Source organism: Cydia amplana, chromosome 26 (genome assembly GCF_948474715.1).
Source record: "Cydia amplana chromosome 26, ilCydAmpl1.1, whole genome shotgun sequence".
NCBI lineage: Eukaryota > Metazoa > Arthropoda > Insecta > Lepidoptera > Tortricidae > Cydia > Cydia amplana.
In genome coordinates, this window is record NC_086094.1 from 8,272,170 (window position 1) to 8,344,258 (window position 72,089).

The 72,089-nt window shown below is 36.2% G+C and overlaps 1 protein-coding gene and 1 non-coding gene across 3 annotated transcripts; both read left to right on the forward strand.

The window, feature by feature from the left end:
• The first annotated feature begins 10,609 nt into the window (after positions 1–10,609).
• Positions 10,610–57,056, forward strand: LOC134660288 (Kv channel-interacting protein 4-like). Of its 2 annotated transcripts, none has more exons than XM_063516039.1 (9): positions 10,610–10,782; positions 27,221–27,285; positions 44,281–44,402; positions 44,998–45,067; positions 45,837–45,907; positions 54,645–54,773; positions 55,565–55,648; positions 56,243–56,376; positions 56,975–57,056. In XM_063516039.1, the coding sequence occupies exons 2-8, from the start codon at positions 27,282–27,284 to the stop codon at positions 56,351–56,353; spliced, it is 591 nt and encodes a 196-aa protein (XP_063372109.1). In that variant the 5' UTR covers positions 10,610–10,782; positions 27,221–27,281; the 3' UTR covers positions 56,354–56,376; positions 56,975–57,056. The 2 variants fall into 2 exon arrangements, with proteins under 2 accessions (XP_063372109.1, XP_063372110.1); XM_063516040.1 differs by having other exon boundaries at positions 27,228–27,285.
• Positions 14,528–14,600, forward strand: Trnaa-agc (transfer RNA alanine (anticodon AGC)). Its single transcript has one exon. It is a non-coding gene; the product is annotated as a tRNA-Ala (tRNA).
• Positions 57,057–72,089: the final 15,033 nt, after the last annotated feature.

Consider the following 72,089-nt stretch of genomic DNA (forward strand, 5'->3'; position numbering starts at 1 on the left):
CGTTTTCCCAGAGATAAGACCTAGCTATATCGATTTTCCGCCCCCGAAAACCTCCATATAGCAAATTTCATCGAAATCGTTAGAACCGTTTCCGCGCGAGATCCCCGAAATATATAGGTAAGATTGAGCTATAATTAATCATTTTTCATAACCCGGAGTGTGTAGTCTGTACCACAGAATAAATAATAGTACTATAGGTACAGAAGGTTCACACTCTAACAAAACGCGTCTATTACGACAGATGTGACCGCTAGGTGGCGCAAGCGCGAGCACGTTCCGTAGCGGTGCGCGGCAACTACTAAGACCGCATAAGGGCCGCATGTACTTGTAGTGATGCGACGTAATCGCGGAGTGAGCCACGCCTGTCTAAGTGTCTACTTATAATAAATATCATATAGGATAATAATACACTGTACTCGTATAATCATTCATCATGTCTGTCCTCAATGGTTCCTCCAACGATCAATCCTCAGCAGAACTTTTATAAGGAAACCGTCAATGCTGTCATCTCATCTAATCGACAACGCTTACAATTTGGATCGGCATTATCCTCTAGCCCGCATACGTCAAACCTTGCCAAGCAAAATGAAACTTTATTTTGTCAACACAAAGTTCAAATTAGAATGGAACAGGAGACCTTTTTATAGGTCTCTGGGCGGCTAAAGGTTATTATTATCCCACTAGAGATAAGGTAAACGTACTGGTGCTCGACGCGGTCCCAGTACATGTCATCTTGAAACTTAAGTCATTGTCAATAGAGGTGACAGCAGGGTGCCATCTATTGGGCAGTAGCATGTCGAGCGCTAGTACATTTACCTTACAGCTCCTTGTTAAAAATATAGCAAAATGCTGTCTCTTTCATACACACAAATGTCAAAATATGTAGATTCATGGGAGCCACGGGTCCACTTGGCAACTAATCCCGAGAATCGGCGTAGGCACTAGTTTTAACGGAAGCGACTGCCATCTGACCTTCCAACCCAGAGGGTAAACTATAGGCCTTATTGGGATTAATCCGGTTTCCTCGCGATGGATTTCTTCGCGGAAAAGCGACTGGTAAATATCCAATGATATATCGTACATATAAGTTCCGAAAAACTCATTGGTACGAGCCGGGGTTAGAACCCGCGATCTCTTGTTACCTCTGTCTTCATGTATAACCAGGCGTGGCTCACTCCGCGATTTCGTCGCTTTGCTACAGGTAGCTAAAAGTACATCCGTTCAACACCAATTTTGGGGAAAGCCATAAGCCGCGCGTGGCGCTGTCGCCACCTAGCGGCCATATCTGTGCTGATCAACAGACGCGTTTTGTTAGAGAGTGAGTCTTCTGCACCTAGTACTATTATTTATTCTGTGGTATTACGTGGGTCTCTGTAAATGTTTTATTGAGGTTGTACAATAAAAAGGATTTGTATTGTATTGTAGTTATTTACCTCAAAAACACCCGTCATATAAATAAAGGCACAAATCTGTGCTGTTCATTAATTAACCAAAAATGCTGCCTAATTCCGTTATTAATGTCGCCAGCATTTGTCTGTGGTCCATACTCCAGTCAAAGAAGTATTATTTTATGATAATGTTTTTTGTTGAAACTTTTATTTATTTATTTAAAGATATAGTTTATTATTCAAGTAGGCATATTACAGTGCGCTTGTGAACGTCAAATAAAGCTACACCGGCTCTAACCCTACACCTCTGCCTCGAGAAGATTAACTTTTTTATTGATATAACGGTACAGGGCGCGTAGCCAACGTGCCAATCGTTAACGCTCCGTAGCGTATCGTAGTCATCTCTCTCTATCACTCTTCCACACTAGTGTGACAGTGACAGTTGCATTGACTTATATTATCTCAGGATTGGCCTTACGTGCACTGAAAATGGTACTTGTTCAGCGGAGTCACTCATGAATTCAGGCCAATCGTGTAGTCTAACGCAACCATTGCGACAAATCGCGCGGCCGCCCGCGCGTGATGCGAAGTCATCAACCAATCGCGTTGCAGCGTTTTCACATCGCTGTACTGGCCCCATTCATGCTCCATTATTATTGCCCGTAAGGCTAGTCCTGAGATATATATATATATATATATGTCAATGGACAGTTGCGTTTCATTCGCTACGGAGCGACGACAAGCACGTTGGCTACTTGGCCGGTTTTTTTTCTTTTTTTCTGTTGTATCTTCTTGTATGTGTACGAGTACCTATGTGAATGGCACTAAATCATTATCATATTAAATGTAAAAGAAAACAGTATTCGTTGACTGGGGTAACTTGTCGCAAAAAGCCCTTTTATTTGCGCCGACAGGTTTTCAGAAAATCCTTTAATTAATTATACGACTGGAAAGCTGGCGTTACGAGTTGCTGGCAACTTCAACACAGTCGAAACGCCGAGGCAACATGAACCTGTCGTGAAATAAAAACTAAAGTCAACTAGCAAAAAAGTCTCAGATTGCGCACTTTACAAGAGTAGTGAGCTTATAGCGCTCTTATTTTTGTTTTGAACATATCAATCATATCATCGCTCTTATATTAGTCTTAGACAAGCTAATACGCACTTTAGTAAGTTTAGTCTTATTACCTAGTCTTATATATGTATATAAGAGCATTTTATAATACCATTATAAGCCTGTCGCTCTTACAATAACATTTACTAAGTCTCATTGAACTTGAGAGTACCTGGTTTGATATCCACATTCTCTAAGTTCATTTGATCTTATATTAGACTTTCTAAATGCTGTTATAAGAATGTAAGACTAATATCAACATGGCATAATACTATTATGAGCCTCTCGCTCTTACAATAACATTTACTAAGTCTCAGTGAACTTAAGAGTAGGTCTGGTCTTATATCCACATTTTCAAAGTTCATTTGATCTTATATTAGACTTTCTAAATGCTATTATAAGAATGTAACACTAATATCAACATGGCATAATACTATTATGAGCCTCTCGCTCTTACAATAACATTTACTAAGTCTCATTGAACTTGAGAGTACCTGGTCTAATATCCACATTCTCTAAGCTAGTTCATATGATCTTATATTAGACTTTCTAAATGATATTATAAGAATGTAAGAGTAATATCAGCATGGCATAATACTATTATGAGCCTCTCGCTCTTACAATAACATTTACTAAGTCTCATTGAACTTGAGAGTACCTGGTCTTATATCCACATTCTCTAAGTTCATTTGATCTTATATTAGACTTTCTAAATGATATTATAAGAATGTAAGACTAATATCAGCATGGCATAATATTATTATGAGCCTCTTGCTCTTATAATAACATTTACGAAGTCTCATTGAACTTGAGAGTACCTGGTCTTATATCCCCATTCTCTAAGTTCATTTGATCTTATATTAGACTTTCTAAATGCTATTGTAAGAATGTAACACTAATATCAACATGGCATAATACTATTTTAAGCATCTTGCTCTTACAACACCATTTACGAAGTCTCATTGAACTTGAGAGTTCCTGGTCTAATATCCCCATTTTCTAAGTTCATTATAATTTTATATTAGATTTCTAAATGCTATTGTAAGAATGTAAGACTAATATCGGCATAGCATAAGAACACTGTAAGTACGTACTTTTCCGATCTTATTCAAAGCTATAATAAGATCAACAGCAGCACTTTAGTAAGATATTGGAGTGATATAGGATCAAGATTCAAGACACTTATATCACAAAAGTGAAGATCAATATAAGATGGTTTGATCTTAAATCGTTTTTGGGAACACTATTGTAAGTATAAGTAAAGCAAGGAACCCTGATTTATTCAACATGGCCATATCATTTGTATTCAGAATGCTTATAAGACTCTAATAGTGCGCTTGAAAAATACAGCTACAGCAATGGCTGACTATCAATACAAATAAAGAAATAAAATAATTATAAAAATATTCAAATACCATATTTGATTAGGCGCATGAAGTTTGAAGTGTAAAACAGGGTCTACTTTACAGTAAATAATATTTTCCCATGTGAATACTTACCATAACATAAACACACGATGATAAACAGCACGTTATTATAGTTAACATAATTCATAAACACTTACACTAATATATTTTTGTCACGTTGCAGTTAATTTCACCCGTATATTTTATACATCACAAATAGAATGTTTCAAATCTCTGTGTGAGACTGTGTGACCTTACAAACAAATCAATATAAGCCTATGTAGACTTACAAGATACTTACGTTCGACCAACTTAAGCCTATGTAGGCTTACAAGATACTTACGTTCGACCAATATAAGCCTACATATGTAGGCTTACAAGATACTTACGTTCGACCAATATAAGCCTATGTAGTTGTAGGCTTACAAGATACTTACGTAAAAGCGATATTAGCCAAGGCAGCTTAATTTAGTTTTGAAAAAGATTACTGTGAGTGCAAACAGCATTCAATTAGACTGATATTAGAACGATATTAAAATAAATACTCTTATAAGTTGTGCCCAAATCCGGGCTTAGACGATGATATAAAATCAATATAAGAGCGAAAAATTGTAGTCTAGAGACTGTTGTTAGAGCGCTTTTTGCTAGTTGGGAGGTTATACTTTAGTCTTTATTTTAATCAAAAACTGTCTCTTTTTTTTTTAGGTAAAAACGGGACCCTATTAGTCTTCGCTGTCCGTCTGTCCGTCCGTCCGTCTGTCACCAGACTGTAACTCATGAACCGTGATGGCTAGACAGTTGAAGTTTTCACAGATGATGTATTTCTGTTCCGCTATAACAAATACTAAAAAAGTACGGAACCCCCGGTGGGCGAGTCCGACTTTAACTTGGCCGGTTTTTTTTTGTAAGAAGCACGATTTACTATCACCTACACCTTATAAAACAAAGGCCTCCCGCCGCGTCCGTCTGTGTGTATGTAGGTTCGCGATAAACTCAAAAACTATTGACCAGATTTACATGCGGTTTTCACCTATCAATAGAGTGATTCTTGAGGAAGGTTTAGGTGTATAATTTGTTAAGTTTTTGTGTAACCTGAACCATAGAGAAAAAAATACATAGAGTGCTCACTCCATACATCAGTTCAGACTATTCATTTCAGTGTCTACATCTAGCATCGAGTAGCGGAACTATCAGTACTGCTACTTGACAATAGATGTAGCACCGACCGGAAAGTCTTATCTCAACAGCATAAGACTTTCCGGTCGGTGCTACATCTATTGTCAAGTAGCAGTACTGATAGTTCTGCTACTCGATGCTAGATACTAAAACTGATGTATGGAGTGAGCACTCTATGTATTTTTTTCTCTATGCCTGAACGAAGCCGGGGCGGGTCGCTAGTATTTTGATAAAGAAAGATACTCGTAGCTACAGCTAGTACTTTCAGTTTTATTATCAAAAGGGTCCCGTATAATACGACGGGGGTCTGAAAGGATTTTACTCCGAATACAGTAATGCATATCCTATGTACGCTAAGAGCTAGGGTTTTATTCTAGGCATTTTTCTTTCTTAGGCAGGATTCTTAGTATATCTGGTTTATACGTCTTGTCTTTTGTTATACTCGTATTTTATACAGTGTGTAAATCCAATACGGGTGAATATTTAAAACGATGGTTAGGTTAATACATCACACAACTCACACAAGTTACGGGATAAGAACTTTTTAAAGTAACTGTCAACGCTTGTTGGCAGTTACTATAAAAAGCTCGTATCTCGTAATATATAGGTATGTATTTATCTATATAAGTATCAGGGATGTTGCGAACATCCGCATCCTCATCCGCAACCGCGGAACTTCCGCATTATTTTCAACATCCGCATCTGGATCCGCATCCGCATAAAATCGATGCGGAGCTTATGCGGATGCGGATGTCAAACAAGTCGGTACAGGAACGTCTTAGCGGCGGCGTAAGTGCTAGGTAATTTCGTCATTACCTATAACGAAATCGTCTAAGATCCAGAAAAGTCGGCCAAGTTACTGTTTATTAAAATATAACGCACAGGTGGTCTATATTCTTGCTCAAATACTAAACGTTTCGTTTTTTTTTATTATGATACTAAACATTTAATATTTGACGTTTTCTAAGTACCTAATCTTGACATCCGCATCCGCATCCGCATCCGCGGATGTGAGCCTTTAAATATCCGCATCCGCATCCGCATCCGCGGATGTCAAAAAATCTGCATCCGCAACATCCCTGATAAGTATGTATATCGTCGTCTAGCACCCGTAGTACAAGCTTTGCCCAGTTTGGGGCTAGGTTGATCTGTGTAAGATGTCTCCTAATATTTATTTATTTATTTATTTGTTATTGCTTCAAATGTACCACATAAGATGTAGGTTAGAATTGTAAAATTATTTCGAACAAATTTAGTATAAGTAACATTTTAAACTCTACACTTATTTAACTACACATATTTAGTTTCGTACACATATTTAATTACACAAACGGGTCTACCGCGATATACCGCGTGTGGTCTTTCCGTGACCACAGCTGGTGCAACTCAGCTGAAACGTTGGAATTTAAGGTATAAACAATGAAATTATATCGCGGTAGACCCGTTTGTGTAATTAAATATGTGAACAAATTTAGTGTTGCGTAATTCCGACGCAAGCTCTTAGACTACTACATCTTACCTTGATCCTTGCATTACCTGACACATATTATCTCTATAGATAAGTATAGAATATCTACTCCATGCCGCCCTGAATAGAATTACATTACCTAGGGCAGTGGTTCCTAACCTTTTCAGTCCGGTTACCCCTATGACTAACTAGGGAACCTGATTTTACCCCTCCTCCCAATGGTAATCAAAAAATAAAACGTGTACGTTTGTCGTATTTTTAAATTAGGTTAGCTTATTACCCCCGTAAAATACCAGTTTTACCCCAACGGGAGTAATTACCCCCAGGTTAGGAACCACTAACCTAGGGCAAAGAGAATTTGAAATAGAGGTGGATTGCCAAAGTAAATTATGTAGCCACAGGAAATTTACTGCCATCTTTCGTCAGAAGACTGAAACGGTTAGAACGCCATTTGACTTTGATCCTTATTCTTTCACTGATATGTGTCGATTTGTTAAATGTCAAAAATTAACGCCGTCTACTCGACACTAGGCCAAAGGCATGGTGCAATCTTTTCGAATAAAAATCCGGCCAAGTGCGAGTCGGAATCGCGTTCCAAGGTTCCGTACATTAAATCCGACTCACGCTTGACTGCACATTTCTGATAGGTTTTCCTGTCATCTTATAGGTAAAGAACTATTTTGTGTATTTTTCCAAAATTTTAGACCTAGTAGTTTCAGAGATAAAGGGGGGGGGGGGTCGGACAGACAGACAGACGCACGAGTGATCCTATAAGGGTTCCGTTTTTTCCTTTTGACGTACGGAGCCCTAAAAATACCTGCAACACGCTGAATGTGTAAATTAACGGTATCGACGTCGCTAAGGCCCGATTTACGTGCAAATTATCCCGGGTATTACGCAAAATGCCGGATAATCACGGTGACGCAGCGTTCGATAGTTTTACCGTAGCTTATCTTCATTATTTATCTCTTTATAATGAAAATTTACCTGTTTCATATATTTTGGCTGGTCCATTTTCTATGGGAGGGTAATTTTTATTTCGCGATTTTGGGGTTTTTCTAAAGTTTACAATATTTTTATGTACCGTAAAATGGGGTGAGTAGGGTTCGCGGGGAGAGTTGGGTTATGAATGGGGAGAGAAGGGATGAAAGGGGGGCGAGATGTATTTTGCTAATACTGCTACAAAAATAATCGATCCAAAAATCTTCCAAAATCACCTTTGTATGAAAACCCAATTCACCCCAAATACGAGGGCGTAGGTGAGGTAGGGTGAGGTGGGTTTTCCTGTTTATCGTCAAAGTTATGAAGTGGAACTACCCAAAATAAAATAAAAACTAAAATGGGTGAATCAACTTTTTCTTGTCACTCGTTGCCATGGTTACGTTCTCCTGGGTCACTCTTTAAAACCAATTTTTTTTTGTGACCAAACACGCTTTTTTGTGATACTTATATACCCTTTCCATAAAGGGTCGTCTACCAAGCGTGTCAGAAGAAGGTCGTGTACAATGTCTTCTAACAAACTATGCTACTATTGTCTCTTGGCTGACCGGACAGAATAACAACAAGAAATAGTTGATCCACCCAAATACAAACGTCCGGAACACTTATTAAATACACCATTCAGTTTGCATATGTAAAAATAAAATGCTGTCGAGGTTTGAATGTCAGTTTTGCGGTGAGTTGGGTTTTCATACAAAGGTGATTTTGGAAGATATTTGGATCGATTTTTTTTATTATGAGTATTACTATAGCTCCATTTTAAATTGGAATACATTATTCTTGTAGCAGTAGCAAAATCCATCTCACCCCCCTTTCATCCCTTCTCTCCCCATTCAAAACCCAACTCTCCCCGCGAAAACTACTCACCCCATTTTACGGTACATACAGAATATTCTCATAATTGTATTGACAGTGCACTGTCATTAATGTCATTATGTCAATTTCCTTAAATTTATCTCTAAGTGAGTCTTTATGGCTCATTTTGTAATAAAGAGTTTACTATTACTACTAATAGAGGGTTCCCTACATTTATGACGATTTTAGTCAATTTGTGTAAAAATGTCCTATAATAATTATTTATTTATTTATATACATAGAAAACACCCATAACTCAGTAACAAATATTTGTGTTCATACTGTTCATCACACAAACATGCCCTTACCGGGATTCGAACCCAGGACCATGGCTTCACAGGCAAGGTCACTACACACTAGACCAGACCGGTTGTCTAACAAATCATATCTATGAAAACAATTCCTACAACCAAACTCCATTGTTACCTTGAAATTGAATTCGGTTAAAATTCGACACAGAATCAAAAATATCTCAACAACTTTCAACCCTATTCCTTAGTGAAAAGGCGATGTATGTATAGATTTTATTGGCGCTGTAAACGCTGAGTCACATACGTGTCCAAGCTTCGTAATTATTTGAACAATAGAACAAAGGGGGAGGGGTGGGGGTGAAATGGATATTCAGTGTACCGGTATTGGGTATGTTTGGGAAAAACGGTCGCTTGGGGCAATATGGAGCATGGACTCTTATGTATTTTTAATTTTCTGCAATCTAAAAATCTATGGCCATTTCTGACGTCGCAAGTTTCGTGCGGCGCGCTATATCTTTTGTCCCTTTCTAATTTCCAGGCTTTACGCCTCTCTTTTAAAGTCCATTAGCTGTTTAGGCTGCAGAACATGCCACAAGACAGGCAAACATACAATTAAGCAATACCTCTCTTCATAGATAGCCGTTAAAAATAAAAATTATGACTAAACGTAATACTTATTCACGCTTAGCCAAATTTAACAGCATCAAAGTACCAGAGGATAAGAAATCTATAAAAGTTCTAACCAAGTAGGTATAATTTCTTATAATCCGCGAGGGAAACCGACAGAAAATAATGTCTTACTTAAACTTACCAAAGAAAAACACCCCAAGTAGATATTATCACAAACGAAATTGAACCATAAATACAATGAATAAAGCTTAAAACAAGAAAGAACATGTTAAAGTCGTCAGAAAGATCTATTTAATTTCGAATTTCCCTGTTAATATTTTAATTCGATAATTGAAAATGAACTTTATCAAATAGACTTAAGATTAATTTTAATTTGTTGTAACTCCCAATGCTACGTTCTGTTATTAGCTCGTATTTCAGGCTTTCTTAAAAGTGTACTAGCGAAAAAGGACTTTGGTGCTTTAAGTTATGGTTCAAATTTGAATGGAGTGTTGTGATGGAATAGTTTCCAAATTTGAAATGGCAGCACGCAAGCGCGTTTTCGCGCGTGGGGTGTTGTTATGTTTGGGAGGATTGTCAGGTTGCATAATGTACGTGAACCAAGTTTTACTTATATTTCTTTTTAATCACTTACGCAAAGTATTGTGTAATGAGTAGCTACCTAGATGTGTTTGGAGCATGGACTAGTCCATGGTTTGGAGTAAATAAAAGCAGTCGTTTCGAGGATATTCATTGGAACTAGTGACAGGATTTTGAAGCTAAGTTGTGTTAAGGTTTACATTTTTTTAGTCTAACATAATGAGTATTATTTCTCTAATGCTGCGTTTTTACCAGAGATGTGCAAGGATACGTAGCGAGTGATGTAATTGGCTGAAATCCTGTCTCTAGATCCAATGTATATCTTTGAAACGACTAATTTTATTTACTCCAAACATTATATAGGTTTGATTAGGCTGCTAATAGAAAGAAAATCGCATTTGGGCATGCAATTATCTCGGCGCCACTCAAGGGTATTCAGAATGTACCTACTTTTCATGAGTATTGTGTCCACGGGTTTGTCAATAGTTTTATTTTTGATACAGATAATTACGGCACCGTTTTTTCTGGTTTGTGTTCATTTTATGTAAGCTTATAAAATTTGACGTAGAAGTACGTCTTTTTTCACGTTCATCCAATCTACATATTTCATATGATTGGATCTCTCTCATTTAATAAGTATCTATATTATATTCCATTTCACTCCACACGTATTACGCGCAAAATTTAATATAATAACTTGGATACAGAAGCCAGAAATTTCACCCGTATCTTGCCACACCCTGTATAAACCGTCTCTTTCCCACATCAATCCAGTCACAAAACCTCCACGTAAACGTTGGACCCTCAGTCCAAAGCCAACCACACGCGGGGCGGCCGCGCGCTCGCCCGCCACGCGAAAACCACTTGTTTGAGCATACGTTTAAAGCTCATAATACATCAACAAGTCTACGAACCAGGTTGGTGCGAGTACAATTTGAAAATGGAATGTCTTGGGCGTTTTTGAGTTTAAAACGTTCGATGTTTGAATTTCGCTTATTGCTTTTTGGGTGAACGTTGAAGTATTGACGTAATAAATCAATATTAGTATTGACGAAATTGAAATTTTCACGTTTAATACTTTCTTTAATGAATATATGCATTTTAAAAATATCCGATGAGCATCTTTTTTGTACACATTTGCGTATATTCTTTTCGATTGAAATTTTTATAATATAATATTTTATTACAATTATTACACCGTCATTACTAATGTCATTACTTAAAAATAATGTTACTGTACCTGATTCGCATTTCACTTAGAAAACATTTATGCCTTAGCCGCTTAGGGACCTATAAAAGGGACTGCCATCCCATTGTATATTGACAAATCAAAATTGAATTTACTCGTCAACTTTTGATTTGTGTGTAGCTAGAAAATAAAAAAAAACGATTTTCCCCAATTCATTTCAACGACTCAGTAATAATTAAACGGTAAGTAAGAAAGATTTGAATGAAATTAAAAAGATATTAAAAATGGAAAGAAAGAAAGATTGTAATTGGAATGGAATGAAGGACTGACATAGGTAATTAATGTTACTATTACTGGGTCAATGTCATTATTACTGAGATCACCATCGATAGGTATATTTACAGTATTTACTTCCTAAAAGAAGGTCCTAAAATATTTAAATTTCATTGCGTTTATTTCCAAAACGTAACATTTCCTAAAATACTGAAAAAGTTGTGATTTTATTAATGATCATGAAAAAAAAAATATTTGTACAATTAGTACCTACAATTTTTGACACACAGGCCAATTCGAACGTAGACTGATATCAGAATTAATTGGTGTCAATACAAAAGCATTTTGCTCATGTATTGGCACGGGAGAGACGTAAAATAACTAAATAACATGAATCAACACGAACGAGGGAAATGCACGCACGATTGATATCATTTTGATGTCACAATGTAAGTTTGAATTGGCCTCCAAGTGTTTTAACATGGCGCAGTCGGTAGGATAGAATGAGGATTTTACGAAACAATCTTTCACAGATCGATGTTTTTTTTTCAACCCATTCAGCGGTTTGTGTTCTATACAAAACATGTTCGCTACATACCGGGAAATTCATGTTATCGGCTACGACCGCAGCTCAGCGGTGAATGTGTTAAGTCCACCATTAGTATTTTTTTTATTTGTGCAATAAAGTTTAAATAAATATCCGATACATGGTAAGTTCCATAAGGCTTGTGTTGCGTTTATTTAATAATAGATAAATTAATATAAATCTTAAGTACAGTCAGCATCTAATAGACAATGATGGCCAAAACGGTCAAATATATCGTGACACACCTTTGTTACCATCGAAAATAAGGATCACTATCTATTCGATGCTTACTGTACATAGATTAGAAGAACAAAGTCCAGTAAATTGCTAATTTTCTTTCTGTTTAACTAGATTTTGTTATAAAATTCAACATGTGTCATCCCTAGTCCGCCTACCTAAATTACCTACTCTTTATAGTTTGACACGGATTTTAAAATATAAATTGTGGCTAAAAATAACTGCTGTCTACGTTTCTCTATTAATCTTCTCTTCTGGTGATTATTTCATGCATGGTGTAAAATAATTTATTTTAAATACAGTCAAATACCCTATTAGGCCGCATAGGAACCCATGTACACGTTACCCTAAGTGTAAGGCCTGAGTGGACGCTCGAAGCGGAGCGTTCGGCGGGGCGTGCAGCGTGGCGTCGGGCTCACAAGTGATTTGAGCAGCGTGCGCTAAGGCCGCTCCTATACGTTTGCATTTGTTTAACATGCACGCCGCACGCCCCGCCCCGCTGCACGCCCAACTCGAGCGTCCACTCTGGCCTAACACTAATGGCTTCCTCCGTAATAACTCAATTGACATTCTGGTCTGCAGGTAACCGCTACATTTACATAATGCCCTCGTACAGTCAGCAAAAGTATCTGCCACCCTCGAATACTTTTCCAAATAGACATATATTTTATACATTACGCGATCAGTCTAATTGATATAATTCTGACGATTATGAATAAAAAAAAATCTGACGATTCGAAGTCTAATTGAGACATAATGATACATATCACCTGTCTACTCCTACCTCCTGTCTCCATCAGATCAGCTCGATGGTACCATAATATTGCATTGTCACCCGTCTTACATATGTATGCAAATTTGCAGCTTCATCGGAAACCGGGAAGTGGGTCAAATTTAACTTGCAAGAATTGATTACAGACAGACAGACAGACAACGGGATCGGTGAAACTACACTCATGGACAAATTTAGAGGAACGCAAAAAAGCATAATTAGGTACTAATTTTAGGTGGAAGTCCTAGTGCAAATGCAAATCGCCGCTATACTTACTCAACCTCGTATCTGCAACACTCATTTGATGACAAAAACACCCGTATTCCGAATGAAAGAAAAGCGACATTTCCGTCAAATGATTGTTTCAGATAATTATGAGGTTGAGTAAGTAGGTATAGCGACGAAATTTGATTTCCTCTAAATTTGTCCACGAGTTTAAATAAAAGCTTGTAAAAACTATGGGAACGAAGTCACGGGCAGAGCTTAGTATAACACAGAAGTAAATACAATAAAATATCCTTATTTATTATGTTTTGCTCTTGGGTAGCGCTATTTTCTTTTTCCTCAATATATCAAATGGAAGTGACGTGGTGACACTACGCAATAACAAACGAAGCGAATTTCCGCCATTTTGTTTTTCGGGATCCGTATCTAAAGGGTAAAAACGGGACCCTATTTCTAAGACTCTACTGTCCGTCTGTCTGCCACCACGCTGTATCTCATGAACTGTGATAGCTAGACAGTTGAAATTTTCACAGATGATGTATTTCTGTTGCCGCTATAACAAAAAATACTAAAAATATATCGGCTGTAATGTCGCGCTGCAATACTGCCGCAATAATACTGGCATAGTCTGAATCCAAATGTTACCTTTTTTTTTTTAATTTGCCTATTGGTGTGTCCCACTCCTGGGCAAAGGCCTCCCCTCTTTCCCGCCACTTGACTCTGTCCAATGCACACTCCCGCCACTCCGCACAGAATGCATCAAGGTTGTCCCGCCATCTCCGTTTGGGTCTTCCTTTGCCCCGAGATCCATCCTGTGGGATCCAGTCCATGGCTAATTTGGCCCAGCGCTCTGGGTGCATTCGGCAGATGTGCCCTGCCCAGTCCCATTTCAGCTTAGCGGCCTTCATGCCCACATCCACAATGCCAATTTTGGAACACAGTTCGGTATTTACCTTACCTAATAGTAATGTTACCTTTATTTTATAAAAATCGTTTTATCCAAACATTATTAAATATTTATCGCTCGCTTACCGAAATAATATTTATTGCAGTGCGGTTTACGCTTCACCGATTTCATTCGCCCATTTATTAATATTATCTCCAAAACCCTTTGTTAAACCAGTTTATCAAAAACCCGTTGACATAATTTACAAATTACCCATAATTTATGTTCTCATAAATTACTTTCGCATAATCGGGTTTAATTGTCTTTTATGATATCAAAATCAGAGAGCGCTGGTAGCCTAGCGGTAAAAACGTGCGACTTTTAATCCGGAGGTCGCGGGTTCAAACCCCGGCTCGTACCAATGAGTTTTTTGGAACTTGTCGCTCTAGTCCCCTTGACCCATATGGTGGAAAGATTTGCTGGCTATGGATGAGGTCTTGGTGGCTCAGATGGCAGAGCGCTGGAGTAGCGATCCAGAGGCCGTGAGTTCAACTCTCACCCAAGAGATTATTTTTTCCACTTTTAAATTTATTCTAAGCTTAATAGCATCGTTCGCAGACATTTCTGCTTGTTAAAAATTAAAATTAATAAAGATAGACCGACAGACACAATATAATATTAGTATCGATTATAGTATGCATCTGCAGACCATTACAAGTAGCGGCAGCCGTACGACCCCAATTTCATAGATATACTGCAAATCGATATACAGGTTAACCGTTTGGCACACGCATACTAGAGGTCAAAACAAAATTATTGACCCGCAGTTCCTAAAAAAATTTCCCTGCGGAGGGGAGTGCCAAAACATTTTGTATGGAAAATTTTTTTTTTAGAAACCTATCTGTAGTGGTATTATATGAAAGGGCTTTTTGAGGCGATTCTAAAAATATACCACATCATTACATTTCTGCCATTTTTTTTTATTTAAAACAAAAATGATTTTCAAAACATACTAAGTTTGGGCTTCTCCAGATACGATATGGCTGATTTTTTTTTGTACAATATACCACAAATAATACGTGATATCCTCATATCTAACCCTAAAAAAGCAATTTTGAAAATAATTTCATTTAGATTATTTTTATTATTTTTCAATATTACAAAGTGATACAGTTCTACTTCAGTACCTATTTTACGAGACTTATGGAACTGTACTGCAGATACGGTGCATATTAATCATAAAATGATACGTAATATCCATATATCCAACGGGGAATATCTTTTTAACCCTTTTACTGCGCCTTTTCATCAGTTGGTATAGTTTGTTTAGTTTTTCACACAAAATATCAAGAGCCCAAACTAGGTAGAAGTATGTTATATACGGTATACCTAACAGATTTTTTTGTACAATATACCAAAAATTATACGTAATATCTTGATATCTAACCCCAAGAAAGCAATTTTGAAAATAATATCATTTCGATTTTTTTTTTCATATTTGTTAGAGACAAACCAAAGAAAGTCTGCAGCGCTAGATTAAAAGTAGTTTTTAAAAATCAGTATGCGACAACACCACAGAAAATGGATTAAATAGTCTTGATACTTGTGAAATTTCTACCATATTTACCGTCTATGAAAAAATTAAGCTGTATGCACAGCTTAATTTTTATGGTAAAATAAATTTCATTCCAACAATAGATGTCACTATTAATATGTAGACATATACTAATATTGATAAATAATATTGGGAGAATGTGACATTTGGCTTCATCAAAATTAATAAGCTTTTGTAATATCCGCGACGGCGGTAAATAGGTACAGAGGGCCTACCGCGAACACCGAAGTTCTCAATATGCGAGCATCTTTCTCTTTTACTCCCATTAAGGCGTAATTAGATTGACAGAGAAATTGCCCGCAATTTGCGAACTATAGTTTTCGAAAAAACGAAATAAACCATTAAAACAATAAACATATATTAAAAATTAATTTTAGCTTTAACTAGTAGGTACCCATGCCGTGAGCATAAGCATGGAGGTTGTGGGTTCGAGCTCAAAACCCGGCTAGTACCAATGAGTTTCTCGAAATGTTAGAGGAAGTTCATAAGTATGCCTATATCTATTAGGTGTGTTCAATTTGCTGTGAAACCTTAGTCTAAACCAATATTATATTATCTAAGTAGGTACATATGGTGAAGTATTAAGATGTTTCATTCCACTTACCCGTCATCAACTCCAAATTTTGTAAACATTGTCGTTTTTCAGCTTGAATCGCCTCGTGCTGACTTTTTACAAGTGTAAAATTATTCGTCATGCGGAAAAGTAACTCCCGCACGCCGGTTTTGTAAGGTTTCACCATGTTTATTCCGTTCATCACAAAACACAATGAATATTTAAACGATTTTGACAAACACATACCATAGTGCATGACGTTTACTGACTGCTTAAAAAACATTGCCATATGTAGTTTTTTAATTCGATGTCAAATTATTGCGCTGCAGACTTTCTTTGGTTTGTCTCTATGTGTATAATTTTTCAATATTACAAATTGATACAATTCTAATGGAACTGTATTGAACTGTGCTGTTTTGTTTATTATTATGGGTGTTTGTCCATAGTAAATATGAAATAAAAACTAAAGGAATAAACATCTTTCTTTCAACTTTCAGTCACTTTTTTAAGTCAGTATCTTCCAGAAAAACTAAACAACCTATACCAGGTGATGAAAAGGCGCAGTAAAAGGGTTAAAGGGTATTCCCCGTTTGATATATGGATATATTAACGTATCATTTTATGATTAATATGCACCGTATGTGCAGTACAGTTCCATAAGTCTCGTAAAATAGGTACTGAAGTAGAACTGTATCACTTTGTAATATTGAAAAAATGAAAAAAAAAATCTTAATGAAATTATTTTCAAAATTGCTTTTTTGGAGTTAGATATGAGGATGTCACGTATTATTTGTGGTACATTGTACAAAAAAAAATCACCCATATCGTCTCTGGAGGAGCCCAAACTTGGTATGTTTTGAAAATTATTTTTGTTTTAATTTAAAAAAAATGGCTGAAATGTAATGATGTGGTATATTTTTAGAATTGCCTCAAAAAGCCCTTTCATATGATACCACACACGATGGGTTCCTGAAAAAATTTTTTTTTCCATACAAAAACAAAAATGTTTCGGCACGCCCCTCCTCAGGGAATTTTTTTTAGGAACTGCGGGTCAAAAATTTTGTTTTGACCTCTAGTATGCGTGTGCCAAACGGCTAACCTGTACATCGATATGCAGTATCTTAAAGTGAACAGGCTAGAGTCCTTGATTCAGTTAAATTCACTATAAATATTCCATACACGCCTTTTTGCAGTTTAATGTCTAATTCCCTATACACCCTGTATGCTACGAGTTACGTATAGCTAGTTAGGTCCCCTAGGATCCATGTAATGGCTAGACAGCCTCGTTCTAGGACATTACATTACACTTCAGATGGGAAACGTTAGGTATATTGTTAGCAGTTAGCTTAAGTTAGCTTTCATCTCAAAACATAGGAGGTAGGATCCTATAGAAGTGGTATACGCGTGCCTCCGTAAGGGACAAAACATAGGCAATGCGACACTATGATTGGTCGAATTTATTTGTTGCCCACCATAATCCATACAAATTTATGGTGGGGAATAAAAAAAATGTGAGACTGTGACAAGGACAAACAATAATAGCGCTTTCGCTGCTACTCCTACTGAAAGATACATAAGACTATCCCGTTCGACCATTTCCCCCCACCCCTCATGCCTGATCCAGTTAAAATACTAGATTCATGTCTCAAAATGATCTCAATTTGAGATCAGTTTGATCTCAATTTGAGATCAGTTTGTAAGTTCGAATAGGGATTTTATAATAGGGTTAGTGCTATAGTTCATGGCTCTACATAGTTTCATTCATTTATTTATTTAATAAATAATACATATTAATTTCCTAACAAATCAGAAAGAAACAAGCGAAAATAAGTCTTATTGTTAAGAGTGGCCAATTACTACGTAGTGGCCACTAACTAATAAGTATTTCCAAGATAGGTAGACCCTTAAAAATACACGATTTTTGCTAATTCTTATGTTGAAGTTTTGATAATTATTATGTTGAAGTTTTGCTAATTCTTATGTTGAAGTTTTGCTAATTCTTATGTTTTAGTTTTGCTAATTCTTATGTTGAAAATAAGTTCACTCACGTGTGGAGGACCTATTTAATCCCAAATTAAAAAGAGGGGTATTGACGCCAATGTCTGTCTGTCGGCCCGATTTGAACTTTTCGAATTCGTCAAATATTGCGTCGAATTACGATATGGATTAGATATGTCAGTGTCTAATGTGACATTTTTGTTTGATAAAACGTCAGTTATGACACTGACTGAAATATCAATTTGACGTGTTTTTAAAGTATGAATCGGGCTGTGTGTGTCTGTCTGTGGCATCGTAGCTCTCAAACGGACCGATTTCGATGCGCCTTTAGTTTAGTTTATAGTTTTAGTTTCATAGCTAGTTTTAATTTTAAGTTAGGTGGGGTCAAGGCGGATACAGTGGCTCAGATTTATCAGTGGCTCAGTCGCCCAAAATCGGTTCTGTCTCGTGTTGAAATTAGATTAAGTGAGATACTGTACCCGGCTTGTTTCTACCAAACCACTGGTCCCTTCTTGACCCTACGTTTAATTTATTCGAATTCTGTTATAAATTAAGTATGTTTTCGTTTTTAATAAAATACATTCCAATTAAAACCTCTCCGAAACATGTTAAACACGTTTTAAATAAATAATGAGCGTTTGATAATATTACCAAACGTGCCGAGTTTGCCCCTCGGCGGCAAGTGAGAGTTAGACGGTATTTTATGATTGGAAAAGTTGCTAATTGTCGTACACTGTTTCAATTCACACGTGTTATAGAAAGTTTGTACCTACAAATTTGTTTATATATAGTAAAAAGATTTAAAAATACTGTGCCCATTTTTAGAGAAAAGGTGCACGAATTTAAATTAAAAATCTCAGATAACATAACAAACTTTTCAAAAAATGCATTAAATTACCTTAAGACTTGTCTAGCAACTAAAATGCATTGGTGGTTAGTATAGGACCTAAGAAGTATACCTATTGAGATAAATTTTGCGTAGAAAAATTCTGAGTAGTAATGTACAGTCAGCAGCAATAGTTTCTAAGCGGGCGAGGTGTTCAAAATTATCTTGACGCGACTTTATTGTTAATAGAATAAGAGCGCGTCAAGGTAATTTTGTACCTCGCGTGCTTAGCAACTATTGCTGCTGACTGTACTATAATTTTATAAGTATTAAAGTTAACATACTGTGTGTTATCAATGTTATCATACCTACTATTTTGATAAGTATGACAGTTGACACATCATATCAGAGCTGGGCACCGTTAATCAAAAAGTTAACTTCGTTAATCGTTAATCTGTCAGCTCCCACGGCTCATATATGAGCCAGAACGCTTATGGTGACGTCATATCGTGGGATTCGACAGGTTAATCCGTTAAATAAAAAGTTAACTTCGTTAAACGTTAAAACGTTACTTTTCAAAAGTTTTAACGGAAGTTAAAGTTAATCGTTAATCGTTAACTCGAAATCGTAAATATACGCAATAAGAAATAAAACTAGTAGAAATAATCATAAATTTTGATTTTTATTACTACTAATCTCTCGTAATAAAAAAATTAATACGGCGCACGGGGTAAGCAATATTAGTCTCTTAGTCAGTAGTACAAGCGCGCTATGTAAAGTTGCACTGCATACAAACCTAACGCAAACTAGTCGGAACGTGATCGGCGCGGCGCGGCAGCGCGAGGCCTTGGTGTGAATAGGTACTTAGGTATTAACGATTAACGGACTTAAGGAAAGTTAACGGAAGTTTATAAATCCGTTACAGGTTTTTAAAGTTAACTTAAAAGTTAATCCGTTACTCGAAAACTTAACTTCGTTAATTAACGATTAGGTAACGGATTAACGGACTTCTGCCCAGCTATGTATGCACTTGCATCCAAAGTGCCACAGATGTTTCAACATATCGCCGTTACGGATAAATAGAGTATTTCAACGCTCGCTTATAGCTGCCATTTGTAAACACGGACAGATGGAGTGTAAATAGTGTTACATTTGAACAGGGGCGACGTTCGGAATTCAAAACCTAGTATTTTCCAAGCTATGAAAACAAAACATACAGTAAAAGATTTACGCTATAGGCACATTTACCCGGGCACCTGTCGACTCTAGTATAGTAGGTATCGTTAATTTATAGATTTAGTTTTTAAGTTAGTAATATTTTTTATTTAATGTATAATTTTTATGGCAAATAAATGTTTTACTTTTCATCAAAAAATACATTAAATTATTTTCACTGTACCTAAAATTATAATTTGTCATCATCATCATCATCTTCCTCGCGTTGTCCCGGCATTTTGCCACGGCTCATGGGAGCCTGGGGTCCGCTTGGCAACTAATCCCAGTAATTGGCGTGGGCGTAGTTAAAATTATAATTTGTGCTAAATGTAAAATAAATTGATAATAAATAATTTAAATAGTTCAATGTGGACTATTTGAACACATTACAGTAAATTTAGTGAAACTTTATTATTTATATTAGTGATATAAAAATTTCTGACTACCGTACTGGTAAAAGCCGCACCCATACAATACATAACAGATTCTAAATCTGAATGCCACGCCAGGCCATTGCATCTCTCTACCGCGCCATTTGATATGGGAAATGGATAGTCAAATTTTATCGGTTCGGAATGCAGTGTATAGACGAAAAGATTAAACATCCTGTATGACTGTGTATGACATTCCACTCGATTTCGTCACTCGAAAATCGGTGAAAAACTGCGAAATGCTGATTTTTGAAATACGAGCGATAGAAATTGGGAATCTAGTGGTATTGACGGTTCACCACTCGTTTTCAATTCTATTAGTAGAATTTACATGCCCAGTAGTGGAGATAGTACTGAACGAAATACACGAAATCGATCGGTCGAATTTCAAAAATCGGCCCCCTGGGAACAATGCCTCGGGCAAATTTTAGGGCTAGATTTATGATTAACTTTGAAAAAAAATTCTGTATGACCATAGAGAAATATAGTAAGCATTAAGTGCTCACTCCATCCAGTTTTGGTACCAAAGCGCCTATTATTTTCGTAGTCGACATCTAGTATCGAGTAGCGGAATTATCATACCGCTACTTGATACTAGATGTCACGGGTGCCGCGACTCACGAAAATTGTATTGAACAACAATTTACAACTAATATTTCAAGCAGAAGGAATTCAAAATAAAGTCCCGGTTAATCCGGTTATAATATTAGCTGAGAATTGTTAAGCATTAGACTTTTCGGTCGTCGCAACATCTATTGTCAAGTAGCAGTACTGATAATTCCGCTACTCGATGTTAGATGTCAACTACGAAAATAATAGGCGTTAAGGTACCAAAACGGGATGGAGTGAGCACTCTATACTTGCTATATTTCTCTATAGTATAACATATATAGTGCAAAAACAGGTTTAGTTAAATCGTGACAAAATTACACGCCATTTTGTGCGAAATATCGCAACCATTATCACTGTGCGTGATAAATGTGCCACATTCCTGTACATGTGATGTGGTGACTGGTGATTCATATTATTAAATAAAATCGTCGAAAGATGAAATAAATTTTACTTTTACTCTCATAAAACTAGCTTCTGCCTGCGACTTTGTGTGCGTGACATGATAATGATAATAAGGATAATAAGTTATGATGATACGGTTTTCCTGTCATCTAACTTGTGTATTTTTTCAAAATTTTAGACTCAGTCGTTTCGGGGATGGGGGGAATGTTCGGACAGACAGACCGACGCACTAGTGATCCTATAAGGATTCCGTTTTTTCCTTTTGAGGTACAGAACCCTAAAAACCTTTTTATCTAAGCATTATTCGTAGGGATGTAAGCGAACTTGACAAATGGCGTGTAATAGCGACGCTCTGGGCCGTCGATTTGTAAACTCCCTTTTATAAATCACTCTGGTTCGTTACTCTGACATTTATTTCGGTCATTTTACAAGCTTTTATTTAGTTTCACCTGTCCCGTTGTCTGTCTGTAAGTAAATCTTGCAAGTTAAATTTGATCCATTTCCCGGTTTCCGATTGAGCTGACATTTTGCATACACATGTAAGTCGGGTGACAAATAGTGACAATGCTATATTATGGTACCATCGAGCTGATCTGATGATGGAGACAGGAGGTGGCCATAGGAACTCTGTAATGAAACAACGCAACCTAATTGTGTTAGGGTTTTTTAGAATTGTCTCGATGAGTATTAGTGTCGTAAGAAAAGTACAGTCAGCGATAAAAGCTTGTACCAAAAATGAAAATTTTGCCAAATCTTATTTTCATTTGGTTGAGACTGTACACTGAACAATGTACTGTGTAATAATGACTGTACAAGACCAGACGATTCAATGGAGCCTCGTCGTCTTGTCGACAGCTTTGCGTAACAGACCAAGTACCTATACATTTTATTTCAATATTTTGTCCCCTGCATGTACCACTGTGTGTCGTAATCACACGCATCAGTAAATAAGGGCAGACGATTCATCACACAGTGGTCCTGCGGAGGACAAAAACAAATATTGCCCGTGCGTCCGCAAAAATGGACTGGGACTGTGTTAATATGAGTTCAGTGGGACATTTTTTGTAAGAATAATATTACTTTATCTACACACAGGGTGATAGTTATATTTATTGGTCACTACATACTTAATCTTAATCTTCTCTTAATCTACATAATTAATCTTAATCTTATTATTTTTATTTTTAAATTTATAATGTAATTTTTGACGATCATGATGAGAAGATAAACATAATTTTGACGAATGTAGCAAATTTATAGTGTAATTTTCATTGGCCCAAAGAAACAAACCAGTTGAAGTTTTATTGTTAAGAGTGGCCAATTACTATGTACAATTATCCAATAGTAGTTTATGCAACAGTGATATAATAAGGACTACGTCTCGACTACGTCTCGTTTTGTAACTTCGACCCTTGAATTTTAAGAACCAATTATGAGCTGTTGCATACATTACTTTTTCTATGACAGCTGCAGCAAAAAAAAAAAAAAAAAGAGTTATTATTAAAAAAAAAGAGTTATTATTAAAAAAAAAAGAGTTATTATTAAAAAAAAGAGTTATTATTTAAAAAAAATTGAGTTATTATTTAAAAAAAAAAAGAGTTATTATTGTAAATGAAAACATACCTCTTTCAATCAAGATGATCGGAACTTGTATCTTTAAAAAAAAAAAAGCAGTTGTATTATACTCATAAGATGACTGCTAGCAGTCATCTTATGAGCCTATAGACAAATCATTCAAATGACATTGCTTTAGATATCACTGTCAGTCATTTAATTGACACATTTAAGTGCTGGAGTAGAAAAAGCTTTTTAAATATATTTATATAATTAATAAATAAGAATAAAGAACTAGAATATTATTAAAAGACCGGCCAAGTGCAAGTCGGACTCGCGTTCCAAGGGTTCCGCAAATTAAGTCCGACTCACGCTTGACTGCACATTTCTAATAGGTTTTCCTGTCATCTATAGGTAAAGAACTATTTTTTGTGTATTATTTTCAAAATTTTGGACTCAGTAGTTTTGGAGATAAAGGTGGAGGGAATGGTCGGACCGACAGATAGACGCACGAGTGATTCTATAAGGGTTCCGTTTTTTCCTTTTGAGTTACGGAACCCTAAAAAAGAGAATACAAAACGCTATTTTGGACAGTTTATTTGAGCTTAAAATCAGCTCGAGAAGTTTATGAAAAATGTACAATAATTAGAACATTTAATTAGCGAGGGTCGAAAGTTGTTTACTGTTTGTTCCGTTTTTTACTGCTTAATAATCAATCATAAACAATGCGTGTTTCTCTGTACGAAATATAGGATGTACCTAACCCCCTAAGACACTGCGTACAAATTTTTGTACATATTCCAAAAAATATTTTGAACTTTCATTGGGTAACTAAGGGTTCCAATTCCAAAAACAAAACAAATGCTTTTGGGTCTCATGAGGCTAACAACAATGTAGGTATTACAATACGGAGTTATAGCTTTTTATTTCATAATCCATAACTCCCGCGGGAACAATATAAGTAGTTTTTCGAGCAAGTGTGATGAAAAACGTTTTTAACTTTGTTTTCGAAGATTGGGTCACAGGATGAGTTTATTATACTAGGTGGAAGCGTGTTGTATATTGGGCTCTAGTAGACCAACTAACTAAATAACAATGATTCCGATAATAATATTATTCCGGGATTATTTCTCACTTGATGGTCTCATCGGAAGATCAGCGCTGGAAGTCGCCAGCAACATGCTGAGATAGGGCCATTACGTGACACTTTATTTTCACTATATTATTTTTATGTACTAGCGACCCGCCCCGGCTTCGCACGGGTTAACAAATTATACATAAACCTTCATCTTGAATCACTCTAACTCTATCTATTAAAAAAAAACCGCATCAAAATCCGTTGCGTAGTTTTAAAGATCTAAGCATACATACAGACAGACAGACAGCGGGAAGCGACTTTGTTTTATTTATGTAGTGATTCTGATATCAGTATATGTTCGAATTGGCCTGCAAGCTTGATGCTAAGCAGGCTACAAATATGTCCTCTATATGGAGACGATCGATCTGCCGTTATAAAGAAAGAAGTTACAGTTATAGGTTATAACGCTGAACGATATCCTTTTTATGGCTATATGTGACGTTATCTATGAAAAGGGAGCTTCTTGTCCATGGCGCTTACGCCATTATTAACGATGCTCCGATATAAATACAATGCCGTGCGACGCTGTGCGGCGTAAGCGCCATCGTCGATAAGGTCCCTTTTCATGGATAATGCCCCATATTTAGTGTGTTAGCTTAGTCTTAATACTTAGCTCAGTCAACGAGGTAGGTACTGTTTCACGTCATTTGATAAAACTAGGAAATTCGTGAACTATAGGCCCGATTCGGATTTTGAACTAGACATCTATAAGACATCACCAAGATACGACAACGATTTTTTTAAGATCTAGCGTGTCAATTTCCGTGATTCTGGAGATACTCTTGAACGATTTCCACAATGTCTAAAACGTCTCGTTATGTATTCTTGGATCAAAAAACGATTTTGAAACGATCTTAATACGATAATTTAACGTAAAAGTGACATTGGTTGCCCGAATTGAGCTGCAAAAGATATCTAGTTGAAATCTAAACTACCAGGTATCTAGTACATATCGTATCGTACTCTTCTCTAGAACGTATCTTGTTTTCCGAATACCGCGGTATGACTTTCTACAAAAATATAACTGACAAAATCGTGTGCTGCTGACTATCAAAGAAATAATTAAAACACTTAAATCTAAATGGTAGGTACCTCTTAATTTATTACCCCGTACCCATTTCCACCCGATATACTTAAACATCCCGTCCCAGTATCGATCTCCGATACCGGAACCGGATATTGACCGGCCCCGGACTAGGGCCCGGTTTTATTCATGATATATTTAGGATCGGACCGTCCGAATTGGAGTATAAGTTTTTGGGAATCCTGATTTACGTCTCTAACGAGTATATAAAGTTACTTAATTACATTAGCAAAAATATTATATTATATTTAAGGTTCAGAAATCGGAGTTTATAAAAAGTCGTATCGCTCATTTGGATCTCAATACGGCTGCCATAAATTTAATTTACGGTACATGGTGCTAATTTACCGCCCTAGTGCGGTAACTAGAACTATACGTGCGTAAGATGTTAAAAATCTAAGGGACCATATGGGGCATTATCTATGAAAAGGGACCTTATTGTCGATGGCGCTTACGACGCACGGCGTCGCGTGGCTGCGTGTTTATATCGGAGCATCGTTAATTATGGCGTAAGCGCCATCGACAATAAGGTGCCTTTTCATAGATAACGTCACATATGTACTGTAAAACCTTGTACATATATACAATACACGTGCGAAAAGGTAATTCGCAACTCGTGTCGATTTAAAACACTCCCTTCGGGCGTGTTTTAATTTATCGCCACTCGTTGCCAATTTCCTACTTTTCGAACTTGTATCGTAATGTACAGTGATCGGGGATTTCTATGCCACACCGCGGGATATCAAGTCGAAATGGTAATACGGATACGCCACTTGGCCCGCGATAGGAACAAAACTGTTCGAAAAGTAAACGCTATTTCGGTGTTGGTAATTCGTTTATAAAATAAAGGACTGTAAAAAACATGGGTCTCGACTCGGTCGTTGAAAGGCAATGCAAAACTGATAAGGTAATGCGAGCTTAGTGGTTTTATTGATATATTCAATTGATCTGTAATCAAATTTTCAATTATTAATATTAATAATATAATATGCAATGCATGATTAATTGATTAACAGTAACATGCCAAAACACTCTCCTATATCGCACACGAATCCCGGATTCCCGCAGCATATCCATACTAGCGTAATGATTGAGGTCATTCACCCCAAGTGCCAAGTGGCATAGAAATCCCCGATCACTGGCTCATGTACTATAGTAATCTTACAGCACACAGTTTAGTTTTTTGCTCGTGTTACAGGACACACCTGACGGTCTAGCATGAGTTGCGTTCTTGCGCGCGACTCCATACATCTTGCGCGACTTTAAGTATGGAGTCGCGCGCGAGAACGGAACTCATGCTAGACCGCCAGGTATAAGAACAAGTTCATACTTGTTCTGAAAATGTTGTTGTTGAAAATGTATAAAATTTACTAAAACTTTTGTTAGACATCTGAAAAATAACCTCTACATTTGTCGCGAAGAAACTTTTCCTTTCCAAGTTCGTCAACTGAAATTCAGGACTTTCGTGTTTTCAGAACACAGACGGAAATAAAGTGAAACTTTACTGGACAAAATTTCGAGGGAAAATTAGGATTTTTCTTGTCAAACTTAGAATGAATTACAGTTAGCAGCAATAGTTGTTAAGCGGGCGAGGTGTTCAAAATAATCTTGACACGACTTTATTGTTAAGAGAATAAGAGCGCGTTAAGGTAATTATGAACGCCTCGCCCGCTTAGCTACTTCTGCTGCTGACTGTACATACAGACATTCTATTTTCAGACCAATAATTGTATTACGCACCAATCTAACAAGTTATCAGTTAATAGTGTGATAAAATCAACCAGAGCCACAGGAAATTGCAACGTCGACCGTAACCAGACATGGGTAAGTACCTTTACAAAATACGAGTATACAGTGTGGAAAAAATCACGGGCCCTGGAGGGAAGTGCCTTTAAACGTTAACTTATTTTACTGAAAGGAAACATTCTTTCATTTTTTTTAATAAACAAAACTGCATTCTAAGATTTTTGCGAATTAAAAAAAACATTAAATGAAGGTTATTTAAAAAAAAATAGGTTTTAAGGTACTTTTCCCTCCAGGAGGCCCATTAATTGTTGACTGGGATTTGATTTGTAATGTAAATTTAACAAATCAAAAAACATTTCGTGTTTCACTCGGTCTCGGTACCAAAGTTTGTTTCACCCTCGACGTGCCTTGATTATTATCTCAAAACTCAAGTTTCCACTTTCAGAACCACTCGCTACGCTCGTGTTTTAATTTTGGGATTTTTCGCTTATTCGGGTTGTAGGTTAATATTAATACGAAGACGAAGAGTTAAACAACAACTTTGCCCTGTTGTATAACAAATAAATATTGTTTCATTCTTTCTTCTTATAAATACCAACTATTGCTTATTACTTATTCTGTAGCTACAGTACTCTGTAGGCTGGCTGCATACCCAATAATTTATCACCGTCAAGAAACTTGCCGCCATAACTCATTTGCGGTCGCACCCTGTGTGCTCGCTACCACCAGTTGGGCACTGACATAAATGCTATCGAGAGCGTACTTAACTTACTTTCTATGGATCTCGCTCGTACTCGCATATTAGGGCAAGCGAGATTTATAGAAAGTAAATCACGTAGACGTTAGCGTATACAGGGTGCTTCCTGTAACAGGAGCAATAAATTAAACTAAAGGCTGTACTTCTCAAACTGACCAAGATTTGTTCAGCAACTTTTAAAAATAATGAATCCTTTAATCTTCCTCTTTTTCATACAAAATAAATATTGCTTTCAATGTACGCTGACATCAGTGTATTTGATGTCGCTTGTCACGCTTTAAACATAACAATATTTGCAATACATTACGTCTTAGAATAAACTTTAAAGTGTAATAAAAATCAAAACATGAGTTATTTTCAAAAGTTGCTGAACAAATATTGGTCAGTTTGAGGAGTACAGCCTACAGTTTCATTTATTGCTCCTGTTACATGAAACACCCTGTATGTCCATTTTGACACTGTCAGTGACTCATGGTAGTCATGGTACCGGTACTGAAGTCAATGAAATAGTGATGTCTCGCTCAAACTACAGAATAATAATATACCGTCGTGTGGCCTGTAATATGAGCAAAAAATTAAACTGTAGGCTGTATTCTGTTGCTGTACGCTGTACGCTTCATTACTTTTTAGGGTTCCGTACCCGATGGGTAAAAAATGGGACCCTATCACTAAGACTTCGCTGTCCGTCCGTCCGTCCGTCCGTCCGTTTGTCACCAGGTTGTATCTCATGAACCGCGATAGCTAGACAGTTGAATTTTTCACAAATGATGTATCTCTGTTGCCGCTATAACAACAAATACTAAAAATAAAATAAAATAAATATTTAAGGGGGGCTCCCATACAACAAACACGATATTTTTGCTCTATTTTTTGTTGACGGTGCGGAACCCTCCGTACGCGAGGCCGACTCGCACTTGGCCGGTTTTTTTCTTTAACATATGACATCTATTTCAGTTTATCATTAATTCATTACATATTTATCTAGTAGAAGACATCTGTGCACTGAAAGCAGCCCACAGTGGCTTTATTACCCCTTGTTTGTCTAACTCAAATACCGCAGGCTTATTCTGATTCTAACAGGCACGAAAACTTCCTTCATGAGCCGATTCTTATTTTGTGGTCGAATTTTTAGTCAAATTTCGATAAAATTTGGTGGATAGAATGACAGATGTTCCTATTCTGTACAATAATATCCGGAAAACCGAGCTTTACGAGTCAAACATATTAATCTCAAAAATGCGCGTTTTCCCAGAAGTTTAGCTACATCGATTTTTCGTCCTAACCCCTATTTAGCAAATTTCATCGAAATCGTTGGAGCCGTTTCCGAGATCCCTGAATATATATTTAAAGAATCAAGAATTGCCTGTTTAAAGGTAGGTATAAGATAAGCGCAATTTCACCGTATTATATATGTCCTAAAAAATCATCGATGAACAGAAAATTGCTAAGTTTTTATTCGACAAGTTTGATTTCGTATTATCTAATGCCGCCTAGAATAAGGAGCTTTTGAAAAGAGCCACAAATTTTATTTAAAATGTAACAGAAAATAATCAACGACAAATATAATAAGTACCTACATACTTTTTATTGTACATGGTCTTCAAGTATTTTTTCCTTAAGTACATCATCAAACATCAACATTTATTCAGCAAATTAGGCCACAAGGGCACTTTTACACGTCAACATGGAATTTACATCTTAGGTACAAGCAAAAAAAACACATCAACAATTATAAAATACCTACAAATATAAAATACGAAATTAGAATGTTCAGAATAGGGAGCAGAAAGGGCGAGTAATATTGGGGTGACATTGGTGATGCGCAATCATTGGGATTGGGTTACTAAACAAACGGGGTCGGCTATTTTGAAAGGATATTGAGTTACGCTTGTAAATACGGTTGTTATGAGTAAACAACATAAAAAACACTATGACAGCATAGCAATCCTGAAAAGTTACGCGTTTCTGAGAAAAATCAAATTATGACTAACGAAAATGTGGACAAATAATACATTATGACTTAAATTTTTATGGGAAACAATAGAGACCCGATAAAAACATTTTATTTTACCAACACCAATACAGACGTCTACCCTCAGTAGAGAGTACCATTTTGTACCATTTGGAGTTGAAACTCTAGGTCCATGGGGTCCCAGCGCGCATAAGTTGTTCGCAGAAATCGCGAAGCGTCTGGTTGACGTAACTGGTGACCGAAGAGCTGGCGGCTACCTCGCACAACGTATCAGCAATGCAATACAGCGAGGAAATGCCTCAAGGGCCTATTTTAGATTTAAGCTAGTTTTTAATTTATTTTTGTAATACCACTGTATATATCTTGTTTGTAAATAAATGATAATTATTCCTTTAACGTCAAATAAATATCAGCCGTATTCCATTTCAATTTGTTTTTGTTAAAAATAAAAATCACCCCAGATAGAGAAGATGTAATTGGAAAAGTTGGTCAGTTACGGCATTTTACTTTTGTAGCCAGGCTTTTGAGACATGAAGAGGGTTGCGGGATATATTCTTCCCGCTCAGAGAGTTCGAGCGCCAATCGTAGAATCTGAATACCCATTTTTTTTCAATTAAAAACCGGTCAAGTGCGCAGTGGCGGAGCTAGGCGTGGGCGAAGTGGGCCCACGGCCTCGCGCCCAAAAGGGCGAGGCCGAAGGCCAAAAGGGCCAGTGAAAGAAAACGGCCTCACAGATGCGGCGTCGCCCACGGCCAGATTAGTTCACGCTACGCCACTGCAAGTGCGACTCGGACTCGCGTTCCAAAAGTTCCGTACATTACCCAATTTTTAAAAATATATTTTTTTATGTCGAACGTGAATATTTCAGTGAAATGTCTTTAAAAACCCCGTAGGGTTAGGACAAAAACTAAGTAATTAAGTCTGACTCACGCTTGACTGCACATTTCTAATAGGTTTTCCTACCATCTACTATTTTGTGTATTTTTTCAAAATTTTCGACCCAGTAGTTTCGGAGATAAAAGGGGTGAGAGGAATGGTCGGACAGACAGACAGACAGACGCACGAGTGATCCTATAAGGGTTCCGTTGTTTCCTTTTGAGGTACGAAACCTTAAAAATGGTATAGTGGACCTCAAGATACAACACTTGTGTCTTGAGGTCTGTAATAATGGTCCCAAATATTCTGAGACCTCGACTCGCCTGAAATAGTAACAAGGGGTCTCATCAAAGGAAGGGTTATGTCTAAGACGTTCTTTTGTAAAGAATCACAACATTTTCACCGAAAAAATGAATGAAAGTAAAATTTCGCTTTCTCGGAATGATAAGTTTCTGTGAAAAGGATATTTCCAAATATTATCATAGGTTTAGTTAAAGGCAAAATGTAAAAGATTTTTTAATTCAATGCTTTTTTCGTTTTTTAGACGAGTTCCGTAACTCAAAAGGAAAAAGGGAACCTAAAGTATTGTCTTTCCACACCTTTGAGTATATAACCAAACGGAGTAGCCATTAACAGGCGTTCCCATCTGTCGAAAATAGGCGGCCAATGGACATACACAATGTATGGACTGAGGTTTATCTGACATGGCTATTTTTACGTTACGTAGATACATTTGACGTGCCCCTCCCCGGCAGATTGTTTTGTACTAAAAATTACAGACAAGGCGTCTCCGTTTGGTTATATCCTCCAAGTTCTACATTTTCTGTCCATCTGTCAGTCTGTCACAGTACTCCGAAACTACTTTGACAGTAAATACACATTTTTGCCAAATAAAAAAAACGAAGACAACATTATCTCCACGGCACAGCTAGTACCAAGTAAAAAATAAAATACTTAATCAGTTTCTTAACACACAACTTTTGGAAGAAATCAATTTATTTCATTAAATATTTTGATTTGTGTTTTTATCCGGCCTTCACCACATATTCTTGGCAGTATCACTACATCAATACTATTCAATACATATGTATTATAAAACAACGTCCCCTGCCGCGTCTGTCTGTTTGTATCTTCGCGATAAACTCAAAAACTACTGAACGGATTTTCATGCGGTTTTCACCTATTAATAAAGTGATTATTGAGGAAGGTTTTGATGTATAATTTGTAAAGGTTTTGTGTAAATTCGTTGATCTACCCTACCGCTAGTATATATAGTATAAAGTCCCTTCCCGCTGTCTGTCCCTATGTATGCTTAGATCTTTAAAACTACGCAACGGATTTTGATGCGGTTTTTTTTAATAGATAGAGTGATTTAAGACGAAGGTTAATGTATAATTAGTTAACCCGTGCGAAGCCGGGGCGGGTCGCTTGTACAGTATACAGTGAATGTGTTAAGTTTAGTGACATTTCGTTAACGACTGGTCTGTCCTAGTAGGTAGTGACCCTGCCTGTGAAGCCACGGTCCTGGGTTCGAATCCCGGTAAGGGCATTTATTTGTGTGATCAGCACAGATATTTGTTCCTGAGCCTTGTGTTTTCTATGTACATATTTATGTATTTGTATATTATATATATCGTTGTCTGAGTACCCTCGACACAAGCCTTCTTGAGCTTACTGTGGGACTCAGTCGATCTGTGTAAGAATGTCCTATAATATTTATTATTTATTACTCTTTATTTATTTTTTGTCTCAAAAATACATATAAACACAGCGCGGCGCGCTCTTTCTTTCTTCCGTGATAAACACATTATAAAAAACCTAATCTAGGGTGCCGCCATTTATTATTAGTATTTCTGAACACCATTTCTAAATAACCAACTGTAAGTCAACATCAAAAACAATATCATCCTTCCTATTTGTGTAACTAAAATCAATACTATCTAAAAACAAACCTATTTTTCACACAAAACGGCCTAATATTCATTTATTGCTCAGCAAATTTGGACTGTTTGTAAACAAGATAAAGTCGATATTGGGTCATGGATGTAATCCATTAGGATGAATCGTTAGGTTCCATGCATATTGTATGAGACGCCTGAAATATGTACAGTCGGCGACAACGCGTTTGTTTATTTATTTTTTACTTCTTATGCCCACAACTTCGTCTACGTGGAGTTATGTATGTATGTATGTATATACTTTATTGCACATAAAAATAAAAATACAAGAAACACAGTTACTTACAGAGTCAATGAAATACAACAAAGGTGAACTTATCCCTGTATGGGATTAATGGGATCTCGTCCAGTTAACCAGGAATTATGATGATGATTGACTAAAACTATTTTCTGTCCTTCCCCGGTCTCAAACTATCCCCATATCACATTTCATCTAGATCGGTCCAAATTGGGGACAAAAAAATGTATGGGAAATTATTCCCACTCAGTTACGCAAAATTCCATATGTTTTCCGTAACTCAGTGGAAGTTTTTGACAGGGAAATTGCGCTTATGTTGTACAAAATAAGGAACTCTATCTATCCACCAAATTTCATCAAAATCTGAGAAAAATAAAAAAACGACAGCAAATTAAAAAAGTTTTGCACGGAACACTAAAAATGGCCCACCTAGGCTACATTTTATTTTGTTCCGCAATCTTAATATTTATCGTCGAAAATTGCCATCTTAAGTCTCATTTCACTCGAAATGAGTTACCGTAATGTTGACCCAAAACCTGGGTATTTGCCCAATGTAAATGTGCACTTGCGACCGCGAGCGTACCTCATCTAATATTAATGTTTGTCCGCTTGTCCGTCCAGTTGTATTTGGAATTGGTTTTTGAGCTCGGGATTAGGTTATTTGGTTTACATTTCCGGTTCAGAAGCACTAATGATGTAAAGTTACTGTTACGACGGCGTAATAGGGTATTTTGACTATTAGTCTTTAAAAGAAACTGATCTTTCTTTTTTCGAACTGTCAAACAAAACGATTATTCTACTATGGGATTTATATGAAACACTAGCATGTGACGTAACAATCAAATAATTTATAGTTTTATACGAGTTTTAAATAAAATAGAAATTGTGTCTAAAAATAACTGCTATCTACGTTTCTCTATTGAGCTTTGAGCTTCTTGCATGGTGTAAAATAATTTATTTTAAATACAGCCAAATACCTTATATTGTGATAATTAAATCTGTATTTAAGTTTAGTATCTAATATGAATATTTAAGTTAAACTTATTTATTTAAAATTTATTGCACAGTTAAAAATATACAGTGACAAAAGGCGAACTTCAGCCATGAGGCATTCTCTTCTCTACCAGTCAACCTTAGGTCAAAGCAGAAAAGATTGTATATAATGTTCTGTATTTCACTAGGTAGAAAGGTTTGTTTAACCCTCGTGCCTTAAATCCCTAAGTTTGTCGGCACTTATAGTACAATGTAAATTACGAATTCAGATATAAATTTAAATAATATGAAAGCAAAACTAACAAATGTCTGCTTACATTTGGAAACAAGTCACGTACAAGTCCACTGCAGCGAGAAACGTGTTGTTATTACACATGTCTGAACATGATAGGACCCAGTATAAGATACGATATGTTATTTTAAACATCAGCATAGAGAAATGAGTAAGCTAACAGGCCAATTCGAACTTGCACCTGACGTCAAACAGTAGATTGTGTCACAAGAGAGCAAAACGACATATTTTCGGCGAGGGCGTACATTGAATCCTTAACGAAGCGAAGGATTCTATAACAGTTTGGCCTATGCTCGTGTAGAGTACGGACACCGCCTCCGTTTGATATTTAACAGTTTAACACATATCAGTAAAAGAACAAGATTCAAAGTCAAATGGCGTTCTAAAAGTTTTAATCCTGTGTCGACAGATGGCAGTAAAACTGTGACTCCAAAATTTATTTTGAAAATACGCCTCTATACAAAATTTTCTTTGTCCAGCCCATAGAGAAAAAAATACATAGAGTGCTCACTCCATACATCAGTTCAGACTATTAATTTCAGTGTCTACATCTAGCATCGAGTAGCGGAACTATCAGTACTGCTACTTGACAATAGATGTAGCACCGACCGGAAAGTCTTATCTCAACAGCATAAGACTTTCCGGTCGGTGCTACATCTATTGTCAAGTAGCAGTACTGATAGTTCCGCTACTCGATGCTAGATGGTAATAGTCTTTTTGGTACTAAAACTGATGTATGGAGTGAGCACTCTATGTATTTTTTTCTCTATGGTCCAGACTCAATAGTCCAGTCACGTACGCGATGTGACCACACGTATAAAAAAAGTCATAAGGTAATACAAGACTGATAGCTTGTATTTTCAGGCTAAGAATAGAATCCCTTTGGAGTTACAAGCCGCCATTTTGAAAATTGTTCCCGAATTGTATTATGGCTGAGAAATGATGTAGGTACTACGAGTACAATATCCTATACTTTTACGGCTCTTTTAGACGATACGAGAACTCGAGTGCGAGTTTCATTACATTGCGGGTTTTGATTGGTCGGTTAAATTGGACGTAACCAACAGTCCGCAATGTAACTAAAATCGCATGCGAGTTCGCGCTACCATGAATCTAGTATTAAACTGGATTGGGCATGAGTGGTGGGGATAACTGACAGAACGGGATAGACTTATGTATCTCTCAGTAGGAGTAGCAGCGAAAGCGCTATTATTGTTTGTCCTTGTCACAGTCTCACATTTTTTTTATTCCCCACCGTAAATTAGTATGGTGATTGGTCGAATTTTTTTGATGCCCATCATAACAAATAAATTCGACCAATCATAGCGTCGCATTACGTATATTTTGTCCCTCACGGAGGCACGCGTAGACCACTTCTATAGGTAGCTACCTTCTATGTATTCTACACACTAAGCTCATGTCATGTCAACTGTCACTCAAAGATGTCACGGAATGACAGCCGAGAGGGAACAAAGAAACATCGCAATGTGAGAAACGTCGCTATTTCTATCACTATTTATTTGTATTATTTAGACACTGGGTTAGCGGTTTAACCGGTTAACCCCGGGTTAGTAAGATAGGCAAGTGGTGCAGAGATAATGACCGCATTGTCAATACATTTGTGACGTCCCACGGATAAAGGTACCTTATGGACGTTGGCGCTTACGCTATTATTAACGCCGCTCCGCCGCCGCGCGCTATTATTATTGCGGCGCTATGCGACGTAAGCGCCAATGTCCATAAGGTACCTTTTGCCGTGGAACGTCACATTTATGTAAATATTCTGTATGTACATAAAATCATTGTTAATTTTAGAAAAAACTTTACTTACTTCTTTAAGGGCCACTTGCACCATGCCACTAACCCGGGGTTAACCGATTAAACCTGGAGTTACCATGGTTACCAGTACAATTTGACACTGGATTAACGGTTTAACCGGTTAACCCCGTGCTAGTGGGATGGCACAAGAGGCGCGTAGAATTCTTTGAAATTGAATTGAATTCTGCAGCTAGCGCCAACGGCAACCAGAGGAACTAATTTTTGACATTGACGTGACAAAAAAAAAAGCGGCCAAGTGCGAGTCGGACTCGCCCATGAAGGGTTCCGTATTTAGGCGATTTATGACGTATAAAAAAAACTACTTACTAGATCTCGTTCAAACCAATTTTCGGTGGAAGTTTACATGGTAATGTACATAATATATTTTTTTTAGTTTTATCATTCTCTTATTTTAGAAGTTACAGGGGGGGGGGACACACATTTTACCACTTTGGAAGTGTCTCTCGCGCAAACTATTCAGTTTAGAAAAAAATGATATTAGAAACCTCAATATCATTTTTGAAGACCTATCCATAGATACCCCACACGTATGGGTTTGATGAAAAAAAAATTTTTGAGTTTCAGTTCAAAGTATGGGGAACCCCAAAAATTTATTGTTTTTTTTTCTATTTTTGTGTGAAAATCTTAATGCGGTTCACAGAATACATCTACTTACCAAGTTTCAACAGTATAGTTCTTATAGTTTCAGAGAAAAGTGGCTGTGACATACGGACGGACAGACAGACGGACGGACAGACAGACGGACAGACGGACAGACGGACAGACGGACAGACAGACAGACAGACAGACAGACAGACATGGCGAATCTATAAGGGTTCCGTTTTTTGCCATTTGGCTACGGAACCCTAAAAACACTTTTAATAAAAATCTGCTGTCACCGAGTTATTGCGGCAGTCTATCAAATATGTATGTATGTATGTATGTATACATGTATGTATATACTTTATTGCACATGGAAATAGAAACACGAGAAACATGGTTACAGAGTAAATTAAATACAACAAAGGCGAACTTATCCCTGTATGGGATCTCTTCCAGTTAACCTTTAAGGAAATGAATAAAACAAAACAGAAGTAACGATGAATGACAAACTAAAACAATTTAATAGTTTATAATCACTAAAATGAATGAAATGCAAGTTTTGAATACACATTGCTACAAATAATATATATAAACATAAATAGAAATACTTAAATAAATAAAATAAAGCGTATAAAGTATGTTCCATCTGGCCTGAGTGGACGCTCTTGTTGGGCGTGCAGCGGGGCGGGGCGTGCGGCGTGCATGTTAAACAAATGCGCACGTATAGGAGCGGCCTTAGTGCACGCTGCTCACATCACGCGTGAGCCCACAGCCACGCTGCACGCCCCGCCGAGCGAGCGTCCACTCAGGCCTTACACTAATGGATACTGCAGAGACTACGTAGCGAACTCGTAGCGCGTAGCAGCTACGCCGTAGCGGTGCTACGAAGTTTTTACGAATAATTTTGCATTGTAGGAGCCGGGTCGGAAGTTATTACTTGAAACCTACGGCCCAATTCGAAAAATGCTTATAAGATGTAACAGCGATACCTACGATACCGATCTGTCATCAAAAGTGCCGTTTTTGTTTGAAGAAATGTCAGTTTCGTCACTGACAGATCGGTATCGTATCGCTGTGATATCTTATAAGTAGTTTCGCGATAATTGTAACTACTACACTTGTACTAAATAAATAAATATTATAAGCATTGTTCGCATTGGGCTACTAATTGCAATGCGATACAGACTGCCGGCGGTACATTTTGTGTCGTATTTTGTGTTTCAAAAATCCAAATCTCGAATGAATACATGAATTTATATTTAACCCATAAAATAAATAAGTATTTTATGTTTGTTTCGCGATTTCTTTTAAATTTTGATCTTTTTGTCTGAAAGGGTAGAGTTAAACCAAGATAAGTCTGCAACGATTTGATAGCACTCGCAGTGCAAGTGTTATTTAATAATACGTCATAATTTCATAGAATTTTGACGGTTAAAATAACTGCGTGTGCTATTAAAATCGTTGCAGACTTGTCTTGGTCTAACTCTAGGCTAGGTTAGGTTAGGTTAGTACATACAGTAAAGTGTCAAAAGTGACGTTTCTTCAAACAATAACGTCACTTTTGACACTGACATACCTATCTAATCCATACCGTATCTAGACGTAATATTTGACATATCTTACAGTTCGAATCGGGCCGCTTATGTCGCATTATGATCTCGTTCTATTCATGCACAAAAGACCCATTGCTCTGAGGTATCTAGTGGGGGGTAATCTATGGTTTGCAGTTCGGCAGTTTTCGCGATGTGGTTGAAAGTGCTTACAAACTCTTCTCATTAAGCGAACCGGAGTTACGATTAATATTCGGTTCAATTGAAATTCGAGTACTTTTAGAACTAGAACTGTAATGAGGAGGAAAATATTCATTAAATCAGCAAACAGGCCATTACACAGAACGGAAAAGAAAATCTTTCGCTTTGGTACCCATTATAAACATGTTATAAACAGAAACGAATACTTAGAACACCAAGGCCATTAATAAACGTCTGTCAAATCTAACAAACCGTTGAAAATCGTTTGTCCCTAACTACGCTACGGACTTCTCTTGTGGGGCCACAGCACCGACATTCAAAACGTTTTCATCATGCAGAAAAAATGTATCAGGATCCTAGTAAATATACATCCACCCCACAGCTGTAGACCACACTTCAAAAATCTTAACTTACTGACCCTCCCCTCTCTGTACATTTTGGAAGTAGCTACATTTGTCCGAAAAAACCTACATTTATTCCAATTTTGTCAAAACCCTCGACGTCAACACTACATAGAACTCCCGAAGCCTAAATTAGAAATATACAAGAACGGACCATACTACAGAGCCATAAATGTTTACAATAAAATCCCCACATATTTAAAAACAGACTCTAACTTCATAAACCGCCTTAAAACTATGCTGATGGATAAATGTTACTACTCAATAGCCGAATTTATGGAGGATGATATTATGTAAAGCTATGTACCTTGTATGTAGCTTGTACTTGTAACTTGTGTTGTATATATAAACATAATTGTATATTATAACATATTTTATATTAAGTAAAACGAACGGTTATACTTAATACGAATATGTAGAAATCCTTGTTTATAGGTACCTAACAAGAAGTATTAGTTAGAAAGTGCAATTTAGAAAATTTTGAAAATGTATAAGAATGATAATAATTAGTAAGAAGTAATAATAAGCAAACTGTGATATTGTGAACTACCTAATTTTTGCTACACCCTTTCCAGGGTCCATGTATGTAACATCTAAAAATGGTATGCAAATAAAGATCTCTCTCTCTCTCTCTCTCTCTACCATAGAGAAATATAGTAAGACAAGAGTGCTCACTCCATACATCAGTTTTAGTACCAAAAAGACTATTAGCATCGAGTAGCGGAATTATCAGTACTGCTACTTGACATTAGATGTAGCACCGACCGGAAAGTCTAATGCTCAACAACATAAGACTTTCCGGCAGTTTTCCGGTCAGTGCTACATCTATTGTCAAGTAGCAGTACTGATAGTGCCGCTACTCGATGCTAGATGTTAGACACTGAAATTAATAGTCTAACTGATGTATGGAGTGAGCACTCTTGTCTTACTATATTTCTCTATGCTAGAAATGTAGACACTGAAATTAATAGTCTTTTTGGTACCAAAACTGATGTATGGAGTGAGCAATTTTTTTTCTATGCTATTACATTGACAATTCTGTGTATATGGAAAGGAACAAAATTTAACAGCCTATGTTTGTAAGGGGTCTGTATATGACCAAAGAGAATTAAGAAGACATAGAGTGCTCACTCCATACATCAGTTTCAGCCAATTCTGCAAGCTTACGAGCTTTTACTTAACTTGCATTGTATGTATGGTACCATGGAGCTGATCTGATGATGGAGACAGGAGGTGGCCATAGGAACTCTGTGATAAAACAACGCAACCTAATTGTGTTAGGGGTTTTTAGAATTGTCTCGATGAGTATTAGTTGTCTGTGAAAAGAAAAGTACAGTCAGCGGTAAAAGCTTGTACCAAAAATGACATTTTTGCCAAAATATTTATTTTTTAAATATATTAGGTATTATAAAAAGTTGTGTGAATATGGTTATTATGCATGAGACAGCCCTCAGCAACTATTCAATGTTGTGTTTCAGTAAAGTAAACAGTTTCAAAGAGCTGAAACAGGTTTTTCAGCTCTGAAAGCTCTTTTGAGACGTACTTGTATAGAGCCGAATAGCTCGTAAAGGCGTACAGAATATTTTGATGTACTCACACTTCATCACTTTTAGCACAGTAATGCTTCTTTTTAAAACCGTAAAACCTACACGGTGAGAAAATTTTAGTAGAAACGAGTAAAAAATATTAATCATTAGTAAAATTTTAGTGAATCCCAGGACAAGAAGATTATACTATCGGTTATAAACCAGTTTTACTAATAGTATTTACTAATTATTAAAATTGTACAAGGGGACTTAATCGCGTATCTAAGTTTTAAGATTTACCTCCGACGTTTCGAGGACGGCGTTGTCCCCGTGGTCTCGGAGAAGACTGTTTTTAATAATGTGTAAAAATCGTGAAAGTTTAAATCAGTATTTACTAACACCAAAAAATTGTCCTTTTTGGAAAAACAAGAAATTTTACTTATACTTAGTCATTTTTAGGGTTCCATACCCAAAGAGTGATAATGGAACCCTATTCATCTAATGAACAGTACCTAATAGATACCTGATAGAGAAAATTTGAAGAGTTCCCCCAATTTCTCAAGGATCCCATTATCAGAATATCGGGTCTCTATTGTTTCCCAAAAAGTTTTAAGTCATAATGTATTGTTTGTCATATTATCATTAGTCATAAAACTGAAACCGTTAACATTTTAGGTTAGGTGAAGGTGACAGTCCATTTCCAACCGCAGCTGCACTACTGTTCATTTTACTATAGAAATTGACAGTAACAGCGACGCGTTCAGTACCAGTAGTGCAGGTGCGGTCAGAAATGGAATGTTACCCTGAGGTTTGTCTTAGATATGGCAATCCTGAAAAGAGACGCGTTTCTGAACCAAATAAATTATGACAACGAAAATGCGGGCAAACCATGAATCTAGTATTTTAACTGGATCAGGCATGAGGGGTGGGAGGAAATGACCGAACGGGATAGTCTTATGTATCTTTCAGTAGGAGTAGCAGCGAAAGCGCTATTATTGTTTGTCCTTGTCACAGTCTCACATTTTTTTATTCCCCACCATAAATTAGTATGGATTATGGTGGGGAATAAATAAATTCGATCAAACACTATGATAATTTAACACTCCTTACAGTCGGAACTGGATTGAAGCGCTGGTGGCCTAGCGGTAAGAGCGTGCGACTTGCAATCCGGAGGTCGCGGGTTCGAACCCCGGCTCGTACCAATGAGTTTTTCGGAACTTATGTACGAAATATCATTTGATATTTACCAGTCGCTTTTCGGTGAAGGAAAACATCGTGAGGAAACCGGACTAATCCCAATACGGGCCTAGTTTACCCTCTGGGTTGGAAGGTCAGATGGCAGTCGCTTTCGTAAAAACTAGTGCCCACGCCAATTACTGGGATTAGTTGCCAAGCGGACCCCAGGCTCCCATTGTAGTGTAGTCAGCTCATACACAACTGCTATCAGCTGGCACACTGCTCTTGATACAGCTGATACCTATCTCCCACATATGTACTTTACTACATTACAGAACATTAAGTTAACGATGCCATAAACCTTGACTTACTGTAATACAATGGTTAATGACCATTGCCATAACTTCCACTCGATCAAGCCTGTTAAAACTTTAGTATATAAGGCCAGCGCTTTCTACCAATATATTGAGTATTTACTCGAAAAAAAAAAAAAAAAAAAAAAAAAAATACATGTTTTATAACAGAATTCAGAACAAATTTAATATTTATATCTAAAATTACAATTAAAATTATAAATTAAAAAAAAAGACAACGCTTCAAGTCGTTCCCGGCGCAAAGAACATTAACTAAAAAAAAAAAAACAAAAAACGTAATACCAACATTAAATAAATACCTACAATTACAGTGATAATAATAAACAAATCAATTAAATAAAAAAAAAATACATACTTAATTAAAAATAAGTTAAATTAATGAAAAAAAAAACAATTAAATCACAAAAAATACCTTACATGTAAATACAATACACGTAGTATTGTGTCCATAATATAATAATAAATTAATGAGTTAATGACCAGTTTACATGTCGAAGAGAATTCGCAAAGATACCTAACAACCTACTTGCCATATCTACAATAGGTCAATGTAAAAAAAAAAACATATATATATAAAATAAATAAAATAATACAAAACTTATTTCACTCAAAAGAATACCACTTAATTTAAAAGTTTAGAGTATTATATTATACTACAACACGAGTTTTTCGTCACCAATGTAGAAAAACCCTTTAACCACATAGTTATTATTACCCAATGTATAAAAGACCCATACACTGTTATTCAAAATCAGGGTATAAATATTAGCATTAAGTAAGAACATATTGAAAAAAAAAAAGCCATGCAGCACAAAAACAAAACAACACATATGAATGCAACCTTTACATTGTCAATGACATATTATCAAGATTATAAATCAATTTTTCAAATCATTACACTTTTCGGCATCTAAAAATATCAGTTTACACTGAACCGTAATTATATATAACAGATAGACCCAATTTATAATTTTACCTCTTATTCCCTAGAACTTAAGTATAGATTACAAAAGTCCCAGGAGGACGCTGGACATAATTTAATTAAGACAAAACTTAAAAAACAAAAATATGAAGAAAAAAAATTCATGTAACAATAACGTAGGAAACATAATATTAATAAAAAAAGGAAGATAGAGATAAGATGGACCCAGTATTAACCCTACACAGTATTTCAAGACTAAGGTCAAAATTTAAAAATATTAGTATCAGGAAAAGAAAATATTGTACACCAAAACAGAACAAAGCACTATTACTATTAGAACTCACCTTTTCGGCACACCAGACACAAGAAACACACACACATACACACACAAACACACAAGTCAAATTCAAACGTAATTACAAGTTCCATGATCGACCGACACAAATCCGCGAAGTAAGCGACGGAACTAATCTGATAATCTAACAATCCACATTTCTTATTTTACAAATGCAATTTAAAACCGATCACCTTCAAACTTACCAAGCCGACAAAATCCAAAAAAGGATCTCCATCTTCCTTGTTAGAACGTAAGAAAGCAAGCAACGCATTGTTTACAGTAGTATATCTAATGTTACATAGGAATAATTATAAGTAAGAAACATACTAAATGTCAATACCGCACTTTTAGCTATAAGATAAATAATGTAACAGAAAACCTAACATCCCATCGCATACCACCGTCCATATAAGGAACCACTATCTCCATGACACAGAGAATTAATCTATAATGCATAACAATTAAATATCATATTAACAGTTTCATGTTAATGCAACAATGTGTTTCATAACCATATAAGGAACATGTAATCTTAGAAATAGGCATGTAAGCAAATTGTATATCCAATTAGCATTAAGATTTTTATTATATTCATAATTTTAAGAACCAATATGTATACCATTGATATAAGTTCACTTAAGCCAAAAAATAATAATAATATTTTTTGTCTCAAAAAAAAAAAAAAAAACGGGAAAGCTGTAGTGTAGTCAGCTCATACACAACTGCTATCAGCTGGCACACTGCTCTTGATACAGCTGATACCTATCTCCCACATATGTACTTTACTACTTTACAGAACATTAAGTTAACGATGCCATAAACCTTGACTTACTGTAATACAATGGTTAATGACCATTGCCATAACTTCCACTCGATCAAGCCTGTTAAAACTTTAGTATATAAGGCCAGCGCTTTCTACCAATATATTGAGTATTTACTCGACTCTTGTGTTATCATTATAACCCCTGAACGCCGAACACTTCACCATGAGCCGTGGCAAAATGCCGGGACAACGCGAGGAAGATGATGAGACAGTCGGAACTGGATTGCAACCTTAACCCATTTCTATTTGTTGACAGAGGAAGAGTGTGAAGAGGCCCCCTTGCCGGCGCGGCACCGCCCCGAGGGGCTGAAGGAGCTGGCCCGGGGCTCCAAGTTCACGGCGAGGGAGATACAACTCATGTATCGGGGGTTCAAACAGGTACCCTACTCAATATGTTAAGACCCATAGGATAAATAATACTTTTATTTTCAAACAAACAAAAATATAAAAACAGAAAAAAACGACGGGTTGCACTCAGGGAGTGCCGGCAGAAGTGAAAACTCAATCACTATTGCAAAATGTCTGCAGCACTATGTATAATTGAGGTTAACGCCATCTAGCGTTATTTCGTCGCATTACTTGAAACCCCTAAGCACATCACATCACTGTTAGTACTCGAGTTATATTAATACCAGTTAGAGGGGAACTCACTAGATGGCATTTAAATCAATAAAGAAAAACTCAATGACATTGAAGTAACAGTTTTTCGATCAGGTCACGTGTCCGTCTTACGTCTTACGGTCACGTGACACCTGTTACGAGTTTAACATTTTTTCCCCATCACAAAAAGCGCACAGCGCCGCTAAAGAAGTTTCCACTTCAATAATACAAAATTTAATTAACTAAAAATATAGATTAGATAGATAGAATACTCTTTATTGGCACACCTCAGTAAAAAGATACAAAAGAAAAGAACAATTGATTCAAAGTAGAGACAGACAACATCTACCTATTTTTAATTTTTTTTTTTCAGGAATGTCCGTCAGGAGTGGTCGATGAGGAATCCTTCAAGCATATCTTCTGTCAATTCTTTCCTCTGGGTGGTAAGTACTATTTAATATTAATAGTTCTATGAACTTAAAGGGGCCCACTGATTACCAGTCCACCGGACGGTATCGGCCTGTCAGTTGTTCGAAACTGTCAAAATTTTGTTCTAACTGACAGGCCGATTTCGTCCGGCGGACCCTTTACTCTTAGATTAGATGTAATGAACCATTTTGAAAAAAAAAATTGAATCAACAAGAAAATCCGTATACACATCGAACCGGTCCAAGAAATTTACAAGCTTTTTTACATTTACAATATACCCATGTATGTTTGTACGGGTCAAATCTTGCAAGTTAACCTTTTCAACGCCAAGAGCCACTAAAGTGGTCGAGTGCTGTCGTGCCCATGACGCCAACAGCCACTAAAAAGGCTATGACGGACGCTGTCAAAGCAATTTTCCTGCTGACAGATAAGGTTTATTTTCGCTCTTCATATTGCAACCATTTGGCGTATAAGTCACATTTTAGCATGGGACGAAAAGCGTTGAAAAGGTTAAATTTGACCCACTTCCCGACTTCCAATGAAGCTGAAAATTTGCGTACATATGTAAGTCGGGTGACAATGCAATATTATGATACCATCGAGCTGATCTGATGATGGAGACAAGAGGTAGCCATAGGAACTCTGTGATATAACAATGAAACCTAATTGTGTTTGAGGTTTTTAGAATTGTTTCAATGAGTATTAGTTGCCTGTGAAGAAAAATGTACAGTCAGCGATAAAAGCTTGTACCAAAAATGTAATTTTTGTCAAAAACTTTTTCAGATGCAACGCAGTACGCCCAGCTAGTCTTCAACACTGTCAAACACAAGCAGAGCGGGAAAATCAACTTTGAGGTCAGTATTGTTTTTACTTTTCTATGATTACTTATAATATCGCCTGGGGTACCAGGGGCCCGTTTCTTAAAAGCTTGTAACTTGTAATACAGCTGCTGATGACACTTTTGCCAGCTTTTGTTAGAAAGGGTCTTCCACTGTCACGCAGATGTCGGGAATTCTCCGGACATGTCAGGAATTATGGCCTTTTGTCAACAGGAATGCGGACGCAACACGAAACTGTCAGGAATTTTTTGAATGAATAGACTTTTTATAAAGTCTTAAGTTAAGTATAATAACTTTTTTTTAGGTACTTAAATTAACCCAAAAACAATGAAAGAATAATAATATTGTTTAGTTTGTATGTTTATGTCACAATAAATAAAATATGCCTATGTCATAAATGAGATCCACTCAACTTAACCAATAACTTCGTAATTATTAATTAACAAATCTTTCTCAAGCATACATACATAGATGTTTTAAAAATCGAAATCATGTCTAATATTCGCAATTGCAAGATAATTTCGCGGGCGTCGCGGCGGCACCTATCGCCAGGCGTGTCTCACTCCGCGATTTCGTCGCTTTGCTACAGGTAGCTAAAAGTACATCCGTTCGGCCCCAATTTTGGGGAAAGCCTAGCGGCCATATCTGTACTGATCGTAGCAGACGCGTTTTGTTAGAGAGTGAGTCTTCTGTACTTAGTACTATTATTTATTCTGTGCTATCGCTCACACCCAGTGAACGCATATAAGCTCACACCTTAATATTTCCAAAAATAGCCGATTTAACAACAATAGATAGTTTAACATCATGGAACAGACAAAGACGCGGTTCCCACTAGTATTAACCATTGTTGGGCTGAATAACGACCTGGGCCGAGAATCGAACCCACTAAGCTGGCGGGCTCCCAACTATTGGAAAAATTGGTATTAAGTTTGTACGGCCCAGTGTGAGCGGAATTCACCGAACATTTTGAAGGTTTTGAATTTGTCAAGATCTTATCAATTTCGATTTAAGAATGTACTTCACTCATAGGTAGGATCCTATAGATGCGCTATACGCATGCATCCGTGAGGGACAAAACATATGCATTGCGACACTATGATTGGTCGAATTTATTTGTTGCCCACCATAATCCATATAAATTTACGGTGGGGAATTTAAAAAAAATGTGAGACTGTGACAAGGACAAACAATAATAGCGCTTTCGCTGCTACTCCTACTGAAAGATACATAAGACTGTCCCGTTCGGTCATTTCCCCCCACCCCTCATGCCTGATCCAGTTATACTGTTGTAGGCCAGGCCGTCGTTCGTAGTGACAGTTGCGTAGCCATCGAAACGCACCACACACCGTGCGTAAATGCATTCGCACTCCGTTAAAAATCAATACACAGCTTAGACGGACTCTATGACTCGTACAGTCAAAGTGTAAATATATATATATAATATGTTATAGTGTCCGTTGAGACACGACGAAATAAAAACTAAATTGTGTTGCTCTGAAAGAGGAAATTTTATTACAAACAATGATATTTAAATAATAATACAGACCGAAATAATAATAACTAAAACTCTTACCTGAAAGAGAAACAACATTTAAAGCTAATATTCCATATCTTTGTATTTTAATCAATATCTATTTTCAATATAATTTATTAATTGAATAAAGCCTATGACATTTAATGTCTCAACATATGTGTCACAAGTACTCATAGATAATCAATGGTAGGCAACAAAAAGGCTTTATTTACATCTCCCCCCCCCCACTCATAAATATCATATTATGATTATGATATTTATGAGAAAATATACCTACTATATTATAGCACACTTAAGATTCTTTTGATATTGGAACAAGTTTCGTTATGTGAAAAAAATTTGACTCTAATTTCCTGTGTCCCGTGTTTATCTTATAAATTGAGTCTGATATTTTTTCTAAGATTTTATATGGACCAACTTTTATTTCATCAAGTTTCTTTCTATTTAAGCGATTTCCGTTTTCCACAAATACTAAGTCTCCTACTTTGAGATCACACATTTTTCTATTCTTATCATATTGTTTTTTATTATAATTATGCGACTTTATAGTATTTTCTAACGCAATTTTTCTATCTTCTAACAAGTTCTTCCTCGTTCCTCCTTGCTTTAATTCTATCGGTAAAATATCTACACTTTGTCCTTCCAACAAATATTTTGGAGAAAACCCTGTCACTGTATGTTCCGTTTCATTATACCTTTGAGTACATTCGTGAGCAATAGTTGTCCATGCTAACTTATCCTTTCTTTCATTAATCTTACATCGGATTTTATTGACCAGAGTTTGGTTTAGTCTCTCATTTAATCCATTAGAAAATGGGGCATTTACTGCAGTAAATATAATGGGAATATTTTCATTTTCTAAATAGAGCTTGAATTCTCTTGAATTTATACCTGGGTACTGATCAGACAGAATCGTGCCAATTTTATTACCCTGAGGAACTTTTTGAACAAGCTTTATAAAATCACTAGCATTCTGTGTTTTAGATGTCAAAATAAAGGCATGTCTTGTAAAGTGATCTACAAGTAAATGCAAATATGTTTTTGTGGAGCGTGAGCCCCCAAATCCACCAATAGTGTCAATAGACACTATTTCAAACGGGAATGTAGCAGGACCTAAGTGTGACATTAATCCAAATTTAAATTTTCCTCTGGATTTATTTTTTATACAAATTTCACAGTTATCACAAAATTCCCTGATATGTTTTGATAATTTTTTCGCTACATAGAAAGGTTTTATTTTCTTTTCCATTTGTTTTATGCCTATGTGACAGTAATAATTATGTGTATTTTCAATAATCTTTTTACAAAAATCCTCTGTTAGAATAATTTTATCTTTTTTTCGAATATTCTTATAGTATACATTATCTTTTAACTTCAGTTTGTTTCTATTTTGTATTATATCTTCATTATTATCTTGATCATCTATTATGTCTTCTAATTTGATAAAGTTTACGATTTTTAATGTTTCATCTTGATTCTCATTTGGTTCTAATACCGGATTCCGGCTTAAACAATCTGCTTCTATGTTGTATTTCCCTGGAGAGTAAACTACTTCAAAATTAAATTGTGATAAGTAATATGTTAGGTCTCCTAATTCTTCATCCGTCCTAGCCTTAATATTCATCTTTTCAAGAGGTTTATGGTCTGAGAAAACTGTAAACTTCTTCCCTATGAGCCAATATTGCCAGTATTTTACTGCTTCTTTGATCGCTAAACATTCTAAGTATATAGCTTTCTTCTTTTTCTGAGTATCATTTAATTTTCTTGAAAAATATGCGCAAGGTTTCTCCTCTGCATTATTCTGAGGTTGCTTCAAAATCGCGCCTATGCCTTGGATTGATGCATCCGTGTAAATGTGTATGGGCAGATCTGGGTCAAAGATTGCTAAAATTGGTTGTGAACACAATAGTTTTTTTATAGTCTCAAATGATTCTTGGCATCTTTCTGACCACACGAATAGTTGTCCTTTTCTTAACAAATTATGTAATGGGTCTAATATTAGTGATATATTTGGAACATATTTTCCGTAAAAGTTTATTTTACCCAAAAATTGGCGAACATTTTTTTGTGTTTTTGGTATAGGGAAATCTTTAATGGCAATCAAATTATCTTTTAGCGGAGATATTGTATTATTTTGTATGACATGACCTAAATACTTAACTGAATCTTGTGCGAAGTTACATTTTGAGAATTTCAATCTAAACCCTTCATTTGATATTGCCTCCAACAGTAAAGACAAGTGTTTTATGTGGTCTGTAAATGTTTCCGAAAATATTAAAATATCGTCAATATAATTTACCGTGAAATCTGATAATCCATGTTTTCTTATAATACTACTCAGTATTCGCTGGAAAATGGCAGGTGAGGTTTTCAAACCAAAAGGGAGACAGGTCCATTGATAATGCCCTTCTTGAGTGACAAAAGCAGTTTTTTTCCTATCTTCAACCTTCATAGGAATTGACCAGAAAGCTGAGTTTATGTCTAATGCCGAGAAAAATTTACACTTTCTTGTTTTAACCATTAAGTCTTCAATTAATGGAAACGGTTGTGATTCAGGAACTACAATTTTATTTAAGTCTCGAAAATCTATACACAACCTTGTTTTTCTTCCGTCTTCTTTTTTGTAAGCTAATGTTACTGGCGCGGCAAAAGGACTATACGACTCCTCAATCAACTTTTTTTGTAATAGCTGTGATACCTGTTGTTCTATTTCTTTCCTATCTTCAAATGTGCACCTATAAGGTCTTTTACTACAATATTTCTCTATTTGTAGGTCAATGTGTGCCTCATAATCTTTCACTGTACCTATATCAAACTTATCTTTTGCAAAAAGTGTTTTATATCTACTAATCAGTTCGTCTATTTCAGATTGCTGCTGCGAAGTCAAATGACTCACTGCAACATCAAAATTTTTAACCTCTATGTGCTCATTAAAGTTTATTTCATATATTATGTTATTTGTTTCATTTCGAGTTTCTTCTTCTATACACAAATCATTATGTTTTAAGCTTATATTTTGTTTTTCTTCTGTTTCGGAATCTGATACACCGGGATACATTATAGCATTTCCGGTATCGACATTTTTATCATTTTCTATCATCTGTGTATTTTGTGTAATCTCTAAAGTGTCATGTTGGGTGAGGCGGAATTTCCCTATGCAATCTAACCCAATCAAGAAATCATAGTTAAAATTCTTCTCATCTACAACGAACACATTAACGTCATGTTCCATATCAAAAATCTTTATCTTTAAAGTTACCATTCCTATAGGTTTTTTAACGCCATCAATTGTTCTCAAGTAAGCAGTTACACCTTTTTTGCTAATTGTATTATTTTTAATACGCAACAACTTCGAACTTATTAAAGATACATTAGACCCTGAATCATAAACTCCTAGAAGTTGTAAAGTATTATTTAACAATAGCTTAGTTTTAATTAATGGCGGAATCACAAGTTTTTTGGATCTATTTCACTTAATTCTACCTCTAACTCGGAATGATTAACGCTTCTTATTTGCTCCCGTTTTGGCCCATCAGTATTTTTATTTTTAAACCAACACAACGACTCAGGATGGTACCGGTTTCCCTTATTTTCTTTTTCACAAATTCTACATGGATGATAATCTTTTCCATTCTTCTCCTTATTCTTATTTTCTAGACTCACCGATTTTTTTTCCCAAATCTTCTTGCTCACCAAGTGTTCTAAACCTCTAAGATTGTTAAATAAATCCTCAGTTTCTTTTAGATCTTCTCTGTCTATCCTATCAGCTACAAATATTGGCAACCCTATAGCAATAAGGTCTATCAACGTAGATTTATCCATCTTTTTATTTATCTCTAGCAGAAGCCTTTCTTTTTTTATAGCATATTCGAGTAGAGATCCCTGTCTATATTTAAAAAACATTGCATACCTGACCGGCGACCAACCTTTGTCGGCATAAGTTTCACAAAACATTTTGCTCCATTGCGACCAGTCCGAGTCCACTGTAAATTTAATTATCATTGACCTGTACCAGTCCAAACAGGAATCTTCCAAAAACAACCTAAGCGTCTCGATCTTCTGTGTATCCTCTTCTATTCCTACACGACGGCACTCGGTCTCAAAAGTAGTCAGCCATTGACTTGCATTTGTCGTTTTGTTCGTAAATTTTTCTAAAACCATTTTCTCGGTCAGTTTCTTTATGTTCTGATTCTTGGATATATCTCTCTTTTTATCAACAAAATTCTCCAAGATCTTTGCCAATGCCTCTTCTGAAATACCCGCAGCTGGCGCCTGTAGTTGAGGTTCAAGTGTAATTTCTTCTAACAAATATCCTTTAAATTGCATATTTCCATCTTCATCCATATAAATACTTATCTGTTCTGGTGTCATTGATATCCATACTTGTCTCTTATCATGTCTTTTTTGTAACGTAAGTTTGACTTTTTCGTATGCTGGGGTTTTGATAATCGTCTCGTGCAGTCTCACTGGTTGCAGTTTTTCCGGAATCAAAAAAATATTCTTGTCCGCATTTGTAATCGACGTCATGCAGCATACATTTGTTTTCGGATCTTCGCCCGCTTTCACAACAAATTCAAACTTAAGTTTTTCCATGGTGGTTCAGAATAGCTGTAGAAATGTTGTTTTATAATATGTTATAGTGTCCGTTGAGACACGACGAAATAAAAACTAAATTGTGTTGCTCTGAAAGAGGAAATTTTATTACAAACAATGATATTTAAATAATAATACAGACCGAAATAATAATAACTAAAACTCTTACCTGAAAGAGAAACAACATTTAAAGCTAATATTCCATATCTTTGTATTTTAATCAATATCTATTTTCAATATAATTTATTAATTGAATAAAGCCTATGACATTTAATGTCTCAACATATGTGTCACAAGTACTCATAGATAATCAATGGTAGGCAACAAAAAGGCTTTATTTACATATATATTATACATACAACTTACTCATATATATGTCCCATACAAGGTGTACGCCAGCCAGTGAAAGTGGGATGGGCATATTGAGCAACTTTTACTATGGGAAAAAAAAAATTGACTCTCCCATACATTTTGGCTGGCTGATGTTGATATCTTGTATAGGATTGTCAATTTTCTTATCGCAATTTCGGGGTTGGTCCCATAGTAAAAGTTGCTCAGTATGACCTATACAACGAGTACCCACCCCACTTTCAGTGGCTGATGTAACACGTTGTATAGTTCTTAGTTCGCTGACATAAGAGTTAGGATATATTTTTGAGTATGCAGCCATATTTTTACACTTACAAAATCGCCTCCGCTCGCAGTGAGGCCACACCTCACGCTTATTGAATAGCTTGAGCGATTGCCTGTGACTGCCATTTCCACTACCTCTTTGTTTTAGGTGGACAATTCTTTTAAATTGCTGACGCTATCACCAGGGGTCGGACAAAAAGTGCCGATGACGTAAAAATGACGTAATGTTGCACACAGGATGATGTTTGAGTTTGTATTTAAACTTCCGTGTGACATGTAGTAACAAAGTAGTATTAATGAAGTAACAAAATAATCGTAAATAAATCCATGGAATTAATAATACAGGTGGTAGGGTGATGTAGTGAATAAAATAAATTTCTTCGTTGGTATATTTTGATTACAGCAAGAGCGCAGTATACGTGTTTGTCACGTACCTCCAAAAACGGAAAATTGCCACAATATTCGAGTACAGATGACATTTTAGAGCGTTTTCTTATACATTAGTAAATATACATTTTAGCTAAATATAATCGTGAAGATACAATAGCTAAACAATAACGAAGTAAATTTATTGTTCATCTGATTGACAATGTGTCAGTCAAAAACGTACTTACTCATTTCAAGTGGCGATATCGTTTAATAAAGAGGTTGATAAATGATAATTGTTTATGAAAATCAAAAATACTGTTTGAAATCATCCTATAAGTGGTTTGACATCATCCGCACTCTTTGTCCGACCCCTGGCTATCACGTTCTAGTTAATGGGTACAGGTACAGTCAGCATCAGACGAAATTTTATGTTGTAAATATTTTTTTACTTTTCACGCTTTATATTTAGATCATATGCAAGAAAATGAAAGATCATACGCGACCAAAACATTTACAGCAAGAGCTTATATTAACGAATCAATGAGGCATGGAATAGAATCTCAAGCATAGTGAGGTCTCTAAAATACATATAACCCTGGGCGTATTGTAGGATTCAAGTTTTGACATCCAGGAGCCCTAGTCAAGATAACAATCGTACATCGACAAATGCTAAAACGAAAAAAAAATGTATCGGGATGACAGATGGTAAGAAAAATCACGTGACTATTTTTTATGTTCGGATTGGAGATTTCTTTCAACGACTGCTTACTTGGCTAAGCCCCCAGGAAGGTAGGAATTACTACTGCAGTGGAATTACTTAACCTGTCAAATCCCACGATGTGACGTCACCATAAGCGTTGCGGCTCATATACAGCCATGTATGAGCCGTGGGAGCTGACGAGTTAATGTAGGATAAGATAAGATACGATGAACCGTAATATGATGAGGGGGCGCCACAAGCCTTCAGGAAATTGTCATATACTTGGAAATTTCGACCCAATGCCACCGTGACTGGATGGCCGAGTGGTTCAGGCACCTGTCCGGTCAACAGAGGACAATGGTTCGATTCCAGCTCTGGACACTGGAGGCCTCGGTAATTTTTTTCTTCGTATATGATATTTATGTCGGTTTATAGTTTAATTAGTAGTGTCTACTTACTTACTGCTGTGGCGCAACGACCCGAAGTGGAGCTTGGCCTCCGACACCAAAGACCGCCACGCTACTCTGTCCAAAGCCGTTTCTGTCCAGTCGACGGCGCCGAGGTCGCTAAGGTCTTTCTGCACTTCGTCTCTCCAGCGGTACCTAGGGCGTCCAGACGGTCTTCCGCCACTTGGCGGTCCTGGTTTCTTATCAGTGTCTACTTGAATTGAATAACACAAATTAAAATATTTTCATATGATTTAATTTGTTCTTAGAGTAAAAGATGCGATGAAATTAAAATTAGAGAGTAATATGGGGCATTATCTATGAGAAGGGACCTTAATGTCGATGGTGCTTACGCCGCACAACGTCGCGCGGCATCGTATTTATATCGGAGCATCGTTAATAATGGCGTAAGGGCCATCGACAATAAGGTCCCTTTTCATTGATAACGTCACATATCTTTTTTTTTTATTCCAGGAGTTCCTGGAGATCCTGTCCCGCGTGGCTCGAGGGTCCGAGCAGGAGAAACTGGCGTGGGTGTTCAGGCTGTACGACGCCGATGGAGACGGCAGGGTCACCAGGCAGGAGATGATCAAAGTCGTTCAGGTGACGGCTTATCTTAACTATTAAGATAAGATAAGATAGATAAGATAAGATAAGATAATTCGCGGCTCGAGGGTCGGAGCAGGAGAAACTGGCGTGGGTCTTCAGGCTGTACGACGCCGATGGAGACGGCAGGGTCACCAGGCAGGAGATGACCAAAGTCGTTCAGGTGACGGCTTATCTTAACTATTAAGATAAGATAAGATAATTCGTGGCTCGAGGGTCGGAGCAGGAGAAACTGGCGTGGGTGTTCAGGCTGTACGACGCTGATGGAGACGGCAGGGTCACCAGGCAGGAGATGACCAAAGTCGTTCAGGTGACGGCTTATCTTAACTATTTAGTCTAAGCGTGGTTCTTCCGACTGTACTCTAAGGTCTCTAAGGCCCATTTGCACCATTCCACTAACCCAGGGGACTGCCACACTTTTGTTTATAGTCGGAGAACAAGCATACCGCCCACCTGATGTTAATCGGTCCCCGTCTATGGGGCCTATGGGTGCCTGTAACTGAGGCGTTGCTTTTTAGAAACATGTACACTCATTTTTTGAAGAACTCTGTAGGATTTTGGGAAAAACTCGGCAGAGAGCTCATTCCACCGCCGGAGCGTCCGCGGAAGGGAGTTGTGAAACTGCAAAATGCGCGTCATAAGGTTCCAAGGTCTGAAGATCCTGTACCTGGGCAGCAGAAATTATCATGCGTCTTGTACGTTGTATGACACTGATGGATACATAAGATAAGATAGTAGAAGTTTTTCTTTGCAAATAAATAAATATAATGATATTCTAATTGTCCCAGGCCATCTACGAGTTGGTGGGGGCCGCGGCGCTCCCCCCCGCACACGCGGCCGCCGCCCAGGACCATGTGGACCGGATCTTTCATGTAGGTCCCTTTTATCTGAATTCCTATTGTAATTACAGGCCCCTATTCCACCACCGTGACAGGTGCGACAATTATAAAATAAAACATCACTGTTGCTGACGTCACGGGTATCCGTGGGCTACGGTTACCGCTTACCGCGGGCCGTATTCATGTTTGCCACCATTAATGTACTATTTAAAGAAAACTTTGTTATATTAGGTAGTCAAAAACAGGTAAGTAGGTATAATTCTCTTGAGAAGTTTATGACGATTGTCACAAGATTTAAAAGAATTTTCGGTAATTCTTGACAGGAAATGAGTTCTGTGTCGGAATTTAGCTAACTTAGCTTTGCGAAACAAGTACTTACTTATTTACTCGCGATATAATGGAGTTTTTTTATATTAAAATGTTCGTGGCAAACAAGCACACCGCCCATCCGATGGTAAGCGGTTACCGTAGCCTCTGGAGGCCTATGAGAGTGATGTCGACAATTGTCGCACATGTCACCGAGGTGAAATAGGGGCCAGATGGAAACGTCCTTATTGCACTTGAATCATAAGGACCCGTCTGTGATATAAAGGCACATATAATTATAATCATATACTTCATCCACAGCTGATAGACACGAACGCGGACGGAGTGGTGACCCCCGACGAGCTAGCCCGCTGGTGCGCGCGCGACCCCGCGCTGCGTCGCTCTCTGAACACCCTGGACACCGTGCTGTGACCCGCGGCCTCGGCGCGTAACAGGTACACGAGGTATAACGGGTACACCGTGTATAACAGGTGCACGATGTATAGGTACAAGATGTACGCTCGCGACCCTGCGCTGCGTCGTTCTCTGAACACCTTGGACACCGTGCTGTGACCGGCGGCCTAGGCGCATAACAGGTACACGAGGTATAACGGGTACACCGTGTATAACAGGTACACGATGTACGCTCGCGACCCTGCGCTGCGTCGCTCTCTGAACACCTTGGACACCGTGCTGTGACCCGCGGCCTCGGTGCATAACAGGTACACGAGGTATAACGGGTACACCGTGTATAACAGGTACACGATGTACGCTCGCGACCCTGCGCTGCGTCGCTCTCTGAACACCTTGGATACCGTCCTGTGTCCCGCGGCCTCGGTGCATAACAGGTACACGAGGTATAACGGGTACACCGTGTATAACAGGTGCACAATGTACGCACGTGACCCCGCGCTGCGTCGCTCTCTGAACACCTTATGAACACCGTGCTGTGGTGCCGTTGACCACCTTCCCCTATGAAGCCCTCACGTAATTAATGGATGTCCCCTTTTGATATTGGTGAGCAATAAAGAATATTTGTATTATATGTTTCAGTAACGAACCGTGCTGTTCCGATGCGCCCGCCGAGCCTACAACCCCCTACTGCGTGACCCCCGCGACCCCTGTGAACCCCCCGAACCCCCCGAAGCGAACACCCCCTCCCGTGCCCGCTAGAGTTGTGGCTTCAGTAAGTATTATTTTCTTTTAAATTAAATATCTGGGAGACCGAGCATTGCTGGGAAAGCATACCTATAAAAACTCAAAAATGCGCGTTTTTCCAGAGATAAGACCTAGCTAGATCGATTTTTCGCCCCCCAAAGCCCCCATATAGCAAATTTCATCGAAATCGTTGGAGCCGTTTCCGAGATCCCCGAAATAAATATATAAATAAATATACAAGAATTGCTCTTTTAAGGGTATTAAGTAGCGGCCTTAGTGCACACTGCTCAAATCACTTGTGAGCCCGACGCCACGCTGCACGCCCCGCCGAACGCTCCGCTTCGAGCGTCCACTCAGGTCACTTAGATTAAGTTGACATTTTGTGAAGTGAAACTGCCGATGAAGACTTTAAAGTGCTGTTATGTCTAAATTATTTTTTGGTAAAAGTTTATTTTCTTCGTTTTCAGGTAACGGAAGAAACCACGCGCAAAGCGAAACAAATCGCCCGAAGGAAGTCGACGCCGCAGTCGCGGTGAACGAAACACCACCTAAAGTTGTACGACTTATGGTTCAAATTTCTCTGCTCAGTGTTATAACGAAGTATTACTAATGATAGTAACGGAGTTAATTTGATTTAGGTGCTTTGCGGTAATTCGGGTACGGGAAAATTTGGAAAAAGTGAAAAAAAATCTGCGAATTTTCAGAAAAAATTGTCTGCTTTTTCACACATCATTTTAAAAAGTATTTGTCGAGGAATATTGTTTTAATTAAAGATTAGAATATCACTAATTTTTCATATTAACTTGTGAATCAGTATTGTGACGCTTACGTTACAATTTTTATTTGAAACGACGCTATAAAACTAAATCAATTAAAAATCTTCAATATTTTTATTATCAAATTATTAGTAATTATGGGTTACGTTTTTCTAATTACTGTTGTTAAATTAAAATTAACTTCGATAATAACAATTTAATCACTCTGTAACCTTTTAACACGTGACTGGTTCATTTTAAGTTTATGGAAACCAATATTTTAGTTCAAGTTGTTGTTGACATTGTGGTTACCAGATTTTTGGTGGTTGTCAAAAAAACTGCACATTTTATGACTAACCAAAAAGCTAGCCACAGTGTCATCTTAACGATCCTACCACCGCCTATGTCTGCTTATGTGTCTACTATGTGTACAAAAGAATATTAATTATTTTGTAGGAACTCATTTTTATTTTGTCTCTTAAATATAATTATTACGTTTAGTCTGGACTTAGAATTATCTCGCTCAATTTGATATTTAAGTTGATGGTGTAAGATTTAATTACTTATTGTTACAAAAGAAACAAGTATTTATACAGAAGTTATTATTTATTTATTATAATATTAACGATCTATCACTTAATAAAAAGAAAAAAGGTCTTATTCTTGGTCAAGTAATATTTTAATAAAAAGTACAGTATTCGATATTTTCTAAAGTATTTTAGCATCTAAATTTTCAAAAAAATGCATGAAATATTTTCTATTAAATCTTAAACTCTCCTCTTCATACTTAAAACGCTAGATTTCCTCCAAATTAACTTATAAGCTTAGAATAAGGAGTAGTGTAAATTTACAAAATCTATTTAACTATTTTAAATAAGTATTATAACAATTAATTACTACAAGAATGTTTCTTAAGAGTAAATAATAAAAATGTTGAATGTATGTTTGAAAAATCCAAATGTAATATTTTTTATTATCTTTTATTTTTATTTATTGCATACCAACCAACCAACTGTAAATAAAACGTAATTAAATAATCAACCTATAAAACTCAAAAACTAAATCTAAAATGTACAATTAATTTTAATATGGTTATTTGCTATTTTGCCACCTGGCTATATTTTCAGGCGCCAGGCTTGTAAACATGTTCAGATATATATAAACAGGTGTTTATATATATCTGAACATGTTTACAAGTTACCACAATCATGCACCATCACTACATAGTAGGTATAAAACAAAGTCGCTTCCCGCTATCTGTCCCTATGTATGATTAGATCTTTAAAACTCCGCAACGGATTTTGATGCAGTTTTTTTAATAAATAGAGCGATTCAAGAGGAAGGTTTATGTATAATTTGTTAACCCGTGCGAAGCCGGGGCGGGTCGCTATAAATATTTAAATTAAAGTATCATTCACATTTGGATTTTTACAAACATAGTGTTCATATTTATCTATGTGATGTGACTGTGGATCAAAAAGCGGCTGTCTGTCTGTCTTAAATATATTCTGAGCAAATATACTAAAGCAATACTTCAGTATTGATAAATACTTATAATAGTATATTTCATAAGTGTTATGAGGCCTTGTCAAAACATTAATACCTACTATACTTGGTCAAGCAAATCTTTTCAGTAGAAAAAGGCGGCATATTTAAAAAATCGCGGGTTAGCAACACTACAGTTGAATTGTTCGAAAATCGCCTGTCATTTATATACCTTATCTGTGGAACTGTTTTGTTTACATTTCATTGTAGTTCGATGTACATTGCTGCTTTTTGTTCATTTCCTAGGGATACCTACCATACTTTAGTTTGCTTTAGGTACATTGCTACGCCATTAGATATATCGCAGCGGCTAAAGTGCTCACAAATATCTGAACACGCCTCTATTGTCAGGGCGTTAGAGTGCTTGTTCAGATATTGTCAACACCTTGGCCGCCTCGATATATCTGATGACGACTGTACACTAGGGGTTCTGAAAGTTTTGACAAGGTCCTTTTTACTCTTAATGCATCTAATCTTTAAATCGACCATTTCTTGACAATCTAGTGTTAGACATAAGATCGTGGCACCAATAAGTAGCTTATTGTTAGTTCATATACAGGGTACTTCCTGTAACAAGAGCAATAAATTAAACTAAAGGCTGTACTCCTCAAACTGACTAACATTTGTTCAGCAACTTTTAAAAATTTAGAATCCTTTAGACTTCCTCTTTTTCATGCAAAATAAATATTGCCTTCAATGTACGCTGACATCAATGTGTTTGACGTTGCTTGTCACGTTTTAAACATAACAAAATTTGCAATAGGTACATTGCGTCTTAGAATAAACTTTAAAATGTAATAAAAATCAAAACATGAGTTATTTTCAAAAGTTCCTGAACAAATGTTGGTCAGTTTGAGGAGTACAGCCTACAGTTTAATTTATTGTTCCTGTTACAGAAAGCACCCTGTATAATACTTGTTTAAGTTTACAGCACAATGAATCCAAAAACGTAATTAAAATTAATTTTGTATCAAGTAGAAACTTCTGCGAACGATGTTATTAAGCTTTTAAACAAATTAAAAGTGGAAAATGTATTGTCTTAATCCGTTTAAGAAGTGTACACTCTTACGGTAGATGTCGCTAGGGTCTCCCTAAGGCTAATATTTGGTTGAAATATTCGCTGAATAGGGTATTTGATAATTTTTAATGATTGGTATCAGTTGATCAGGTTTGTTTTAAAGATCAAATGTCTGTATCGGACCCATTGTCTTAAAGCAATACAAAAGTCACAAAATGGTCAAAGTCTGGCACATAATTTAAAAATTGCGAATTTGTCGGTGAAATATTGCGTTTATGTATATTGTTATCTTATAATATTTTTTTAAATAAAATGTTAGGAATCGAATGGTATCATTATTTTTTTCCTATTTAGTAGTTTTTTTTTTAACTTTAAGGTCTTGCATTTTTTTATTATTCCCATATATTTTTTTAAGTTTCCAATGTATTGTGATAAATTGCGCATTTTCTATCTATTTAACTAGATTTAGTTATAAAATTCAACATGTGTCAACAACCCTATTGGGTACTTAAGGTCTTGGTAGCTCAGATGGTAGCACCGGGCTATCGATCCGGTGGTCATGGGTTCAAGTCCCACCCAAGACGGTGAATTTTTCCACTTTTAATTTGTTTCTAAGCTGAATAGCAACGTTCGCATTTACTCTCTCATTATTTTCTCTTATGTCTCTACTTAAACATTCATTAGTGTAAGGCCTGAGTGGACGCTCGAAGCGGAGCGTTCGGCGGGGCGTGCAGCGTTGCGTTGAGCTCCCAAGTGATTTGAGCAGCGTGCACTAAGGCCGCTCCTATACGCTTGCATTTGTTTAACATGCACGCCGCACGCCCCGCCCCGCTGCACGCCCAACTCGAGCGTCCACTCAGGCCTTACACTTAGGATATTTCTTTCTGATTGACGCAAAGTATTTTTGACTTCAAATTGATAATTTCGCGTACAAATATTGTCAATGTTACGTAATTTTAAAATTGTACGTAGATTTAAAAAATGTCAACCTTGCGGAACACTAAAGGCAATATGTACTATATAAGAGATAATATATATCTACTATTTACTATATTAATCGTTAAATATTCTCTCGTTGAACTATGAACCTTTGATCTTCCAATTAGAGTATATTTTTCCCTAAAGCCTTATTCTATCTAATCTTAGAATGGGAGATGAATGGTAAGTTGCTTATAATTATACTTGATTTTATTATTTTAATCTAAATTGATTATGAATTACGTAGTTGCATAAATAACGAAGTAAAATAATTAGCGTTAAATATCATTTAATTTGAATGGATATGAAACAAATAAATTATTAATTGTTGAAATTTATAAGCAATTTATTAATCATAACCCACATTAGAATTTAAGTTCTGGTGTAAACTCTAAAAATTAATGACAATTAATCAAAAAATTATAATATTAAAGTACGATAAATACTATTTATCTAATTATCTTTAATAATTATCAATTTGAGAGCGTGCACCGGAACACGCCCTTAATTGTAGCGTTTGACCAATCGCCTCTCGACTACGCTTGTGTGAGTGAATGTACGTGTAGCACACATTTGTAACTGCAGGATTCCTGTTATGATCTGCAAATATTTTACTGGAGAAATCAAGAATTATTTTATATTTTATGTTTCTAATTTAATATGCTACATGGTATAATGTCATAAATGTGTGTAAAACTGGTAGTATTTAATATTGTTTAAAATTTAAAGAACGTTTACGTATTTTTTTTAGATGAATTAGGTACTAAAGCCTAAATAAAAGTATAACTATTATATTATTCACAAATGATGAAATGATCAAAAGTACTAAATAATAACTTTGTTTAACATTTTTGTAGTTTAATTTTTGAATAGTCTGTATTTAGATTAATTGTATTTTTTTTTATTAATTGTTCACATGTTTTTGTGTTATAATATGTTATGTTATATTGTATTGTAGCACGGACGCGTTTCCGCGAATCGACGACAGGTGGCTATTTTGCGTGTTAAATATGTGTTTAAAATGTTATGTTATGTTTTACTGTTACAAAATGTTATCCTTGTTACTTATATTAAATGGTATCGCTGTGGCTAAGCCAAAAGAAAACAACGTATTAGCGAAATATTTTTAAGTTTTTATTTTCTTTTTCAGGGAGATTTTATTTATAATATTGTTAATAAACATGTAACACATACTACCAGATTACATAGTAACTTCTAAGACTATATTGTTTCGTTTTATTTTACCCATATCACCTAGGCATTTTTACTAATAAATTCTATAGTACAGTCGAAAGTTAAAGTGCTTGTTCAGATATTTTTGAGCTATTTGGCCGCTCCGATATATCTGATGGCGACTGTACCGTAGGTAATTAATCAACGGTGTTGAACATAATGCGCGTCACCTAGGTACTTAATTAACTAATGAAGTGAACTGCTAATCACTTTAATTAAATCAGGAGCGAGTTAGATAGCAATTTAGGGTTCCTTGACTTAATTGTATAATGATGACTTTCGATTAATTTTTAACCCTCGACCACAGAATAAATAAAAGTACTAAGTACAGAAGACTCACTCTCTAACAAAACGCGTCTGTTATGATCAGCACAGATATGGCCGCTAGGTGGCGACAGCGCCACGCGCGGCTTATGGCTTTCCCCAAAATTGGGGCCGAACGGATGTACTTTTAGCTACCTGTAGCAAAGCGACGAAATCGCGGAGTGAGACACGCCTGCCTTGATGCAAAAAGAGGAGTAGATTAATACGTTTGACGGCAATGTTCGTCTGTGGACAGACGTACCTACTTCTTAAACGGATGGACCGATTTCGATGCAGTTTTTTGACGTGAAAGCGAGTTTCCTTGGATTGGTTGTTCGATGTTTGATAAAAATCCATCTAGCAGTTTTATTACGGTAAATTAGCACCATGTACTGTAAAGTCGTTTACAAATTACTTTTTACAAAATTAGAAAATAAATCAGGCGGAACCCCTTTTATATTTTCTAACGAAAGCTATGATAATCAATATAATCATGCATATCGACCGTTGAAGTGGAAATCCTATAAAAGATGAAGGTGTGATGGTTCATCTCAGCAAACATGGAGCCGGCACTGGGTAAGTTCTACCTTTGACTGTTAAAAATACAACATTTTTGACGACTGGCCTGGCCTAGTGAGTGACTCTGCCTGTGAAGCCGATGGTCCTGGGTTCGAATCCCGGTAATGACATTTATTTGTGTGATGAGCACAGTATTTGTTCCTGAGGCTAGGGTGTTTTCTATGTATTTATATTTTATGTATATTATATAACTATATCGTTGTCTGAGTACCCACAACAGAAGCCTTCTTGAGCTTACTGTGGAACTTAGTCAATATGTGTAAGAATTTCCTATAATATTTATTTATTTATTTATCCCTACTAATACACTCAGGGACAAATTTTAAGGATCGCAAAAAAGTTTATTTGTAAATTTTGAAATTCTTTTAGGCTGCTTTAGGCACTGTAATCCAGTTATTAAATCTTTTTTGCGTTCCTCTAAATTTCTCCATTCATACTTCCACACTTGATATTATAAATGCGTAATTAAGTGTGTCTGTCTGTTACCTCTTCACTCAATTTTATTTAATCAAAATCACAAGATTAATTATTACGGTTTTTAGCTACATATTTGCGGCGTTTGGGGTGGAAACCCTGGGGCCGTGGGGACCTAGCGCGCGTAGCGTCTATAAGGAACTGTCATAAAGATAAGATAAAAGATAGTTTATTCAAGTAGGCATAATTACAATGCGCTTATGAACGTCAAATAAAGCTAGGTAGACCGGCTCCAACCCTACACCTCTGCCCCGAGAAGATTTAAATCCCCCCTCAATTGGAGGAGGGTATCCCATTATGGGACCGGCAACAAACTCGGCGGGACACATCTTTTCAAAAATAATTACATCTTATAATTAACATGCATTACGAGAAAATAAGGAAAAAAAATACAATTTAAATCACTATAGAATTCATGCAATTATACACATAAGGTGTAATAGAAATTTGATTTAGAAAATATACATAAGTATGTACATGGAATCATACAAATTCGTAGCTCTTTCAGAAAACATATCAAATTCTTACAAAAGGAAAAGAAAATAAAGTTATTAAAAGAAATGGGAAAACATATTATATAAATCTGATTGATTATTATGAATTACCAACATATAATATTTGATGTGTTTTCCTGGGGCCTTATTCGACATGCCACTTTTGACGTCGCATGTTGAAGTTCATTTGAATCTGAACAATCATGGGTTGTCGAATAGGTAAAGTGTGTCACCTGTCAGTGAATCTCATGTAAACAAATCATTTCATCGCTAGACTTGGTTGTCTATTGGTATGGCCGCCATGTTTGGATTTATGACATTTAAAAGGGGATTCTATGGCATAGAGTAAACTGCATTTCTATTTTCTATAGTTTTTTGATTCCCCTACTCGACGCAAGATGGAGTTAACAGTCAAATTTCGATCTTGGCGTTATAAAAATAAACCGCAAGAACATGACATGCAGTTTCGTTGGTGTAGATCTATCATGAAAACGAATATATGACAATTGTCCAGAATTAAAAAAAACTTGACAATAAACATACAGCAATACATATACCACTAAATGTCAAAAAGAAAACAGATTTAGTATAATTACTAGGTAACAAATTATATATAAAGTTTAAATTTTAAACCAATCGTCGTGGGTCCTAACCCCGGCTCTTAGCAATGAAATTCTTGTAACTTGTGTGAAAAATATCATTTGATATTACACCAATTACTTTATGGTGAAGTAAAATATCATGAGCATGAGTCATGAGGAAGACGAAGTAGCCAGTAGCCACAATAAGCTATATTTTTGTCCTCAGGGTTAGATGGCAGTGAAATAGGGAGAGATAGTGAAGAATGCGGCAAAATAAGCATTTATTGTGTTGTTAGTAGTTAGTAGTCTAGTTTTTTTTTCTAAAAATGAAAATTGACGCAACAGCAAGCTCATAGCCCCCTATGAGCCAGTCTGTTAGGTGCAGGCTTAAGGGCTAATCCCGGGGGAAGCGGAGCGTCGGCGACTAGCTGGTGCATCTGCTTATTAACCTCTTCTCACTTTTACCTCAGGTCCTTTGATTAATAAATTAAGGTAACATTCGTAAGAACTAGTGCCTGTGTCATATTCTAAATTGGACGCTATGCCTAATTAGTTGTTATAAATGAAATACAATAATTATTTATTTAATTAAATTTATAACAACGCAACGTGGGGTTATTCATGATGAATTTTAATGGCTTATATAAGACAGCGGTCGTATATTGCCTCAGAAATTTGGATTTTGTCAGTTTGAATGAACAGCAAACTGGAGACATTGAGATTAATTTTAAACTTATTATTTTAGGTGTTCGTAAGAAATAAGGTATTGACAGACATTGACGGAAAATCGCGAAAACCCGGCCAGGTGCGTCGGACCACGCAAAACGGAGGAGGATTCCATACTTACTTCTTCTACCATGTATCCATATGCCAAAATAGCAACAAAAAAGCCGAACAAAAATACCGTTTCTTCGCAGCACTAGATTTCAGTCCTTTTTTTAGAAAAGTAATATGTTTAGGTACATAATATATATATATATAAAATGTCATTCAATAGAAATTGCTAACTATGTAAACAAACCGCCATACTAAAATTGACACTGAATGTCAAATTACTAGTAAGTTTTGTTTACATAGTTCGCAAGTTCTATTGAATGACACTTTATATATATATATATATATATATATATATATATATATATATATATATATATATGTAAGTAATTTTGTTATGTGAAACTTATATGTTGTGTTACGAGACTTACGAGTAGGTAACTTTAAACTTTAACAGCCTAACAGATCCCAATAAGGCCTAGTTTACCCTCTGGGTTGGAAGGTCAGATGGCAGTTGCTTTCGGAAACACTAGTGCCTACGCCAATCCTTGAGATTAATTGTCAAGCGAACAATAGGTTCTCATGATCCGTGGCAAAATCGAGATAACGCGAGGAAGAATAACTTTGTCACAAGAATATTTGGCCAAATATAAATCCTTACTCTCGTGTATTTGACCTACCTACTCGTATTGAGTCGTATTTTGCCACCTAGTAGCCTCGAATTGGTTGTTATATGTGGCTTTCCATAAATTAAGGGTCCTTATGCTTCAATAAGGACATTTTCATGGGGTCCCGTTGTTTCCCATAAAGTTTTAAGTCATAATGTATTGTTTGTCATATTATCATTACTCATAAAACTGAAACCGTTAACATTTCAAGATTTTAGTTAGGTTATCCTATAGATAGGTTAGGTTAGGTTAGATTTGTTTTATGGCAATCCTGAAAAGTGACGCGTTTCTGAACCAAATGAATTATGACTAACGAAAATTCGAGCAAACAATACATTATGGCTTAAAACTATCTGGGAAACAATAGAAACCCCGTTTTCATCTGAAGTTGCAATAGAAATTGAAAAAGCCACATTTTTTCAAGCTTTTACTTAGTTTCATCTGTCCCGTTGGTTGTCTGTCTGTTCCAATGTGGTTCCAATCAAATCATGCAAATTAAATCCCAACAAAAACATAAATGTGAAATGAGAGCCAAGTTCAATATTGAGAATACGTGTCGTTGTTGACTCGCCGACAAAAGAATTGAGATCTATATGGGTGCCAAGTTCTGTGCTGTGTAGAAAATCCTGAAATTATAAAGGATTTGTCTTGGCTAGTTTTTAACAACAAACCAAGTTTTTGAAAAACGAACAGAAAAATATATATTACCTATATGCCTATACGTAAAAACTAGCCAAGACAAATCCTTTATAATTTCAGGATTTTCTACACAGCACAGAACTTGGCACCCATATAGATCTCAATTCTTTTGTCGGCGAGTTAACAACGACACATATTCTCAATATTGAACTTGGCTCTCATTTCACATTTATGTTTTTGTTGGGATATCATTACTTTTTGTACAGAAATTACTATAGTATTCATCATGAAAGCAGTTTGCCTAAGCTGAAAAGGAGACCCTCGCTAACGCGCGGTTAATTGTCAAAAAGTTTCAGTTTTACATTTTTTCTTTTGTATACGCCTTATAGTCTACTTTCATTCCAAATATCAAGTTTCTAAGTAATCTAGAAGTGGGTTAGGTTTTTGGTCTATAAGTATTTTTTTTTCCATCGATATATCAATAATTTCCAGTTTTCAGATTTTTCCCTCTATATGCACCTAATAGTCTACCTTGATGCCAAATATCAAGTTTCTAAGTCATCTAGAAGTGGGTTAGGTTTTTGGTCTATAAGTATTAATTATTTTTTTTTCCATCGAAATATCAATAATTTCCAGTTTTCAGTTTTTTCCCTCTATATGCACCTAATAGTTTACCTTGATGCCAAATATCAAGTTTCTAAGTCATCTAGAAGTGGGTTAGGTTTTTGGTCTATAACTATTAATTATTATTTTTTCCATCGAAATATCAATAATTTTCAGTTTTCAGATTTTTTCCTCTATATACAGCTAATAGTCTACCTTGATGCCAAATTTCATGTTTCTAGGTCATCTGGAAGTGGGTTAGGTTTTTGATCTATATGTCAGTCAGTCACAAAAATGCCGGTTTTTAAACGGTAATTTATCAATAACTGTTTGAGCTATGTTTATGAAATTTTGTATTTTGTACAAGCTAAGGGACTTGAATACATGTGCCAAATTTCATGTGTGTAGGTTAAGTAGGTTTCAAGTTGTGAAGGGGTCAAAAGTAGCTCGAAATGGTTCGTGTAATATTACACACGGTTGCTTTGAACTTGGCTGGACACGCTACCGCGTGTCTAGATTTGACCCACTTCTCGGGTGTTCAATGAAGCTGAAAATTTACATAAGTACATAATATGTAATATGGGTGACAATACAATATTTTTATGGTTACCATCGAGCTGATCTGATGGTGATGATACAGACAGTGGTCTTTTAAGTCTTTTTAACTTTGTGATAAAACAACGCAACTTAATTATATTTGAAAATATTTAAAGAAAAATACAGTCAGAAATTAGAAATTTTGTTATCTAACCTCTCTATCACTCTTGCATATTCGAGCGATAAAGAGGCAAATAGCTGAGTTTCGATTTTCGCACTTCCCGATAGGCCCCTTTGTAAACAAACCGCCTTGATGTGTCTATGTCAAATTTTTAATTGTCTGTGAAAACTTGTTAAAAAAAAGTTTAAAACAAAGGCGTAGGCAAAGAGTAGTATAATATGTATATAGCTGGTCAACCAAATCTTGTCAGTAAAAAAAGGCACGAAATTCAAATCTTCCATGGGACGATATCCCTTCGCGCCTACATTTTTCAAAATTGCCGCCTTTTTCTACTGTCAAGATCTGGTTGACCAAGTATACCTATATAGCGCTGGCGGTACACCAAGAAATTCAGTAAAATGCTGCAAATGATGTTAAAGGTATGAAAATCGGTACGATTGATCTGTAGAACATTTGAAACAATTTGACCCGAAGCACCAACAAATAAAAAAAACGAGAGGAGTTATGACGTCATCTTTTTTTGTAAGGAATAAAAAAATATTGTTTAAAAACCTATCGTGTTTGGTATTAAACGAAAGGGCTTTCTGAGCCGATTCCAAACATATATCACATCATTACATTTTAGTATTTTTTTTTTTAATTATAATATAAATAATTTTCAAAACATACCAATTAAGTTTGGGTTTCTCCAGATACAATACGGTAATTTTTTTTTTGTAAAATATACCTCTAATCTTATACCTAATATCCTCATATCTAACCCTAATAAAGCAATTTTGAAATTATATACATTTAGGTTTTTTTTTATTTTTCAATTTTACATAGTGTGATCTATGAATCTCTCAATTAAATATTTAAAAAGAAAGCATAAAATTAATATATAACGGTTTTTTTCAGAAAGTCGCTTATATCTCGGAATCTATAAGTCGTAGTAAAAATTGTCTATGTAATAATTAAGAAAGTATTAACCGAAAAAACTCACCTTTAACGTCCCCCCTTTCCCGAGTTCTCCACCCCCCACTCATCAGAACTTTTTCTTACTTAAAGCTTAGATATTACCAAAGGAACATGTAATAGTATTTTATGCAACTGTTGTTTAAGAGAGGTCAAAAAAGGCGAGTGGCGTGAGTAACAATAACAACAAACAACAACCGAAAATTGTTAATAAAGACGCCACTAGTATTTTTTGACTCAGTTAAACAACGTTGCATACAATACTTTTTCTACGACCAAGCACTTACTTTGAAATGCAATGAAATAATAATAAAAATGGATGATGATGATTGTTTCATGTCCTAATGTGATAGGTTGTTCAGTGCGTGGGATTCTTAAGGGGAACGAAAATTTTATTATTTTTGCGCTACGACGCACGGTTTAGGAGATACAGCCCTATAAATATTTTTCTTCCTCTTTTTCTTTTTTTTTCTTTTTTTGTGTTTTTTAAATCTTACTTAGGGGTTTCTTAAAGGGGAACGAAAATTTGATTATTTTTGCGCTACGACGCACGGTTTAGGAGATACAGCATTATAAAGTTTTTTTTTTGTGTTTTTTAATCTCTTTTTTGTGTTTTTTTTAAATATTAATTAGGGTTTCTTACAGAGGAATGAACATTTTAATATTTTTGCGCTACGACGCACGGTTTAGAAGATACAACCCTATAAAAAAAATCTTTATTTTTTTTGTTTTTTGTGTTTTCTAAATATTACTTAGGAGTTTCAAAGGGGAACGAAAATTTGATTATTTTTGTGCTACGACGCACGGTTTAGGAGATACAGCCCTATAAAGATGAAAATAATCGTACCATTAACCAAAACATGTATATGGTTTACTCATCTGTCAGAAATGACAATTAAAATTAGATTGGAAACAATGTATTCCATACAATATTTTTTAAGTGGTGATTACATGAAGTATCGTAAAAGTGCCAAAAAGATACTGCGTGTATGCACAAATATTTTTTTGGGGAATAGACTAAAGACTTGTGTTGATAACTATAAGTTAGGGGTTTAAAGGTTTGTGCACGACCCTTTAAATGACAAATAAAAGTACGGGAGTAGAAAAAGCAAGTTTCAATACTCTTATTTTACCCGAATGACATTATTACTCGTATTGAGTAATTCGGCAGGGCTATTATTACACTTTGTAAAATTGAAAAATTAAAAAAAAAACCTAAATGTAAATAATTTCAAAATTGCTTTATTAGGGTTAGATATGAGGATATTAGGGATAATTTGAGGTATATTTTACAAAAAAAAATTATGGTATTGTATCTGGAGAAGCCCAAACTTGGTATGTTTTGAAAACTATTTTTATTATAATTTAAACAAAATGACTGAAATGTAACTATGTGATATATTTTTAGCATTGGCTCAGAAAGCCCTTTCGTTTAATACCATACACGATAGGTTTCTAAACATTTTTTTTATTTCATACAAAAAAACATGACGTCATAACTCCTCTCGTTTTTTTTATTTGTTGGCGCTTCGGGTCAAATTGTTTCAAATGTCCTAAAGATCAATCGTACCGATTTTCAGACCTTTAACACCATTTGCAGCATTTTACTGATTTTCGCGGTGTACCGCCAGCGCTAGAAGTGGGCAGCAAAGAGTAGTATAATATATAGAACAGTCGGCAGTCAACGTTTGTTCCTAATAAATATAACATTGATGAATCAAGGCGGTTTGTTTAAAGAGGGCCTGCCGCGATACCAATTTCGTTATCTGCCACCATTACCATGGCGGTACCGCACCGACCGGACCCAATCATTTGCTGCGTCCTGCAACACCGTCGACGCTGCTGTATGTGTCCCGTCTACACTACCTTACGAAGGTCGATGATATCGTAAAGTATGTGAAAGTAAAAACCGGATTCATCCTGAGGGTCGCGAAGTTGGAATCTCGACACAATGCGAATTTTAATTCGTTTGTGGTGATCGTTCCGACTGAACATCTAGCGACCTTCACCAAGGAGGAGTTTTGGCCGAAGGGTGTCAAGTTTCGGCGGTTCCGCGGCCGGTTCCCTGACACTGCGGGGTTGCGTAATGCATCGCAATCATAATGTGTTTTTTAGTGTTTAGTTATATTTTTATAATATGTATGCTAGTTTTAAGGTATTTATGTATGGGCCACTAGTTGCCTGAAATAAACTATTTCATTCATTAAATTTCGCTCGTATATGCAAGAGTGATAGAGAGGCAGATAACGAAATTTCCCCCCACCCCCCTTTGGATGGTTCTTGTTTGAGTTATAATGTCACTGTATTGAGGACTCAACCTTTATTTTTAAAGTGTTTTTATATCGACATGACACTGGCTACTGTAGTAAATGCCAAAAAAGAAAAAAAAAACGCTGTCATAGTAATCGTCAATCGAAATAAACAACGTACAAATATCCAAGAAAAATTTGCAAAATAGTATATGATAAATATGTAAAACATCATTAATTATCGAATTAAGATTACATACAACTTTGTGTAAAAAAAATTGAGGCAATTATACAGCCCGATTATACGGGTTACATCTTGAAAAAGATGATTATCTTGGAAAGAAGAGTAAATATACATAGGTGAACATAATGGTGAACAAAGGTATAGTAAAATAGGTAGGGACATAATTCAGGGTTTGCTTGTCTGGTCCACGCATGCTGTACC

Bases quoted from the DNA above. Each gene is read 5' to 3' on its own strand.
- LOC134660288 (XM_063516039.1), top strand. The intron at 44,403-44,997 runs GTACCCTACTCA...TTTTTTTTTCAG, and splicing joins TGTATCGGGGGTTCAAACAG to GAATGTCCGTCAGGAGTGGT. The intron at 55,649-56,242 runs GTAGGTCCCTTT...CTTCATCCACAG, and splicing joins ATGTGGACCGGATCTTTCAT to CTGATAGACACGAACGCGGA.